Consider the following 72,089-nt stretch of genomic DNA (forward strand, 5'->3'; position numbering starts at 1 on the left):
TTAGAGAACTAAGTTGACTGAATATGCCTTTTTATGGCTTTATGGATATGTAAGATCCATATCTACAATCAGCACCTTTCCCTGTCAGTTACACGAGGGAGGATTCTTAGCTTCTTTTACCCACATATCACTAATTTTATGCCCATCAATCTTGCCTTCTGATGAAAAGGAAGGGGGGGGTCGCTTACTTTATTTCTGGTACATTACATCTCCTGTTCACCCGGCAGCAACTCTCTGCAAAGATGACAATCAATCCAGGACTTACTGGCTAGCCTACAGTGATCTGGAAAAGCTTTCAGAGGTTATATTGCAGAGCTGATAAAATTGTTCCACCAGAAGGCCAAGAATACGCTCCTTGATCTTTTGCCAATTTATCAGACTTGTAAAAAGGTAAATTTGCCCAGAAATGAACATTTATGCTCCCTGAATAGTTCCACATAGTTAATGAATAACACCTTCCATAAACCAGGGCTTAGCTAGCTTCCGCCCTATCCTAAGTAGTTTCTGTTCTTTCTCCTATGTAATCCTCACAACATCCCCATATCAGCTCCATTTTACAGAGGAGGAACCCAGATGTAAGGAGTTTCGGTGGCTTGCCCAGTGTCTCACAGACAATGGATCAGGTCAGCATTTAAACTTGTCTGACCTCCAAACCCTGGCTTACTTGCTCTGCGATGTCTCTTCCTGGATGAGTGGTCTGTTCATCAATTCCACATGTCATCAGATTAGATTAAAGGGTCTGTATTAATTGCATAATTTCATCCTTACCTTCTTTTCCTAAATTAAATGTTCACACTGTCATGGAGACAGCTTTGATTTACTGGTACTGATTATGTGCCAGGCACTCAGCTGGACAGCTCCACATACTTTCATTTCCTTGTAATGACAGCTCTGGAGGCAAGCATTCTTATCCTCAACTCTAGGTATAGGACATTGATGTTCAGAGAGGTAATCCATCTGTGGTCACACGGTGAACTAGGGACAGGGCCAGGATTCAGCCCATCCCTGCTGATGCCACAATAAAGTCTTCCTGGAGCTGATAGTGTCATCTGATGAACCAATGTTCTAGTTCACATTTACGCCATGCCCTTGACCAACCAACCAGCACATGTTAGCTTGTTTTTTTGTTTTGTTTTGTTTTTAACAAACCCACACTCCATGATTCTGGGTGGAGTCTTACAGACAATAACTAAAAGTGACATTTTGAAGGATTAGACTTTTCTCTTTGATCCTTATTTTTTTTTTCTAACTTGCCAAGTCATCGTCTTCTTCTTCTTCCCTCCTTCTCCTTCTCTTCCTCCTCCTTCTTCTTCATAAATATACCTTTTGCTTTAGGACATAGAACTCAGAACAGTCTTGAACATGAGTGAGTCAGTAACCGCAAATTTCAAACCTTCCATTAAAAAAAATAAAAAGTAATCTTTCATCTGAGAGCACACTCAAGTTAAATATGAAAGTTCCTCTTGCACTAAAGGGTAGAAAGTAGTTTGAACATCTTTCAGTTTTCTTTATCTTGACCTGAACTGTATTTCTACTCTGAAAATTGCCATTTGTGTTTGGAGAGACCCAGAGAACTGAGGAAATGCCACTTACTCCAGGACACCTCATATAACGTCATTTATACATTATGTACTCAGCAAATACGTTTTTGAGACTTCTTCCCCCTGTTCAATCCAAAACATCTTATCTGGTGCCTTGTAATAATGGGTGTCAGTCATACCTTGTCAACCAACTCTATGGAGATCCCCAGATATGTGAGCTCTGTGGTGGGTGTGATCTTAGCTGGAGTTAGGTTTGGCAGCTGAACCTTCTTGAATGTAAGCAAGCCAAGCGTAGGTTTCAGGGTGTGCCAGACCCTTTAAAACCAGATTTACCCTGTAGCTGAAAAGACACTACCCTACTTCTGAGAGGAAAGGCAATTTTGGTGCCAGGTCATTTCCTACCTTCCTTCCTTTTGATTGTCTTTAGAACACTGGTTATTCCTGCTGCCAGAAGTGTCCTCTTGTATGGTCTCTGCACAAACTTCCAGATTTAGCTCAGTTCCTAGCTCCTCCCGAAGCCTACAATATTCAACCCCTCATTGATCTCCTACCTGCAAAGTCCCGTCAGCAGCTAATTTTCATGTACTATTTGTTATGTGATGTCCTGTCATTTCATCTAGACTGGCTTTCCCTGAGACACGCATACTACCTTACACTTCTATTATGTGCCACTGTCTTGGGGTTGTAGCAAATGACAGTCCAAGTCTTATGACTTTAGAATCTCTTGCAAATACATTATTTACTCACAGGCCAAAAAGCCCAGGGATCCTGTGCCATTGCCAAAGCAAATTAGCAGTTGTACGAAAATCACACAAGGGGATTTTAAATTTGCTTTTTAATACCCCTGGCAGCCCTCTTAGATGAGTTGGGACTTTGGGGGGGCATCTTTGACAAGGGAAAAACCAAATCAGTAGTAGTCTTGCGGAGTCTTCCAGGCCAGTGATCTGGTCATCTTCTAGTGAACTGGAAATCCCATCCTATAGACTTTGTATTTTGTATTTTTAAAAAATTTTATTTACTTATTTGAGAGAGAGAGTGAGAGAGAAAGAGAGAGCGAGCATGGGGGGGGCAGAGGGAGAAGCAGACTCCCCGCTGAGCAGGGACCCCAATGTGGGGCTCAATCCCAGGACCCTGGGATCATGACCTGAGCTGAAGGCAGATGCTTAACCCACTGAGCCACCCAGGTGCCCCTAGACTTTGTATTTTTTAAATTTATATCTTCCTTGAACAACAGAAATCACTTTAGACATTTACAAGTAAGTTTCAAATTTAAATTTGGTTTAGACCTGAGACTAGTCCCACGCATATTCTTTAAAAAAGTTTTAAAGTTGAGGTAGAATTTAATACAGTTTTCTGTCCCCATAGTGTTGCCTTTTCCAGAATGTTCTAAATGGAATCAGGCAGCGTGTAGACTTTTAAATTTGCCTTCTTTCACTTAACATAATGCATTTGAGACTCATCTATGTCGTTGTGTGTATGGATAGGTTACTCCTTTCTATTGCTAAGCATGCATATTCTTTTATGGATTTTTAGAATCTTGGTTTTATAATGAGTGTGGGGATCTGAGATCACTATTAATGACATATGTACAACCATGGCCAATGCCTCCCTTGTTTCACCCTGTGTATGATAGATAGGCAACGGTTGCATGTCTAATGTTTAACAAGTACAACCATCCATGCCAGGACCCAAGTTACAAGAAACACATGGAGATACCAGCCGATCCTTCTTGGGAAGGCTGAAGTGCAGGAGGAGAGGTAAAGTTTTGCCTGGGGACAAATGCCTGGGGACAAAAAGACTACATTTGGGAGTTGAGAAGTGTGAGCCCAGGTCACCATGCTCCATATTAATTAATCCCTGTGTGCCCATGTATATAGCCTTTAAAAAAAAAAAATAAAACAAAACACTGCATTACTGTAGTTTGATTGCATATCCCTGTCAAATTGTACAAATGTAAATATAAAAAGATAATTACAGAGAAGGACATTGACAGGAAAACAGAGATGCTTTAGTGTTCTTAATATACTTGCCACACATCAGTTTCCAAATATGTTGTCTAAGTTAGAGCTGGCGACTTTCTCAAGACTATGTTCCAAGATTATTTGACCGTAGTGTCGAGGGTCCATATCCGGGCTCTCTATTCTATTCCATTGGTCTATATGGCTGTTTTTGTGCCAGTACCATGCTGTCTTGGTGATCACTGATTTGTAATATAGCTTGAAATCAGGCAAAGTGATGCCCCCAGCTTTGTTTTTCTTTTTCAGCATTTCCTTGGCGATTCAGGGTCTTTTCTGATTCCATACAAATTTTAGGATTGTTTGTTCCAGCACTTTGAAGAAAATCATTGGAATTTTGATCCGGATGGCATTGAAGGCATAGACATTTTAACAATGTTTATTCTTCCAATCCGTGAGCATGGAATGCTTTTCCATCTTTTTATATCGTCTTCAATTTCTTTCATGAGTGTTCTGTAGTTCCTAGAGTATAGATCCTTTACCTCTTTGGTTGGGTTTATTCCGAGGTATCTTATGGTTTTTGGTGCTATTGTAAATGGAATCAATTCTCTAATTTCTCTTTCTACAGTTGTATTGTTAGTGTATAAGAAAGCAACTGATTTCTGTGCATTGATTTTGTATCCTGCCACATTACTGAATTGCTGTATGAGTTCTAGTAATTTGGGGGTGGAGTCTTTTGGATTTTCCACTAAAGTATCATGTCATCTGCGAAGAGAGAGAGTTTGACTTCTTCTTTTCCAATTTGAATACATTTTATTTCTTTTTGTTGTCTGATTGCTGTTGCTAGGACTTCTAGTACTATGTTGAACCACAGTAGCGAGAGTGGGCATCCTTGTCATGTTCCTGATCTTAAGGGAAAGGCTCTCAGTTTTTTCCCATTGAGGATGATATGCGCTGTGGGTTTATCATAGATGGATTTTATGAACTTGAGGAATGTTCCCTCTATCCCTATACTCTGAAGAGTTTTAATCAGGAAAGGATGCTGTATTTTGTCAAATGCTTTTTCTGCATCAATTGAGAGGACGATATGGTTCTTCTCTCGCCTCTTATTAATATGTTCTATCACATTGATTGATTTGCAAATGTTGAACCACCCTTGCATCCCTGAGATAAATCCCACTTGGTCATGGTGGATGACCCTTTTAATGTATTGTTGGATCCTATTAGCTAGGATTTTGTTGAGAATTTTGGAATCCATATCCATCAGGGATATTGGTCTGAAATTCTCCTTTTTGATGGGGTCTTTGCCTGGCTTGGGGATTGAGGTAATGCTTACCTCATAGAATGAGTCAAATAATCTTTGAAAAAGCAGGAAAAAATATGCAATGGAAAAGAGACCATCCCTTCAGTAAATGGTGCTGGGAAAATTGGACAGCTATATACAGAAGAATGAAACTCCACCATTCTCTGACACCATACACAAAGATAAACTCAAAATGGATAAAACACCTCAATGGAATCCATCAAAATCCTAGAGGAGAACATAGGCAGTAACCCCTTCAACATCGGCCACACCAACTTCTTTCAAGATACATCTCCAAAGGCCAGTGAAACAAAAGCAAAAATGAACTTTGGGGCCTTCATCAAGATAAAAAGCATCTGCACAGCAAAGGAAACAGTCAACAAAACAAAGAGGCAACCCACAGAATGGGAGAAGATATTTGCAAATGACACTACAGACAAAGGGCTGATATCCAAGATCTGTAAAGAACTTCTTAAACTCAACACCCAAAAAGCAAATAATCAAGTCAAACATGGGCAGAAGACATGAACAGACACTTTTCAAAAGAAGACATACAAACGGCTAACAGACACATGAAAAAATGCATATCATCACATTAGACATCAGGGAAATTCAAATCAAAACCACATTGAGATACCACCTCATACAAGTTAGAATGGCACAAATGGACAAGGCAAGAAACAACAAATGTTGGGGAGGGTGTGGAGAAAGGGGAACCCTCTCACACTGTTGGTGGGAATGCAATCTGGTACAGCCACTTTGGAAAACAGTGTGGAGGTGCCTCAAAAAATTAAAAATAGAGCTACCCTATGACCCAGCAATTGCACTACTGGTTATTTACCCCAAAGACACAGATGTAGTGAAAAGAAGGGCCATATGCACCCCAATGTTCATAGCAGCAATGTCCGCAATAGCCAGACTGGGGAAAGACCCGAGATGCCCTTTAACATACTAATGGATAAAGAAGATGTGGTCCATATATACGATGGAATATTACTCAGCCATCAGAAAGGATGAATACCCAACTTTCACATCAACATGGGTGGGACTGGAGGAGATTATGCTAAGTGAAATAAGTCAAGCAGAGAAAGTCAATTATCATATGGTTTCACTTATTTGTGGAACATAAGGAATAGTGCGGAGGACATTAGGAGAAGGAAGGGAAAAATGAAGGGGGGGAATCAGGTGGTGGGGGGAGATGAACCATGAGAGACTATGGACTCTCAGAAACAAACTGAGGGTTTTAGAGGGAAGGGGGGTGGGTGATGAGTTAGCCTGGTGATAGGTATTAAGGAGGGCACAAACTGCATAGAGCACTGGGTGTTATATGCAAACAATGAATCATGGATCACTACATCAAAAACGAATGATGTACTAAATGGTGACTAACATAACATAATAAAATTAAATTAAATTAAAAAAAAAAAGACTATGTTCCAAGGATGTACCTGCTTGGAAAATCCCAAATCTCTTTCCAAGACTGTTTTTCACCTTTTGGAGCCAGGATTTCCCAGACTCTAGCTCTTCCCTGATCAGCCTCTGTGGCTGCACCTGCTGTCAGATGGGTTATCAGAACAGCCTCCTACCCTGTTTCTGAGCCTCTGCCCTGGCCCTTACACTTATTCTAACCCAGCAGCTGCAGTGATCCTTAAGGAACAAAGCAGATCTCTCATTCCTCTGCTCAAAACCATCCAATCATGGTCATTTCCCGTAGAGGAAAGCCATTGTCCTTACAATGGCAAGCAGGGTCCCCCCGCCCCCGAGTCTGACACCACTCTCACTATCTTCACCTCATGAGCTCTCAGGCAGGCACACTGGCACTGTGCTAGTCCACGACATGCTCTTCCTTCCTTCCTCATCTCCTTCAAGTCTCCGCTTATGTGACCTTCTCAGTGATGCCCATTCCATCCTGCCCATAAAAATTGTAATCTGTCCTTCACCCCATCCAGCCCTCTAGATCACTTTTACCATATTTTTCCTCTACCTCCCAAGAGCTATAAACTCTTATAATGCCTAGATTCCTGATACAGCTGCTAGACTTTAGATGAGTCACATTTCTAAACTGTTACTTATAACTCTGATTATTCATTGTAGTTTCAGCCAGGCACTGTTGTGGATGCTGGGGATGAATGCTTTAATAGGAACATGTGCAAGGATGTAAGGGTAGCTCTGAAAATAAAGCGGGAAGACAATAGGGAAAGATTAAGGAAAAATTCAGAAGAAGCAATCTCTGAGTTCAGGCAGAAAGATGAGCAGAAGTTTGCAAATCAGAGGAGAGGGGCATTTTCTATGTAGATGAGGACAGAAGGGAAAGGCATAGACCTGTGGAGCCACGCTGGAGCTAGACTTGAGAGGTGAGCGAAATGGGGGTAGTATCACAAGGGGAGGAGAAAAGATTGGACCTATGGGTGGGGCCAGATCATTAAAGGCTTTTATACCCTACCAAGGAGTCTGCACTTGATCATCCAGTGTCACTAATGCAACTTAATTTAGAAAGTTCAGCATTTCCCAATATTCAATATTAGGAATCTATCTCAGCTTGACTGTGACTTCTCGGGTTAAGAAATGTTTAATTTTCTCTGCTTATTCTGTATCCAACATCTGATATGTACACAGGAAGTTGAAGGTCCAGAGAACAGGGTCTCTCAGTGCATGCTTTTAGCTGACGAAGAAAGAATATTATGTATATAAACATTCTTTTGTAAATATACCTACCAGTCAAGTGAAAAGCTATTTTAATATATCATACTATCTTTTGGTGTGTGGCAAAGAAATTATAATTTAGCATATTGAAGAGATTTCTCCATGAGAAATAACTGTACTGAGGTCATTGGGTTTTCTTTTCTTTTTATTTTTTAAGAGATTTTTATTTATGAGAGAGAAAGAGAGAGAGAGTGCGCACTCACACACAAACTGGTGGGGGGGAGGGCAGAGGGAAGGGGAAAGAGAGTCTTAGCAAGGAGCTGGACACAGGACTTGATCTCAAGACAGGACTCGATCTCAAGACCCTGAGCTGAAACCAAGTCAGTCGCTTAAGTGACTGCACCACCCAGGTGCCTCAAGTTCATTGGATTTTCAATAATTTCTTTCTTAAATTGCAGAGGTTCCTTTAGCCATTTCAATAAGTCAAGATTCAAAGAATAAAACAAAGCAAAAAAAGAAAAAAAAAGAAAAATCAGTCCTTGCAATCTTTCTTTTTATACTTCCTCATTTCTAGTCCCTGGGATCTAAAATTCAATCTTTCCCCAGCCCCCATACTTTGTTTTCTCCTTGTAGTTTTTAAATTCAACAATGTTCAGGTATCTTTGGCCCTGAGTTTCAGTAGCTCAGATTTTTCTGGACACAAATGAGTTTGGTGGGGGCCTAAATGAGACATGAAGCAAGACTGTCTTTCCCCATGATTCCATTGATCTTGGAGTCATAAAAGATGTCAGTGAAGATTTGCCTGCTCTTTACATTGAAGGTGACACAGTCATGAATATCCAAAGAGATACAAAATGAACCATTTGGTTAACTATTGGGCTTAAAAGTTTCCTTACAAGTGCTTTCCCTAATCAAGCGACATGAGGTTACTTTCTTTCAGGAATCTAATTACTTGTTCAAATGAGCTGTTTTGTTTAAATAAATTTGGACGCTAGGCAAAAGGCAAATTAAGTGTCCAATGATTGATGGCCAGTGATGTGTCTGCTTAGTTCTTAGTGCAATAAATTCAGGAGGGATGCAAGGATCCATTGACCACCAATTAACTTTTGCTTGTTGGAAATTACTGGTGAGCTTTATAATGATTTAAATAATCCATTTATAGTAATCTAAATAATCTAAATTAGATGAGATGTTCAAGTTTCCTCTTGCAAAATGTTGCTGCTTGTTATGTGAATGTGGTATTTGCAAAGCTGTCACGGTGATTTACCAGCTCAAAGATCCCTCCCCACCCTGCAGTGCTTGCAGATCAATCAAGGAAGAGTCAGGTATTCAATATTTGTGGTGGAGGGGCCCCCATATCTCTAGATCACTGTCAAGTCAAGACAGATAAGACACTGAGGGCTGATGAACTAGGCTGTAGTTCAGGCTTCATCAACAACTGCTTTTACAAGCCAAGGAAACTATCTGAGTCTCCTTTGTTTCCTTTTTAAATCTGTAAAACAAAGGAACTAAATATGCCTTATTTAATTAAAATTAAATATCCTAAAATTCCACAAAACTATAAATCATTCTTTTGTTCTTATTCCCCATAGCTGATAATTTTTTGCCTGTAACTTCCAGGGAATAAACTCATAGCTGGGGGTCTTAAGTCATATTACACTCCTGAGTTAAAGAATGAGATTAATTAAAAACATTAATCTCTAAATTGACAAGCTTAGATATTTTTCTATAGCTTTCATTCATTTGTACCGCTTAGTAATTAATAAAAAATAATAAGTATTTTTGGGGGCGCCTGGGTGGCTCAGTCGGTTAAGCATCTGCCTTCGGCTCAGGTCCTGATCCCAGGGTCCTGGGATCGAGCCCCGTGTTGGACTCCCTGCTCCGTGGGGAGCCTGCTTCTCCTTCTGCCTCTCCCCTTGCTTGTGCTTGCTCGCGCTCTCTCTCTGAAATAAAAAAAAATCCTACAAAAAAAGGAATAAGAAGTATTATTAATAAATATCAGACAATTAAATGAGAATCTCTAGGAATTGGTCTGGGCATACATAACTTTGAAATATGTTAATATGCAGCCAAGGTTAAGAATACTTACTTTACAGGTATCCTGATCTTAACCTTTTCACATTTAGGTGAAGCCCACTGTGCAAAAATGTATCCAGACCAAAATAATGATTCAGTTGAACTAACTCATGCACTAGAAAAAATCTTTGAGTTTCTGCCAAAGTAAATAATGAGCATAAGAGAACTTTGAGAAGGAAAAGCTCCACTACATGTGCAATCTGCCCTCCCATTTTCTGCTAAAACACAGAGCTACAAGGATGAAGGAGAACAAATGGAAGGATCATTGTTTTAGATTTAGATAGAGTGTGTGCATGTATTATATATATATTTTTTCAGTTTATGTGTTTTATATTTTAAAGAGATTTCATCAGGTTCTTTGGGATGCTTAGAAACATTGAATCATCCCAACACGTAAGAAATTCCTTATACTGGAGAATCAGGGCCATAGCCCGTTTGTTGGTTGCCATAGAAACAGACCGTATATACCCTGGATTTCCTAGGATGGTGTCAATTTCATTGTTTTTAATAAAATCCATTCATGATATGTACATGTGTGATTTGATTGACTCATTTGTTAGCTGTCTATGTGTGTGTGTGTGTGTGTGTGTGTGTGTGTGTGTGTGTGTAGGAAAACACTCTGGGCTCAGGTGCTCCTCTCTACAGTCCTTCTACCTGGGGTTTTAGCCATAGATGTCCTGTGACCGCATCAGTTGTTCAGAAAATAATGCATAAAGCATACCAGAATCTCCAAGAAACACTGGATCCCAGTCCTCTCGGAGCTTGGAGAATGAACAGCACACATGTCTGTCACACACTCTCAATGATTCCAGTGGGAGCACTTCATTAACATTCTGTCCAGACTAGCTTATTTTCAGTTCTTCTGAAAATACACTCAGTTAACCGAAATGCTATGAATTTTTCAACTGGTAAAAAAGTTGAATTGTTATAACACATAGCCTTCTACAAAGAGCAATATTTATTGTTAAGTTACATTTATTCAAAATTCAAGATTTAAGAGCAACCCTTCCAAAACAATATGTTTGAACACATTATTGGATTATTCTGCATCTTTCCTTGAAGATGCATTTTATCCAAGTTAATTTGTATCCTGAAAATAAATGGTCTCTAACCTCCCTGTGAGCTGAGGCCCTCATTCCAAGGCTTGCCACTGTTTCCGGGATGAGGGTGGATTTTGCTCATCTGGTTTACAGGACCTTGAACACTCATCTCTCTACCAGCCTCTCTATCCTCTCTGTACACCAGTTTCCCTTTATTTCTTCCTTCCAGTCACACTGTGGGTCTGTCCCTCATGCCCTCCAAGCTACATGGGCCACAGGACTTCTGCCTACACTATTATTCCACCTGGATGGTTTCTCCTGGCTTCTGTGGCCTCACTAACTCCTATTTACCTTGAGATCTCAGCTCAACTGTGTCTTTCTCAGGTAAGCCTTACCTGACTAACCTCACTAGATGCAATCCCCTCTCAGATACTCCAGGATCCTTAATTCTACTAACAACTTTAATTCCCTTCTGCAAGTAACCTAATACATCCACAGGTTCTGGGAATTAGGATGTGGACATCTTCGGGGTTCATAGTTTTGCTTGTCTACCACAGGTTCTTAGTGTAAGTGGGGTCCTGCTCACAGAGGCTCTCCTGGAGATGTGCTATTTTCATGTCTATTTCTGCATCTTTCACTTTATTGCCAGGTTGGATAACAGAACTACTTACAGGCCTATCTGATTTGTTATATGCCAACATGTATTCTGAGAAGCAAGTCTTAGATGGACAATGAAAGAGAAAGGTGTAGTTTTACCTTAACCAGTTGACTCTTTGGACCTCGATTTTATTATTTCTGAATGTAAGGATGGAATAAGGTATTTTATAAAATACTTTGAGGTCTAAATCCTAGGACTCTTCAAACATAACATAAGAACAAGATTTATAAGGATTGTGAGTTAGTCACCTTGAGAGTTTTAAATTGCATTGTTCCTGAGAACTGGGAACTTAAAAAATGCTAAATGTCTCTCTGACAGAATTCTGTTTTTGTCTTACCCATTTTGCAAATTGATTCATGGAGAAAATTGGTAAAATAAATGAGCATACTTGGAATCTAATTTTTAAAGATTTATTTATTTTAGAGAGAGAGAGAGCATGTGGGCCAGCAGGGGGAGGAGCAGAGGGAGAGGGAGAGAATCTTAAGCTGCCTCTACTGAGCAGGGAGTCCGATGCAGGGCTCGATCCCAGGACCCTGAGATCATGACCTAAGGCAAAATCAAGAGTCGGATGCTTAACTGACTGAGCCACCCAGGTGCCCCTGGAATCTAATATTTAAAACATGTTTAGATAAGCTTCTAAATTAAGGAAGAATTTGGAAAACTTATGATACACAGGATACTGACTTTTCTATTAAGATTTTTTTTAAGCCTGACATTAATTGGTTCTTTGACATAGAGGGATTCTTGATCAGCTCCCTGAACCTCCCACCACTAAATCTTCAATAAAAGGGATTCTACCCCAGCTAGACATGCAAGGCTAGATTTTGTATCTCTTGTAGCAGTCATCAAATTCTCAAGGTTCAGTACTTTTTGCCCACTGTTAGATTTCAAAGAACCTGGAGGTTTTATTCCTCAATGTTTCTCCTATAGACTTTGAACATAAGAGGTGCTTAAGCAACATTTGTTGAATGAACACATTTATTCCAAATGGTATTTTAGGGAAAGCTGGAGGTAACAAAGAGGCACTTGCTCTCAACTGGTAGTTAATAGAGGTCACAGCTGGTGTCCAACAGTCCATCAGTGCTCTCCAGTGGACAAAGTAAATGAAAATACCCATCAGGGGTTGATCAAGCCTGTAACTTAGTAGATTAAATAGTTCCTACTTTAAGGTCAAAGAGAGGAAGCGTTTCTTCAGTTAAATACCATGAGTCATTGTCATTACTTGGTGAAACTATTCCTGCTCACACGTCACTGTTACACCTCTGTTGGTTAAGCTTTTTCTCCCCTGCAAGCTTTGTTCCTTCTGTCTGCAATAAATAGTACTCCCCCACCCCCCGGATCTTTCAGGCTGCTTCAATTCGGATGCTACTTAGTGTTCGGATCAAATATCACTTTTTAAGGGACACTGGCCCTCACCACACTATGTAAAGAAGCTCCCGGCCCCAACCCCGGATGTGGCACACTGTAATTGCTTTTTGACATTTTGTTTAATTAATGCAGAGCGCAGGGTGGGAAAATGAAAAGTCTTCCACACCGTGGATGCCGAAGGCAAGCTGTGAACCACTTCCACAACTGTCTGGGTGCTGGAGCTCCACCTGCCCTGCCTGCCAGCTCTCTGCTGCTCAGTCTCCATTGACCTGGCTAGCCCGTCCCTTGCTTGCTTATCAGCTCTAAATGGAGCCAGATACACAGCTTGCCTGGCACTGGGCAAAGTGGAAATGTGGGGGTTTTGCTTCAAAAGTCAGGAAAAGAGATTTTTCTTTTCTCCCGTGGCCTTTCTCCACCGGTCATGGTGGTTTTGATTTGCTAGTTACATTTGTGATCTCTCAGTACCAGGATACTTGAGGGGTGAGTGTGGACCTCCCAGGATCCCAGGGCGCATGCTCAACACTGACGCTGTGGTGCCCGGTTGTCAGCCCGAGATCAGGTCCCCAAAAGGCAAGGGCAGCAGAGAGATGGCCCCAACACCTGTTCCTGGGAGGCGGGATGCACCTAAACGGAGGCCCTGGCCCTTGAGCCCACGCCTGTTGGACTTCCACGAACGCAAAGATAAGGTTATTTAAGTATTTCAAGGGAGTGACTGCAGAGCATCACACCCCAGGCTCAGAGGTCTACTACTGAGCACAGAGCCCCAAGTCCACCAAGTTGGCCCAGACTCTATACTTAACCCAGCTATAGAAGTCCCCCTTTCTTTCTTTTGTTCCCCTCCTCCCCCCATGCCCCGCTTTGTGCTTAATGGTACACTGCGTTCAAGGCTGACAGTGAAAATCACTTTCATGGCTTGCCTTTCTCATTCCTCCAAGTCACACCTCCTGACTCTTAAGGAAAAAAAAAAAAGAAGAAGAAGAAGCTTGCAGTCTGGCAGATCCGTGATCCTCACTCTGATGCTCACAGAGAAGAGCTGCCTGGCCCAGGGGGCTGCAGGGAGCCAGGCTTTCCTTGTCCAGGAGATACAGAAAGAGGCTGTTTGAATTCCCGGAATGCACACCATGGCTGATTCAAGTTTGCAGACCCAATGGAAACTATTGTCTGTTTTATATTCCTATCCGAGAGCTTGCATCTTATTTTCTTTTGCTTCCTGCAGTGGTCTATGAATATCTGTCTTGTTTTGCCCGTTACCATAAGACTAACACTGATGGGCATGGTTGGTGGCGCATTGGTAGGTAAATTCAAGATGACTTCGTTCCCCTAGCCCTCTGCTAGAGAGGGGAATTGGGTGTTATTTATTATTGTTCCTGGACCTCCTTTACTCTCCTTTCTCATGCACGAGGAATGGCTCCAAAAGAGCAGGAGTGAAAGGAAGGCAGAGCCTTACTTCCTGCTGCAAAAGCTAAAAATTTGAGATGTTTATTTCCCGCTTCCCTGGCATGGAGGACTGGGAACACATCCCAAAACTTGCTGGAACACATCTACCCACCGGAAGAGTGAATCTGGAGCTAATAATGGAAGACTCTGAACCAGAGCAGAGTTCTCCCCCGAAGCTGGTCATAGTGGTGTGGGTACCTGTCCGGAGTGCAGGGCAGGGAGGGAAGCCGACCTGGGCAAGACCCGTGTGCAGCCAGGATGGGGTCTCTCCAGCCTGACTCTGTCTGTGGTCCCTGCTGTTTATTCCTGCGTGTTTCACTGCCTTTTCAAAGGCTCGTTTCCTGCCTTATGTTCTGTGAACTCCTTAACATCTTTTTAAAAAATATTTTCGGTTTCTGCCCACACTGGACTTCTTACTATTCCTTTAGCAGGTGAGGCACACTCGCTCCGTAGGGCCTTAACCTTGCTCTAGCCTCTGCCTGGAAGGTTCTCTCTCCCCATCCCCCACAGATCCACATGGCCCACTCCCTCACTCCTTTGAATTTGCTCCCCGTCACTGTCTCAAAGAAATCGATGCTGGCCACACTACACCCTCTTTAAAATTTGCAGACTGTGCCTCTGCCTGGAAATTCTGATTGCTTCTCCCTGCTTTTCTTTTCATTTCCACATAGCACTTACCAGTTCCCACTGTGGCCTTGACATATATTAGGTCGCGTCACATGAAATTGACAGTTTTTTGTTTTTTGCCTATAAAATCGGCCATTTCCTATGGTTTAACTTAATAAAATATACTTATCTTTTATTGTACCCACTTGCACGTAAAGTACAGAGAAGCAGAGAGATCTACCTATCTTAACAACCCTATTGAGGTATAACTGGTACCATAAACTACGTCTAATTAAAAGGTATAATTGGACAAGCTTTGACATGTGAAACCATTGTCATCATCAAGGTAATGAGCATGCTATTAGCCCTGAAGGGTTTCTTGTGCTCTTGTTCTAGTCCCTCTTCCTGCCTTTCTCCAAACCATGACCCTCTCCTGCCCCAAGGCAGCCACTGATGTGCTTTCTGTCACTAGAGACGCTTGCATTTTCTAAAATTTTATATAAATGGACTCATTTGGTATACACACTTTTGTCTGTCTTTTTTCACTCAGCAGAATTATTCTGAGAACCGTTCATGTTGTTTTATATACCAGCAACTCACTGTTTCTCACTGTTGGCTAGCGGTCCATTGTACGGATATGCAGTTTGTCTACCCACCCCTTTGTTATTGGGGATTTGCATTGCTTCTAGTTTTTGCCCATTGCAGATAAAGCTGCCAGGAACATTCATGGAAAAGTCTTTGTATGGATATATGCTTTCGTTTGTCTTAGGGAAAATACCTAGAAGTTGGGCAGCTGGAGCATATGGTAGGCAGATGTTAACTTTTTAATAGAAATTGCCAAACCGATTTTCCATCGTGGTTGAACCATTTTTCGTTCTCACCAGCAGTGAGTCAGTGTTCCGGTCACTCTACATCTTCTCCAACACTTGATAGGGCCAGTCTATTCTGTAAGTAGTGATGAAGCGGGAGAGCGAGGTTCTTGTCTCACGGAGTCGAAGAATGAATCTCACAGGCAAAGGGGCGTTGAGTAAAGAGATAGAGTTTTATTAAGTAAGGATGCAGATAAAGCTCTCAGGAGCGAGAGGGGTCCCGAGGGGATTGCTAACGTGGGCCTCCTAAAAGACTGACAGTCTTTTATTTAGAACTGACCAGGGAGGGGCGCCTGGGTGGCTCAGTGGGTTAAGAGTCTGCGTCCGGCTCAGGTCATGATCCCAGGGTCCTCGGATCGAGCCCCACGTTGGGCTCCCTGCTCAGCGGAGAGTCTGCTTCTCTCTCTCTCTGTCTCTCAAATAAATAAATAAAATCTTTAACAACAAAACAAAAGAACTGGCCAGGCAGCTTGTGACTTTACCATTTTTGTGATGTGTTGGTTTGAGTAAGGACTGGTAATAACATCCTTAATGGCTTACTTCTTCTTTGGGGTCTGGCTATTCTTTGTTGGTCACAATGTGACTGCCATAAAAAGACCCCACCTCTGACCCCCGGGCTGGGTGGTCTGGTTTCGTTATGCCTCAGCGTTTCGGGGATTTCTGTGAGCCTGATCACACGGTCCCCTATCTATCTCTCCTTACCTAGTTCTGCCCGTCCCTTACTCAATGAGACCCTTCAGATGTATTTCAGTGAGTCATATACTTGGGGGCAAGATACATGATTGTCAACATGTATCTTGGGGGGTGGGGTAGAGATAAAAGAAGTTTCCAAAGGAATTTTTATATGTTAAAGTAGACTTACAGGATCCTGGGCGTCAGGCTAAGATTGTCTTTTGCCTTTAGCAAAGTGTCAACATCCAGGCAGTTGAGTCCTTAGGGGAATGTCACTCTGCCTGTTTCAAGGACTTGTCAATGGACTGTAAATAGTAAGGAAATTTAATAATTTTTCTTCTGCCTTTGCTTCCCACATCACTGACACTTCTAGTTTGTACGTAGTAGTCTCCCATTGTGGTTTTAATTTGTATATCCCTAATGACTAGTGATGCTGAGCATCTGTTAATGTACTCATTTGCCAACCATGTATCTTCTTTAGTATCTATTCAAATCTTAAGCCCATTTGTTTTATTAGGCTTGTTTTCATATTAGAATTTATTACAGTTTTTCTCTGTTCTACACTCAAATTTTATATGTTTTTTATTTTTATTATATTTATACATTTTATATCTAATTATATTTATATTGATATTTATATATTTTACACAGAATTTCTATTTATAATATGTTTATATGTGTTTCGTATTTACAATTCTAATTATAGACATATATAATTTCTATTTATAATATATCTGTTAAATAGTTATAATACATATATGTATAATTATAAATATAATTTATATTATGTTTTTCTACATTATATATTATATGTTCTACATTCAGGTAGGAGATTTGCAAGTACTTTCTCCCAGACTGTGGCTTTCTTTTTTATTTTATTAATAGTGTCTTTCAAAGAATAGAAGTTCTTCGTTTTGATGAAATCCAATTTTTTCTTTCATGGCTCGTGGCTTTGGTCATCTCTGAGAAATCTTTCCCTAACCAAGGTCATAAAGATTTTTCTCTTAACGTTTCTTCTAGAAGTATTACAGAGTTGGGTTCTGCATTTAGGTCTATGATCCATTTTGGATTTAGTTGTGTGTATAAGACACTGCTTGAAATTCTACACAGGGAACAAGAGCCCTGGAAATGGTAACTATGTGAGTTAAAAACACTTTTATCGTTATTTAAAGTTCTTGTTGAGAGCAAAAATATTAACAACGCAGTATGGTGTTTAAAACAATAGTAGGAGTAAAATTTATGACAACAATAGGATAGAGCCTGGGAGTGAGGATAGAAATGAAAGTACATTGTTTTAGAGTTTTTATCCCATCCAGGAAATCTACTAGAAGATAGACAGATAAATAAGTGAAAGAGAATACTATGGAGCCAAAAGGAGCGGTTCAATAACAATATACGAGAGTTACAGCTAATACCCCAGCGAGAGATCCAAAGGCAAACATGAAAAGAGGAAAAAGAGAGCAAAGAACAGATGGGACAAATGGAAAGCAAACAAGATGGTAGCTTTCAACTACATCAGTCATCGCATTAAATATAAGCCACGGTATCTTTTATAACCTGATGTCGAACATTCATTGTTAACAAGAGGGATGTGGGTAGGTGTGTAGATATGGTCTCTTGGAGGTGGTAGAAGTTTTCTTTTGACTCCTTAAATTTTTTCAGTAAAGTTGGATGTGAGATCATCAGCCAAGAAACTGTCGTCTAATTTAGCTCTCTACCTTCAAGCCAAGCATCATCTTGAATTTATTTTTATTTTCTTAATTTGGCTCTGAGCAAGTGAGACATAAAAACAAAATTCCAGATAAACAGGAAACTGATTTTAATTAAACAGAAAAACAGGAAGCTAAATATTTTTTTCCAACTGCCTTAAATCTAAGAGATAAAAAAAAAATTAATAATTAACACACAGCCAGGAAACTCACCCGGTGCAGCTGCCTCATTCATTTAGAATGCTGGCTGGGAATTAATATTAATGGGGTAGTTTTCATTTAGACTTTTACAGCCGCAGAGACAATTACAGCACAGCGGCAGTGCCCCCAGCGGCTTGGAGACTTGCGTGTGTGTGTCCTTGGGCGGTGTTTTGTTTCCAAATCAGCCCATCAGCAAGTACTTCTGGAGCTCTGGCCATGCACGCAGCACAGTGCTAGACACTTTTAATATTCCCCTAGTTCCAGATCAGGGCGTGTTAAATGAATTGCTACAGCTTCCTTAGAAGAGAGTATCCGTCACAAAGTTGAAAGTGATATGTAAACACCGGAGAGGTCTGTTTGGGTTACACTGTACACCTCTCTTTATGAGTCCTAACGTAGCACTCTTAAAGAATAAAAAATAGCAATGGGATCAGAACTCCGAGGAAGGGTGTACAGTTAGTGAGCCAGCCATTTACTTGAGTTGACTCTTGTCAGCTGTGATGGGCCAAATTTGCTTTTCACTTACACCCGAGAGGGTCTCATACATAGTTTGGAGTGTGGAGCGAAAGTAATTGAACACATCATTTAGCCACAGGAACATTTGCACTTTGCAAATGGAAAGGAGGTCTTCCAACATGGGTGATGAAGTCTGCTTCTTAAGACCAACTTGCCCTTCATTATGATCCCATAATTTAAGAAAGAAACAAAAGTGTGGATGTCTCCTGAATTGCCTCTGTTCGTTTTCGCAATGCCCTGTCTACCACCTCTTGGTCTAAGTACAGGGGACACAACTCCGTTAGCCTTGAATCTGCACTGCTCTATCCCACTGTGCACCAAAATTAAGATCATAAATATCTTAGGCTTTAGGCAGTGGTGGTGTCCGTGTGTCTTCTCCTCTGTGTGTGTGTGCATGATTCCTTCTTAGGGAACACGGGCATAAAGAATTTAATAAATGAGTGTTTTTCTCTGTGATAGGAAGCCCACTGATGTTAATGGAAAGGGTTCAGCAATCAGGGAGAGCCAGGCTGTAAGAAATGGGTTGCAGCCTCTCTCCGTTTTTATCTTGTTAGAGTGACTGCTTCCAGGGCGCCTGGGTGGCTCAGTCTGTTAAGCGTCTGCCTTCCGCTCAGGTCATGATCTCAGCCGCCCTAGGATCGAGCCCCGCATCGGCAGCAAGGGGGCCTGCTTCTCCCTCTCCCTCGGCCCTCCCCCTTGGTTGTGCGCGTTCTCTCTGTCAAATAAATAAATAAAATCCTTAAAAAAGTAATAAAATAAAGTGACTGCTTCATGACGGTCTCAAGAGGGTCCCAGGGTGAATGACTGAGAAGCTGGCTGGCCGTGGGGCTGTTTGGGTCAATTCTCTCCCACGGGGAAGATGTAGTGGGGAGAAGCATTGAGTCTCTGGCCTGGTGAGTTTCTTACATGGGGGAGGAATGAGTGATTCTGTGACCCTTTCTCTGAGAAGAGCAGCCGTGGGCTGAGGAGGAAGCTCCTAGCCAGGCCCTGCCTGGAAGTGGCCCGTGGCTGAGGAGCCATGTTTTCCATACGTGGAGAAAGCAGCCAACCAATGTTCCCTGGGGCTCTGTGGAAGTTGCCTGACATCTAGACAGCTCGCGTGGTCCCTTCAGGGTGTGCAAACTTCCAGTGGTGTGACACGGATAGCTAGCGTGTCTCCGGCACCTACTATGTGCCAGGCTATGTTCTGGGCCTTATGGGTTTTCACTCATTCAGTCTTCGCACACAACAGCTCTAAGAGGTGGGTATTGGGACTCCCTTTCACAGATGTGGAACTGAGGCCCTGAGAGGTCAGATTGCTTGCACGAGGTCACGCAGCTGCAAGAGGGCAAAGCCAGGATTCGAACAGAGGATCACAGGACACACAGACAGGTGGTATTCACATGAGGAACATGGCCGACCATAACGCCAACACTAATGGGATCTGCATTTTCCACAAGTGGGGCTCCACTTAAGGCTTCACAGATTTTGTCCCTGCAGGTTAAACTGTATTAGTGTTTTAATGAGTAATATTACCTCAACCAAATGGCCATTATCAACAAGGCTAACAAAAGTGTATTAAACTTAAACAAAGGCTTTCTTTGATTATTAAATAACGCATTGTATTTGTAATTTTAAGAATATTTTAATGTGAGGCATGACAGTATTGCAAATCTTTTTTACCTCATGGGGCTGCTGCACAGAAAACCTCAGGAGGATGCTGTGGTAGAGAGTGGCTATTGGGCATCAGAGAAGATTTCCCGGAGGAGGTGACCTTTTGAGCTACAGTCTGGCTATCAAACAACCATGGGTCCTGCTGGTCAGGAGGAAAGATAATGTCAAAGGGATCGGCTTGTGCACACAAAATCTTTAGCAAATAAATAAACAAGATACTTACAGAGGATGACATAAATCTTTAAGAAGTAAAATATGTAAATAAACAAGATACTTTTGAAGTATCAACCACAGCCAGTTGGTTAATAGAACACCACAATAAAATATTTTTCATGTGTCTCCCCCACTACCCTTTTTAAAAATGTTTCCACACTTAGCTTCTTTTCTCAGCTCTCTGCTTTGTTTACAGATATAACTAACTTCCCAGGACAGGGTGCCATCCTTCTGTTCTTCCCAGAGGAGGATCTTTTGTGCAGGGTATGCATTTTTTTTAAATAAGGACTCTAGCCTTGAGTGTCACTCATTAAATCTTTGTGACACCTATGAGATTTTTATCTGTTTATTTTATTGTGAAAAACCTTTGATTTCTTTTGCATTACTAGTTGCATTGTCTTCATCTAATATAAGTAGGTGGGCAAGAGAGGAGGGAGGGCGGGGTCACAGCAGGAAAGCTGAGTATTCCAGGGGATCAAGGAGCTCAGTTTGGAGGCTTGCCTTGGTGTACTTTGAGAAGGGGAAAGGCCCGGAATTTGATGGGTGTTTGATGGCCCCAGAGCAGGAAGGAACTAGCGGGTCATGGAAAGGGGCCGGATTTTGTTCCAGGAGAAAATGGATTTGTTAAGAAGGTAAGTGTACAAAAAACCCCTCAGGTATTCTTCTTTGTGGAGAGGAAAATGAAACAGTATATTTAATCAAAGGAAAACTATGTAGCATAAAATTTTCATCTAGACCAAAAAAAAAGAATTTTTTTCTATGCGTTTATTCTAGTCTATTTTTTTTTAAAGATTTTATTTATTTATTCATGAGAGACACAGAGAGAGAGAGAGAGGCAGAGGGAGAAGCAGGCTCCCAGGGAGCAGGGACCCCGATGCGGGACTCGATCCCAGGACTCTGGGATCATGACCTGAGCCAAAGGCAGACGCCCAACCATCTGAGCCACCCAGGCACCCTACTGTATTTTGTTTCTTCAACTGGACTCCTATTAAATACTTTATTTTAGATCCATTTGTTAAAGGGAAGTGGTGTGAAGGCTCAGCTGAGGTTTGCTAAGCTGGTTGTCCAAGCTCTGGAACATGCTGGAAAAAAGGAGTAGTAAGTAAGCTCAGGAAGAAACTGGAGGTCATTACGACTTACATGCAGAGCTGTGATTGGAAGCATGAATTAGGTGGAAAGGGACAGGCAAATCCCAAACCAAATCCCTGAGCAGGCACCGCTCATACCCCACGGGTGCAGCCTCCTAGATCTGAGGGGACAGTCTCTGAAGATGACAACTGAGCAGCATGGAAGCAACGAGGCCGAGGAACCTTGGCCACGGTGAGAGTGGCAAAGCCGCAGCTAGCCCCTTAGGACAGCGTTGTCCAACGAAATATAACACAAGACACACGTGTAATTTAAAATTCTCTAATATCCACAGTAAAAGATAAGGAGGCACAGGTGAAATTAAATTTAGAAATCTATTTCATTTAACCTACTCTATCCCAAAGAGGATCATCTCAACATATAATTGATATCATGGGATCTTTGACATCCTTTCTTTCCCTCTAAAGTCCTCCAAACCCAGTGTATTTATCGCACACTTCAATTTGCCCCAGCCATATTTCAAGCGCTCAAGAGCCGCCGTGTTGGCCTGAGGAATTCGGGGCTGGGTTACCCAGCCTGTTGGGGTAGGAGGCCAGACTTCTCTCCGGAGAATGCCGCAGCAGAGACTTTCCTGCCACATTGTGGTTTGCAAGAGAGGTAGCTTGTCAGGAAAAAAGAAAAGGTCGCTTCTAGATGGTGTTCATCAGAAAAATCCCCAGGTCGTGCCTATTACGGAGTTCTAAGCCACTTCAGCTGTTAACTATGCCAGGTGCCTTCTGCAGATCTGACCTCGTTCTAGGAGCCACGATCCTGTGTCCAGAGAGTTGAGGGCAAGTGTGAAAGGACCACATTCCTGAGTCTCCCTCGCCTTCCAGTCAAAATTCATTCCACTAATTCGATTACATTGAAGAACAAGCTTCAGCGAGAAGATGTCATATATTTATAATAACTCTGTGTATTATAATAAGCACTCTCAGTTCATTTTTGTAGTATTTAACCTTTGCAAATTCCCTTTGAATTGAGTTCATTTGCATCGAGAGAGAGAGCCGCATCGTTATGACCTAGGGAAAGGTCATCACGTAATACTTGCCAAAATGCACATTATCCTGTCTCCTTAGGTTTCTTTTCTTTATTTTCCAGCTTTAGTCTTAGAAGAATTTGCAAGACTTTAGGTTAAGAACTCAAGGACTTTACTCCCTGAAAGGGTCAAACAATAAAATGACAAAACTTGGGTGTGGGCCAAATATTTAGAGAAAAGTGAGTTCATGGTATACCTGTCCATCCTGACTCCTCACAGGTCACCATGCACCTGTTCATCTCTCCATCTCGACACCTCTACACACCACCTCTCATTTGATAGCTTTAGGACAAACAGCCAAGCCCTCAAGTTATTAAAGTAAATCTGATTTTTTAATTCATTTACAAGCAAATCTTTCAGATTTCCTTATGGAAAATCATGAGAATTCCATTTGCAGCTTGCATCTTTCTTGTGAGCAAGGAAATCAAGAACTCAACATAACAGTTCTTTTGTGAGACAGGTTTATGCCAAACTCAGCTATTCTTAGGCAATGCTTATCTGAAGTCCACATGCCTCATCTACTGGAAGTGAAACACACATGCAAATATACCATTCACAGGAATAATACCACATTCATCTAAAAGTAATAGAAACTTTTGGGGCACCTGGATGGCTCAGTCGATTAAGTGTCCGACTCTTGATTTTAGCCTAGGTCGTGATCTCGGGGGTCTTGGGATCTACCCTCCACCCTCTGTGTCACTCGGCGATGAGTTAGTTTGAGGATTCTCTGTCTCCCTCTCCCTTGGCGCCCTCCCCCCACCCCGCTTATGCACTCTTTCTCCCTTTCTCAAATAAATAAATCTTTTAAAAAATAAAAGTAATACAAACTATTTATTGAGGAAAGTATCAGGGCCAGAGACTTATCACATACTGGAAAGGTTACATATTACTTATATCATTGGGGCTATAGGCAAAGTGTGTTAAATTCTCATCTTTTGCGGACATGCACCTGTATTATGTGATGGTGCCCGCCTCTTGGAGACCTTCACCAGGTGGTAGTCACTAATTTTATGGGTTGTTAGCCTTATACTATTTTTTCCTGCTATTTTTATCCCCAAGCTTGACCTGTTTTATGTCCTCCCTTTAATGCTCTAGACTCTAGAACTTACCATGTCTTTTTGGTAGGTGGTGATTTATTACCTTTATGATTTATATTCATACTGAGATAATGTCTATACTTAATCAAATTTTCACATTCTAAGAACTCTGTTCTATGAGTTTTTTTAAAATTAGCCTTATTGTGGAATGATTTGCATACAATAAAATTAACCATTTTTAAGTATACAATTCAACATGCTTTGACAAATGGTTATAGTTGTATAATCATCACCCTAATTCAAGATCTAGAACATTCTTCTCACCCCTAAAATTTCCCTCATAACACCCAAAAATTTAGTGGTATTTTCTAATATTGGGCAGGAAATATTCTTGCCAAGCATGGAAGGCGTGGGTGGGGGGAATGTGGGGTCATTCAATTTTTAATAGTTAAGAATCAGATAAAAAGCTTATTCAGTTATTCTCAGCAGTAAGTACTGTATGGAATGAAGAGGGTATTTATCACAATTTTCTACTCTTATTATTGAAAAATAAAAGAGCTATCTGGTTTATAGCAGAAAGAATTGCTTGATTGGATGATTGACACAGTCAGAAATTTTAGGCAGAATTCTGTCTTCAAACAGCTATGTAACCTTGAGCTTCATGGGGAGAAAAATTAAAAGACCAAGACAGGAAACTTTCATGAGATCAGTTCCCAAATCCTTACTTCCAGATCTGTGAGTATCCAAGCCTGTGTGAAAATGGGCTGAGGAAGATACAAATCATTTCATGATCCATGATATAAATTAAATAATGAAAGATGCAGTTTCTTGAGAAGAAAGCATTTATTACTGTTCTTAATTTATTTCTTTCTCGGGGGGGGGGCCTTGATATCTGGATATATATTTTAGGAAATCAAAATTCAATGCCAAGAGACCATGTCTGAAATTTTTAGTATAAGCACTATTCTTTCATATACTTAGAATAGTAGCTAACGCTTATATGAGGCTAACTATGTGCCTGACACAGGATCCCCAAACCCTTGTAAGTTCCTAAGTGATAACAACACTAGGAGCATCTTTTGTTCTAATGAGGTGACTCTGGGTGGTCTCCTGGATGGGGGCTGGCCGGTCACCAGAAAAACCAAGCCATGATTAGAAGCTTGAAATTTTTAGTTCCCCACCCACCTTCCCTGGAGAAGGATAGAGGGGCTGAAAGTGGAGTTAATAATTAATCATGCCTACATGAGGAAACCTCTATAAAATCCCAATAGTAGGAGAATTGGAGAACTTCCAGGTTGAAAACATATTCATGTCCCAGGAGGGCGATGGACCCCAGCTCTACGGGAACAGAAGCTCCTGTGCTCCCAGACCCCACCCACCCTATGTGTCTTTTCATCTGGCTGTTCATCTGTATCCTTTACCATATCCTTCCATGAACTGGTAGATATGTTTTCCTGAGTTCTGGGAGCTGCTCTAGCAAAAAAATCTAAGGGGGAGGAGGTCATGGGAACTTCTGATTCATAGCCAACTCCAACGAAATTTGTGGGTAGCCTAGGAACATACTACTCGAAATTGGCATCTGAAGGGGGGGTGGAGTGGGCAGTCTCGTGGGACTGTGCCCTTGACCTGGGGGCTGTGGCGCTGTTTCCAGGCACACAGTGCCAGAACTGAGTGCACCCAGCTCGTGTCCCAGAATTGCCTGGTGTGGGGAAAACACCACACACTCGGTCACCATGTCAGAAGTGTCAGGGATGTGGGAATAGTGTAAGAGTAAAGGCAATGCATGGGAGGAAAGACTGAGTTTTTCTCACACAAGTATGTATTATTATTATTATTAATTTTTATTTTATTATTTTCATCTTACTGATGAATAAACCAAGACCTAAAGAGATGCATGACTTGCTCAAGGCCACACAATGATTAAGTTACATGGCGGGGCTTCAAACCCAGGCAGTCGGGCAGCTGAGCCCGTGGTATTAACCCATTTTGGGGTCTAGACACATGGAAAAATACTTCAAACTGAGCACTTGTGACCTTACCTCCCACTCTCCACTTGCATAGGAATCCTCATGTCATTTAAAGCCCTCCAATTCCACGCTGACATTGAACCTGAAGAGTATGTTGAATTAACAGAGCCCCCAAAACTAGGAACCTAGTATGACTTCCTCCCTCCCTCGCTTCCTCCCTTCCTTCCTTCCTTCCTCCTCCCTCCATCCCTCTTCCCTTCCTTCCTTCCTCTTCCCCGTCTCTCTCTCCCTCTCTTCCTTCCCGAGTATACGTTGCATTATCAACTCCATTACAAGGCATTGCCGAGGCAGAGCTGCTGGGGTGACTCTTCAGCTCTGCAGGAGGCCATCAGGGGTTGGGCATTCCGCACACGTTTGCAGTGGGTAGTGACACTGATCAGAAGGTGACAATGATGGGGATGACAAGGATCAGGGATGAGAGAGCAGTAGCAACACCGGTTTTGCAATGAAAGAATCAGACAGGACCAAGGGGGTGAAACAGAGACCAGGGGTTCATATGCTTAGACTTCTGCCCCGAGGTGCAGCCCCAACCGGCCGCTGGACTAATAACGCATTCACTTGTACACTGTTATCTTGGGCTCACAGTCCTGGAGCCCTATTAGAAGGCCACAGAGACAAGGAAATGAAGAGAAGGGAATTGTTCAGTAGAAGAGAGAGGGAAGATTCGCAGACTCTCCCGCTTTCGTTGCTTTTCAATGCAGCCCTAAAGGGCTCTTGGCAGCCCTGCAGAGCCACAGGCTCAGGGTCAAGGTGGAAGCACTCCATTGTTTAACCTTTCTGCTGGAAAGTGCCCATTCTAGCAGGTGAGGGGGAGGTGACGGCGGCGAGTGTTTCTTGCTAAGAGATGCCATCAAGTAGTCCCAGGGCCTTTGGGCCAAGGACCTGTGCCTGGCGGGGTCTCACTTCCAGCCAGTCAACCATGGTTCTCTTTCTGGTTGGTGGTGGCCGTTCCTGCTGTGGCTGTTCTGTTCAGATTCTCAGTTTCCTCTGCAGAGAGATTTGGTCCAGACTGTTGTCCTCAAAAAGCTCCCTACCGATGGCTGGCTTCAGCCAATGCTTGGCCGTTTTAGTAGCCAGTGTATGTCTGTCTGGTCACAGGTAAAAAAATGAATGACCAGGACAGGTGGTGACAGGTGGGGGGATGGCATGAGCCTGAGGTCGCCATGAAATACGGATGAAGATCTGGGAGGTATGCAAGGGGTGGAAGACGGTTTCTTAATGCCCAGGCTTTGTGCAAGGCAGTTTATATCATACTGAACTTTTTACATATTTTTACATCTTATTTGATTATAAAATATCTAAAATATACAGACCTATAGAAACAACCATGTGTGTGCCTCTTGGATTTAAGAGCTGGGACTTTTCTGTCATCCTGATTCACATCTCTTCTGTGGTCCTTCCAGGATCTGTGCCTTCAATCTCTCTGGAGGGGGTTGCTTGGGGGCATCTGATCAAAGCCCAAACGCTATCATTTAAGAATAAGATGAGCACACCCATGTTCTGAGCAGCATTATTCACAATAACCAAGGTGGAAGCAAGCCACTGGATAAATAAACAAAATGTGGTACTTTTATACAATCGGATATCATTTAGCCTTAGAAAGGAAGGAAATTCTGGCACATGCTACAACATGGATGAAGCTTGATGCTATTACGCTGAGTGCAATAAGCCAGACACGAAAGGACAAAGATTCATAGAAACAGGGGCGCCTGGGTGGCTCAGTTGGTTAAGTGTCTGCCTTTGGCTCAGGTCATGATCTCAGCATCCTGGGATCGAGTCCCACATTGAGCTCTGTGCTTAGCGGGGGGCCTGCTTCTCCCTCTCCTGCTCCCCCTGCTTGTGTTCTCTCTCTCTCTGACAAATAAATAAATAAAATCTTTAAAAAAAAAGATTCATAGAAACAGAAAGTAGATGGTGGTTGCCGTGAGCCGGGGGAAAATGGAATTATTGTTCAATGGGTACAGAGATGGAGTTCTAGAGATGCAGGGAGGTGATGGTCGTACAACAATGTGAATGTACTTAATGCTACTGAGCTGCACACTTAAAAATGGTTAAGATGGTGAATTTTATGGTATGTATATTTTGCCACAATTAAGAAACCAATCAGATGAGGAAGCAAGCTGAAACCCAGAGAGGCTTGCTATAAAAACCAATTATGATATGTTTCTCCGTTTCTTTTTAGTTCGTGTTTTTGTCAATATTCATTCTCATATTTGTGTTATTATTTTAAAAAACTTTTTGTCACTAAAGGTAGTTTCATCCATAATCCCACGGGCATCCATAAGGCCCACAAGTTTTGAAGTTTTCTGTGGGTTTTTTATTGTGTGCATTTTTATCTTTTGTTTAACATTTTACTCAGGTGAAATATGATACTTTGCACTCTCTTTCCAAAACTGGTTCTCCATATGTTAATTTGCAACTTTTATTCTTAACAGTAAGTTTTAATGGCTTGAGAACCTTTCATTCAGCCAGTATGCCATCCTTAGTCTGTTCGTTTATTTTTGGAGGATTATTTTTGGTATTGTTTTTTTTTTTTGTAATTCCAAATCATGACTATCATCACTTTATATGCGTTTTAATTAAATTTTAAAAAAATTGAATGGGTTTCATAACCTAAAAATTATTCTTTTTGACCTCATATAAATCTAGTTGGCTATGTTCTTCAGTTTATGACATAACATCAGTCTGTAGGTGGCTTTTAAATTTTTAAAATTTTACTTCTCCCTTCACTTATGATACCCAGGCTCATTTCTTCTCCTCCTTCCCTCCCCCCTCCTCCTTCCTCTTCATCGTCTTCCTCCCCCTCTTCTTGCCATAGACACTTCCAACTGGCCTACCATCATTTTATTTATATGTATGCATATGCCTCAAATGCATAGTGCTTTGTGTTTTGAAAAACCTACTTCAATAGCATTGTGCTTTAAATCTCACTTTGTTCCTTTTTCATTCAACAGAGTATTTTGGATACCCATCCATGAAGCTAATTAATTCCCCGACCATTGCATAGTGTCCTATTTTATTGACAGTTTACATTTGGACAGACACCTAGATGTCTAGCCCCTTGCTCCTGGAAGCAATACTTTGCCTGCTCACCAGTTTACATCTCCCTTTGCTTTTGTGAGGTAGTTTTTGTGGGGGGTACTTGCACACAGGCTTGGAACTGCCATGCCCTAGGGCATCCCAAGTACTCAGTTACAAGAACACTGTCAGGTTGCTCTCCAATGGCTGAGCAGGGTTGGTATCCCACCAGCTGTGGCTGAGGACTCTGAATTTCCAACATCCTTACCAGACCTTAGTGTGTGGTTAGTTTCTAATTATTGAATTATTGACAACTCAAGACAGTGCAATAGTGTTTTAATTTGTTTTTCCCTGATAATTAGAGAGGTGGAACATCATTTGGGCTAGTCTTTATGTGAATTAAACTATTAATATCCTTTATCTTTTTTATATTGTATTTCCTATCTTTCTTGCTGACTTACAGGAATTTTTTTTTACATATTCTAGAAGTGCTGAATCTGGCTTAATTCCTTTCTAGTCCTATTAGAAATGGGCTAATTAGACCATGGTTAGTCTATGCTGAGATATGTCGACATCTGGGTTAGATATAAATCCCTGAACACCAATTCTCTTGACAAGTCCGGTTGGATTCTACAAAACTTTCAGAGCTTGATCTGTGCCTATATACACAATCTGAAGGTCTGACACTTTAGGGGAGGAAATCTTTTTTCTCACGAGTCCTAGCAAAAATCTAGGGCCAGGATCTCATTGACTTATGCTGTGTCCTAAACCTTTTCTGACCACCTTGCTCAGGAATATGGGACATTCTGGTTGACCAGGTCTTGAAAGAGGCTTTCCCTTGGCATGTCATCAGATAATGCCTTTTTACAGGGGATACAACTCTGCAGAGACACATAAATAAATAAGCACATTTATGTCATTAAGATGTATATATTTTAGGGGCACCTTGGTGGCTCAGGTCATGATCTCAGGGTCATGAGATTGAGCCCTGTGTGGAGCTCCATGCTGAGTGTGGAGTCTGCTTAGGATTTTCTCTCCCTCTCCCTCTGCCCCTCCTCCCCCAACCTCTCTCTCCCCATCTCTAAAAAAAAAAAAATATGTATATAGTCTATTCCAATATTAAGACATTACCCATCTCTCCTTTTCTATTAAATAAATATGTATTGAATTTTATCCAATGCCTTTTAGCACCTATGGGGATGATAATTTTATTTCTATTTCTACTTTGATTTATTAAAATGCTGAAATACATTATTTTACTTCCTATAATGAAACTTCCCGGTATTCCCGCTCTGAATCCCACCTGCTCATCAGGTAATGTTATTTTAATGTGACGCTAAAACCTATTTTCAAATATGAATGATTTACTAATTTTATTTTGAGAATCATAATTGAAAGTCTCTCTAATTTTCTTTTTTGTGCGCCGTCTCTGTCAGATGTTAGTGTTATGCTCTATGAAAAGAATGTGGAAGATTTTTACTTCTTATTCCTGCCATGCCCTGGAGTAGTTGAAATAGCATTGGCATTAATCTTGCTTAATATTTCGATGGAATTTAGCTGAGAAATTATCTAGTGATCCCACAGTCAGGTTCATTTTTTTTTTTTTAAAGCTTTAGGATTTTTCCCACTTGTATCAATTTACTTTTGTTTTCTGAAGATGCAAAACATTAATATAGGTCAAAAGTCAAAACTATTTTAAAAGGTATATTCTGAGGAACCTTCTGCCCACCCCTGTTTCTTCTATGTCTTCCCACTCAAACTCAGAAGGTGACACATTGTATTAGCTTCTGATTTATCTGTATGCAAAAATAAACACATATATAGTAGATTCTTATTGCCCCCCTTTTCCTTTACAAATGGTATATCTTCTGTATCATGGATTTTTCTTTTGCAGCCTTAACAATACGTCATTAAAATTAGTCCATATCAGTTTATACAGATTTTTTCTTTTCTTTCTTTTTTTTTTTTACATCAGCATCTTTCTTCATTGAGTGGATGACCATTATCATTTATTCAATTCCCGATGTATGGGATTTAGATTCTCTACATCATTTTGCTATTACAAATAATATCACAATGAATACTCTTGTGAATGTGGTTTCTTTTTTTCTCCCTGTGATATTCAGGGTAAATTCCCATAAATAGAATGCCTCGTATTCACAGGCTTTGAAAAGAAGGTGAAGGCTTAGTTTTTAGTGTCCAGAGTTTGATACAAATTAATCAGATCTACACTTTTATGTGACTTAGATTTTTTTTTTCCTCACCCAACCTGTCATGATCTGAAAGACGTATGTAGGTCTCCTTTTGCTGATGTGCCTTTATTTCCTGTGTGTTTTGTGTAGATTTTTCTCTGTGCATTTTGATCCGATGTCATGTAGCACACCGATAAGCATCACTTTAAGATCTGCCTCTTAAAGCACTTTTCTTGGTGGATTTAACACGTTGGTACCTGAATCCCACCTCGTCTGATACTAGGACCATGACCCTTGCTTTCCCTGGTCTGCATTCGCGTGTGTGTGCCTTTGATTTTCAACCATTCTGACATATGCATCATTCTGTTGGGTTCCACTTAGAATCCCATCTGAGAGCTTTTCTTTTCATAGATGAGTTTATCCTGTTACAATTTTGATATGATGACATTTATCTTAGTCATGTTACGTTATTTGGTTTTTTAATATGTCCTTTATTTTCCTTTATTTTAGTGTATTTCGCTAAGTGAAATATTTTTTCCTGTGTGTGCAGCTGTGTGTGTGCTCATGTGCACACAGCTTCTAGTAATTCAGAATCTTCATACGCAGTTTTTAGTTTTTCTAGGGATTACTTTATAATTTTGTGTATACTTAATCCTTTAAAGCTTTAATTTTGACTAATTTCCCGTTATGATGAAATTAGGTTTTTTCCACATTCTTCTGTCTTCTCTCTCTTTCTTCCTTCCTCTTCCTCCTCCTCCCTCCCTTCCATTTTTTCCTTCCTTCCTTCCCTCTACTCCGTTTTCCAATTATATCATAAATGATATAATAAAGACCCTGTTTAAATAAAGATTCAAATAAGATCCATGTATTTCAATGGATTACTATGTTTTAAGTCTCCTTTAATCTATCAGCTCTCAGATCTGGGCTTCAGTTATCAAAGTATTAGTTTCATAAAATTTAATTTTGTTTTATAATTATCTGGAGTATTTTCATGGTCGTAAAACAAGATAATTTAATAAACCCAATTTTGACGGGTTCTGTTATTATTCTTCGTGCCTATTTTTAAGACTTTATAAAGGATGAAACCCTTTGTTTATCTGCACGTTCGTTTTCCACTTCCCCCCATCTTTACTTCCCTACTTTCCTATGTGATGGTTCTATTTCTCATCTTCAGATTTCATGGCATTGACATTCTGTTTGATAACCGGAATCTCAAGATGGTTTTAGGCTTAGTCTTATATACAAATAGATTCGTCTCACTTACCTTCTTTTCTTTTTTAAAAGATTTTATTTATTTATTTGACAGAGAGAGTGAGAGAGCATGAGCTGGGGGGTGGGGAGAGGCAGAGGGAGAGGGAGAAGCAAACTCCCCACTGAGAAGGGAGCCAGATGTGGGGCTGGATCCCAGAACCTGGAGATCATGACCCGAGCAGAAGGCAGACGCTCAACCATCTGAGCCACCCAGCTGCCCCAAAATCAGTTTCTTCTGAGATATGGTCTGTCTTTTCAATCAGTAGATTAAGCCTCCATTTTACAAAAACTTTGCTGAATTATATATTTTTTCTGTTCTGTATGTGGAGTTTTCCTCTTCAAAGTCATCAAATATGCATGGGTTGAATGTCCTTTGTCTCTTCCCCACAGCTTTTATTTACTATACTTCTTTTAAGCACCTTTTCATTTATTTTGCTGATTGTCCTCTGGTTTGTCTTCTTGAGTCTTCACTTTTGTGAATAACTGTTTTTTCTATGACAAGCTTGTTTTTTGTTCCGCTTATCTTCTGAACGTGATCATTGTAGTCTTCACCTCTTTATGTCATTTTTTTTCATTTTCTGGCACATTTTTATCTGTGCTCTGATCTATTTTTTATAGAGGTGATTTGTCATTAAGTTCTTTTAATTCTTCAGGGAAATATTCAGTCACACTGATCACTTGCTTGCTAGTACCATTGCTCTGGTTCAACACAGCTTGCTGGTGAACAGGCGCATTCATACATGGCAAGTAGAAATGAAAAATGGCACAACCCCTGTGGAGGGGAATTTATTGATAGTTGTCAAAATTATAACCACTTCCAGGAATCTACCCTAAGGGCACACTAACAAAAACATGAAGTGATTCTACACACAAATGATCCATTGCAGCACCCATTAGAATAGACAAGGTGAAAAATGAACCAAATTGTCATCGATAGACTATGGGTTTAATTAATTAACACTAGAAAGTACCATGCATCTGGAAAAAAGGAATGAGGAACAATGCTACATCTTTAAGTATTTCTGCGTAGTGATCTCCTGGATACATTGTTATGTGAAAATTTGCAAAGTGCAAAATGGCACCTTATCTAAGGAAAGACAGAAGAATGAAATATTTCTATTTTTAACAAAAAATAATGAAAAGATAAATATCAGTACAATTGGTTACATATAATGGGAGAGAGGTAAAGTTGAGGAAACAGAAATGGTATCAGACTTTTCTAAATGTGCTTTTCTGGCAGGTTTAACTTTGAAACCATGTAATGCCTTTGCATAGCTGTAAAACAATTAAAAATTGAAAATAAAATGAAACAAACACAGCTACTTGTCTATTAGACCTGTGACTTGACCAGAGAGGATTATTTCAAATGACTTGAAAGTACAGTACTTTGACTCTATAGCTCTTATGGGATAAATTATTAGTCTTAATAATATCTTAATAATACACTTAGTTGTTATTCCAATTTGTGTATGTACTATATATTAATTGGCATAGAGCAAACAAATATGAGAAGAGGGAGTATGTGTGGCCGAGATTTGACTTGTGCTGGTGATTGTTGAATAAGTTGCTGCAAACTCGGATTAAAACAATACATTTAGGGGCACCTGGGCAGCTCAGTTGCTTAAACATCTGCCTTCAGCTCAGGTCATGATCTCAGGTCAGGGTCCTGAGATTGAACCCCGCATCAGGCTTTTTACACTCAGCGGGGAGTCTGCTTCTCCCCCTCCCTCTGCCCCACCTCCCCTGCTCAAATAAATAAATTTTAAAAATCTTAAACAACAACAACAACAATAACACGTTTAGTCTCCTACAGTTAGTTCCAAAATCACTTTCAGTGGGCTGAAATCAAGGTGTCCTCAGGGCCACACTCCCTCTGGAGGCTAGAGGCAAGAATCCAGTTCTTGGTCTTTGCCTGCGTCGTAAGCACATCCCTTGGTTCAGATCCCCTCCCTCGATCTTCAAAGCTGACGACACAGCACCTGTTTCTCTCTGCTTCTTTCACATGGCCTTCTTTTCTTTTGTCTGAAGTCCAATTTCTCTCTGCCTCCTTCTTATAAGGATACTTGGGATTATGTGATAGGACCTGCCTGGATTATCCAGAATAATCACTTTATCTCAAGATCCTTAACTTAAGCACATCTGAAAAGATCCTTTTTCTACATAAAGAAATATTCCTGGATTCTATAAACATATAAATATGTATGTGCATATATGTGTGTGTGTGTATATCTCTGTGTGTGTGTATATATATCTACACACACACACACACACACACACACACACACACACACATACATATATATTTTAAAGGCTTTATTTTTAAGTAATCTCTACACCCAGCGTAGGGCTTGAACTCACAACCCTGAGATCGAGTCACATGCTCCTCTGACTGAGCCAACCAGGTGCCCCTATTTTCAAGACTTTATGTCCAGATTCTATAGATTAAGGACCCAGGTATCTTTGGGGGCTACCATTCAGCCTGTCATACTGGGTGATGGGCACGTGGGAGATTCATTATCCTATTTTCTGTTCTGTAGCATAGTTTGGAAAATTTTCTAATTAAAAAGCAAAAAAATAAATTTGTCCAATGTGTAGGCCCGGTGGCTTGTGCAAGATCATTGATTTAGATGGGATCTTGGGACCCATAATCCAGCTCTTTGTTCTGATAAACCAAATTGTGCTGCCACTCACTTATCAAGCCGCAGGGCTTAGGGAGCTAGTGACCTATAAGAATGCTTTGTAAGAATACAGAGATTTTATTTATCATGACTTCTATAAACCTGGAGGCCCAGAGTTTCTAGTGATTAGAGGGGAGATAGCTGCCAGTGGAGGCTCATGTTACCGACCGTTACCTGGTTACCGATGCCAAGACACTGGGAGCCTCCTGCTTACTTCTGGAACACAGATTTTATGGACATAGTCAAACAGTGGGGTAAGTTTCAGGGTTCCTTTTTTTGTGGCTGTTCTTGTTGCTGCTGTTATTCTTCCTCTTTTCACGCAATTTAACTCTAAATATACTCCTTTTTTAGAAGCGAAATATATGAAAATTCAAATGACAAAAAAAAAAAACCTCTAGGCAGATGATGGGAATGGAGTGACTTTCTTGATACAAAGATTCACATGAAGTTTCTTTCTGAATAAAATGTACTCTTCTTGTACTATAATTTCATGTTGAAATTTTAGATTTTCCTGGACATAGTTGAGGAAAATGATATGCCTGTAATTTTTTTTTATTCTAATGGAATTTACATGAAAATGAGTCTCCCCATGGAAGCAGGGGTGACCCTTTTGTTAAAACAATTTATCAGTGCTAACCCATGTCTTACTAAGTTTCAGCCTGCAGTGGTAGAATGAGAAGCAAGAATACGGGGTCTATTTTTGCCTCAATAGCTTATTCTTCCTTCCTACATTTTGTTTTTGTCGGTTGAAAGATATATCTTTAGCTTACTTACTTATAATTATAAACTGTTCATTGCATGAAGTCAAGCCAATAGAATAGAGTTTAAAAAGTGTCTCCGAAGGTTATGAAAAAAACCCCTTGTAATATCAAAGTCTTTTATTCTCATTTAAATAAGAAGTAAGGATTGCTCCTTACAACCTTGAGAATGTGATTAGTGTCAGTGAAGTGATACATTTATTATATGAGGCATAATTCTTGGGACTACTTCTTATGACAGGCCAATAATTACTTAAGGTTATACCACCCTCTTTCTAGTTGTGACTCAACAAAAGTGATTTTGGATTCTAAGTTGCTCAGCTTTTGGTGGTAAGGTAACTATTCCAGTGTATGAGAGGAAAAATATCCTTTTTCTTTCTGTTCTCCTGGATTCTCCAGCTGGGGCCCTGTAAAATCAGACTGGCAGTAGACAGATCAGCAAAAAGAAAACAAAGAGAAGTTTCTCAGCATGTATGTTGCACACACACGCAGCAGCACCCAGAGATGAGTAACTCAAAGGGATGGTCAGAACTTGGGCTTAGACTGCCTCTGGCTTGGGTCATGATCCTGGAGTGCCAGAATGGAGTCCCGCATCAGGCTCCCAGCTCAGCAGGGAGTCTGCTTCTCCCTCTGACCCTCTCCCCTCTTATGCTCTCTCTCACTCTCTCTCTCAAATAAATAAATAAAATCTAAAAAAAAATAACTTGGACTTATACATCATCTTAATAAAAATGAAAATTTCAGAGAAGTTGACAAGACAAAGGAAAGGTACTTTAAGTTTCTAGAGTGGCATGGTGACTCCACAGTTGTCTGGGACCCAGGCTACTTCCAGTTTTCTGATCTGACACTAATACAACAAGGAGCTCATCTCCTGGTTCAGGATTCACGTTCCAAGCAGCACAAGAGGGAAAATACACTTACATCAGTTGTGTTTTAAGGACATTTTTTTGGAAGCTTGCCCAGAATGTTTCCAGTATCTCCTATTGGCCTGAACGTAACCAGCAAGTCCCCATCTGGCTATAAGGGTGGCTGGGGCATGTAGTGTATATTCTGGGCAGCTGTGTGCCCAGCTAAAAGTCAGGAATTTAATTACCTCAGGATGACAGAGAAAATGGATATGGGGGGGGGATTAGCAAGTCGGTTATGGCTTCTCAGCAGTGGAATTCCTGAGCCAAGCTCTATTTTTTGTCTTTTGAAACCCTTGTTACATGAGGAGAGATTGCTTCCAGATAGGTTCTACCACTAAATGCTTCCACAAGTGGTGCACGAGAAAGCCTTCCTCATTACATCCATGCCAACACGGAGTGCGATTATCTGAAATAAAAATCTTTGCCAGCTAGATAGGAGGAAAAAATATCTCAATTACACTTGTATTACTTTGATAATAAAAAGAGCTGAACTTCTTCATATGTTTGCTGGTCATTTGTATTTCCTTTTTGTGAATGTCTTAAATCCTCTGTCTACTTTTAAATTAATATTCAGCTAGTTGTAGAATAGCATTATACAGTTTGAATTGAGTGGGTCAGGGATGAGAGATTTTTCTTTTCAATAACTAGGATTTAAAAAAGAAAATCCTAGGTTAATAGGAAATCTTCTTATGGAAGGAACAACATTGAAAAATAACTAAATAGAACATTTTTATTTAGTTTTTTTGTTTTGTTTTGTTTTGGACTGAGGAAACTCAGATTTCAATATGACTCTGTCTGATGTAGCAGGTAAACCACAAAGGCAGGAAAAATAGCATCAAGTATAATTAACTGTGAGTTTTCTTGACTCCTTGGAAAGAGTTAAATCCCTGACAATTTAGCCCTTTTAGAAATCGGCTATTTTCTGAGTCAGGGTGATAATTTGGTGGTCACGGTTCTGTTCAGGGTATGAGGAAATGTCACCATATGGATGATATGGGCACTTGAAGCTCCTTCACTCCGGGGACAAGGGGAGAGACAATCAAAGTGAGACTTTGAAAAATGACAATGATTATTGTCAGTCCCTGCATTTACGTCTCACTGTCATCCCAATTATCTGAATTAAATTTTCACGTGGGGCCTGGTAGCAACATGCTCCTAAAAATCCACATTTTTATTCTGGAATGGAGCCTTTGTCAGGCAGCTTATCACTCTGTTTTGTTTTCCTAAAGAGTGTGTGTGCTTTATTTGGAGAAATGTGAGCACCTGCAGCTTTTACCTCAGCAACAGGCAGACCTTGGCCAGCATTGTCAACATTCGAATGGCAATAGCAAGAGGGCAGGAAGCTCACCCATGACGCGTGGGTGGCGTCTGGCGGTTCTTACCAGGATCCCCTGGAGTGTGGTTGAGAATAAAATACACGACCCTCCTCACTGCTGTCTTGGGCGGCAGTGCACTGCCCCAAGCAAAAGCTGATTTTTACGGTGCGCTTAATAAAGAAAGAGGTTTCTGTCAGCAAGTGAGTTACCGTAACAAGTGGACACAGGGTCACCCCGACTGGAGTCGGGTCTATGCCCAACCCCCACACAAGACTTTCCAGGAGAGAGTCCTGACTTAGCTGTTCTCCATACTCACAGTTATATGATTAGTGATATAGCTTACGGACAGGGGAAAGGGTAAGACAAATCTCAGCTGCTGATTTGATAGTGAAGGAATCCATGATTTAGCTATTTCCAAAGGAGTGAAGGACAAAGTCCTTATATTTTGAGGAACAAAATTTCCGATCTCAAAGTTGCCTTTCAACTATCTGACATGTTGCTAAGCCATTTATAATTCATGTCCTTAGGATTTTCCCATGTGGATAAATACTCTTGATTGGCAATTTTGGCCTCTGCATACATGCTCCTGTCAAAATGAGTAAGGGATTAAAATGACTCAGTGAGGTTTTCCTTGCCAAACAAAATAAAACAGAACGACCAAAAAAACCCAGAGATACATTCTGGGTAATATTTGCTTGAATATTTGAATTTTTCAAAGGTGACTAAATATTCAGCCAGCCTTCCAGGTCTTGTTTCTGTAACTTTGATATAATCTCATCTGTCCCAATGACTCTGAAAGCTGGAGCATTGAGGTATTTCTCTCCCTGCCTCTTTTAAAGGGTAAAGCCATGTCCCAGTTGATTAACGGGATCAGGATTTGCAGAATGTGGTCAATAAGTCTCTGTTTGCTACTGATTTCTTGGCATCCTGGCAAAATCCTGTAATTTGCAGTGCCTTTGATTTGCTATAATTTTAAAAGAGAGAAAACTGCAAACTCAAAAAAATTACATTCTATAAATGAATAAAATTAAACCATCCTAAATGCACTGACTTATTGTTATTGTTATTATTTTATTTTCTTAGAATACCTTGAAGAAGACCAGAGGTCTACAGCCACTCATAACAGTGAATACCCAACAATACTGGAAGACGTTTCAGACACCATTGTGGAGCTGCTGACCTATCTGGCAAACTTCATAAAGCTTAGCGCTGCTCTCACGTGAGTGGACTAGTTAGGGTGTGGGAGGATCTGTGCTCTGACGGTCTTGCTTTTCTTGAATTTGCATCATTAATGTCCCTTCCTTAAGTGAAGGTGACTTTATCTGGGAAGAAAAGAGGATTTTGGACAGTTTGTTTTCTTTTCGATATTGTTTATGTTGAGCAGTTTTATATTGTGTGAGAAGGGGAACTGGGACCACGGTGGGTGTTTTTAAGTCTGGTGGGAGTGGATATGGGAGGAATAAACTGTGGGCACAACAGACAGGGCTCACAAGGGACAAGAGAGGGCGGAAGCCATCACTGGGGTCCTCAGGCAGCCAAGAGATACCACGGAACATTCACCCTGGAGAAGGAGTGTTAACCAAAGGCAAGGGGACCCTGAGGTTGAAGCTAGCCATGACCATGAACCAAACAATGGTGAGGTCTTCCACAGGATTTGGACAATCAAGACATGATGTGGTATTGGAGCATTTCAAAAACTGAACTAAAAGTGTATTTGCATTTAGATTTCTTTTCTCCCCTTGAATAGGGAGGGCTTCGTTGTTTAGATCTAGGCTGGAGATTTCCACGGTACGGGTGAAAGTTCTTTTTTTTCTTTTTTTGAAAGGAGGACAGTTCTCTGAAAAGTGAATTTGGGAAAAGAAGATAATCTACAAGTGAAAGATAAGAAATTATGGCATTTATCCTTACCTCCAAGAATTAAAGACTATACGTAGTGGGAGACGGGCTTCCAAAGGCATCACATGGTTTTACTCTTACAGGTACTTAGGTGAGAGAAAAGGGAGGAGGTGACTGCCTAAACATGAGCAATGCACCAGGCCAAATGTTAAAGAAGGGCAAGGGGGCTCTCTGGAACAGTCAGAGGACCTGTTGGAAAGAATCACAGTTTTGCATGAATGTTTCACATTAACCATGCGATATCAACCGTTCCTTTGGCAGGCAAACATTAAGTCCTGGTGATAATAAAATATACCAGCAGGGGGTGCTATCCCCTCAAATTTCCTTTCCTGGATGCTAAAGGTCATCTCAGGGCTTTATGTCTTTGCAGATAAGTGAAGAGTAAATGTAAGTTTGTCAAATAATTGAGTTGTCTCTGGCATGGCACTGTCTATAGATTGGGTATTATCCTAATAAGATGGGAGCAATGGCCTTCATCCCCACCTGCTCTGTTTTGTGCCATGAAGGTCTACCCCAGGCAACTGGCGTGCAAATGTCCTCCTTTGGCCACCAGGGGACGGGAGAAGATCTTGCGAATGGGTTAATAGAAATCCAACACCTTTAATGGAAACCCATCGCAACATACGCCAACAGAAAGTCAAAACATTTGTTTGCTTTAAATCAAAAGCATTTAAATTACTATTATGTTTATAGATTTAAGTGCTGCTTCAGGAAGAAGATCTTTCAACGTTAACTCATCAATCACATTTTATCTTCAGATTGCAGAGTTAAAGCAAGTGTTTTTTGCTATATATTCTAATATTCAGTTAACTTATTAGCAGCTACATTTTTTCAAGCCTTTTCAGTTGGCTTCACATTAATTGTTTAGTTCTTCCAGTGCATCGGTCCACAGTAGGGCTCCTCTGGGAGACCTGGCCAGGTCGCACCAGGCTAGTCCAGGCAGCGGTGCGGGTGTGAACTGAGACTTACGGGGCAGGCCCTGCCTGCTGCGGTCTTGAGCCTTGCTCCATCGGACTGCTCACGCTGGGGACACAGGCGCCATGGCCCCATTTGCTTCCCTTCCCGGGCACCGCCTCATAACCCTGCAGGCTCCCAGATCCTCCTGACCCAGGTTGTCGGGTTGTGACTCTAGCTCCAAGAGCAGAACGAGAAGGACTAGATCTTTCAGGGCTTCCAGAACCCAAGCTCCCAATTGTAGACCTGCCTGCTTCCCAATACCTACTTCCTCTGACCCCACCAGAGCTGGAATCTGATTCAGGCTTGGTTTACCCTTCAAAACCCTCTAGGTCAAAAAGCAGTGGACTGAGGTTCAGAAGTGCCAGGCTCCAGTCTGGGCTCTCCTTGGCTGGCTGAAACAAGGCATGCCACCCCAGGCCTCACTCACGTTGAAACCCTTTGCATGACTCAGTCTCCTGAGGATTCTAAATGAAACCTTCTTATCTTTTCTCGTTCCCATTGACGATTCTCCCCCAAGGTCAGGGCTGCTTTCTCCTTTTACTTCCTTCTATTCTGTCAGCCTTTCCTCCATTTTGGCTAGAAGAAGATATTCAAGAGACCCTTGACATACAAAAACAGTAATTCTCAGCCCTACATAGAGGTTAGACTCCAGAATACTTTTCCAAAAACACAGAACTTAACACTCCCCACCTCCCACCGTGGACTTAGTGGATTAGACACCAGTATTTCTAGAAAGCTTACCAGGCCACTCAACGCACAGCCAGGTTGAGAACCACTTAAGTGAGCAAAGAGATTCAGGAGGAAGGTAATTCATGGAAAAGGGAGGCCTAAGTATTCAGTAAAGATATTAAAGGAAGGGTAACCCCATGAAAGAGAAGGAAAGCTGGTAACAAGGAATTAAACCTCTTCTCCCCGCTGATAAAAACCGGCACAGATACATCTTTTTCTTTGATATTTTTTCACTTTGGTGTTTTTCTTTTCTTTCTTTCCTTCTCCTAGATGGAGAGGAGGGCTGGAAAATAAACATAAAAAATCCGCCCCTTCCTAACATCCCCTCTTTCCAGAACAATTCCTTCTTTCTTGCACTTTCCAAAGAAAAATGTACTCGCCAAGACCTCATTACGGTGCAGACATAAGAAGCCTAATTTGGCAGGTGGTAAATTGTGATCTTTGCCGTCTAGGAGGTCCCAGGGGTGCGTTGCGCACAAATGTCCCCCAACTTTAGCGTCTTTCTGGATGTGAGTAAATTAGAGCCACGCAGCCCCAGAGATGGTGAGAGGAATGGATGTTGGGGCAGATCTCAGGGATGAACTGGATCTAAGGTGTGAGAAATGGGCAGGGGTCAGGAATAACTCCTGGATTTCTGGCTTACATGACTGGCACCGAGTTGTCCAAATTTCAGAGAACAGTGCGATTTAATGAAACGCAGTCAGCCTTTACTATTCTTAGGCACCCCAGAGGTTAAAAGATGACTAAGACCATGACTCGAGTCTAGCAAGGTCACCTTATCCTAAAAAAAGACAACAGTCAGAAGACTATAGTAAGTATACCCCTTGCATGTACATATTCTAGAAATTAAGCAGTTAATAGAACATTCTGATTTTAAGTAGTTATAAACCAAAAGTGGGTAATGAGAGAGTTATGTTTTAAGATATATCGGTAGGACACACAAATGTCATCAAATTCTGAACTTGGATGAGTAAATGTTCCAAGCAAAATCGCAGATCAAATACAAATACCCAAAGCAAACCCAACTTATGGGATGGAGTGCTCAGTATTATGAAAGTTTGTTTTTATTTAGATGTATGGAATTGCTAAAGTCCCCTCTTGTGTCATTGGGAGGGCTGAATTTAGGTCTAATTATGCCCAATTACTAAGAGTCTGTCTGATTCCAACTTTACCTGGGGAGGGGTTGGTGAAATCCCCATGCTTTCTCACCGTGGACTCGCGTTGCAGATTTTGATGTGTGTCAAGATGCATTGCAAGGTCACTTGCACAAGGTCACTTTGTCCACTGAGAACTTCTATACACTTCTGATGGAGTTCAGGTGAAATCAGTCTTTAATACATTTCAGGACCTTGCCTCTGCACCTTCAGAAGCACCGCTTTTTAGCAAATCTGCAGGTTCATGGCATTTCCATTGTGCAACCACTTCCTCGAATACTGAACAATACTGGATTCCTTAAACTGCTTATGCAAAGTGACAGACCAGGCTTTTTCTCATCCAAGGTCTCTAATATTACAGCTACTGCAAGTCATTGAATTCCTTTGGGTCTCAGTGTTTTCATCTGTAAAATGAAGTGGTATATCTAACGTCACTGCCACAATTCTGGGATCCTATGTGTGCTTTCCAGCTCCTTCTTAACCACTCCAAACTCTGTCTCTAGAAGGTGCAGCCTTGAGTGATTAATTTTTTTTTAAATGAGCATCTAACAATTTATGTTAAAATGGGCTTTCACCCACCACACTTAATAATAAATTTTATGTGCTTTCATAGAATCACGAAACAACCCGAGTGTCAGAGTGTTATAAAAACTAGGCACAACATCAATTCATTGGCTTAGTGTGCCTCCAAAATGGATCAAAATATAGGAATGTGCTTTAACATGCTGATTTCTGGGTATCTCCATAGACTTACTGAGTCAGAATCTCCAGGGAAACAGGAACAGGAATCTGTATTCTCCCTCTGGTGAAAGATGTGAAATATTCATTTTATGAGACTGTATCTTCCTAGTGTAAGTTGGTACAAAGCTTGAAAATTTCAGGAGTGTTTACCCCTCAACTGCATCATTTCTGCCTCTGAGTTTGTTCATGTGACACTCCTTGTTCTGAAATGTTCTCTCCCTTTATCTTAACAAAATCCTATCCATCAGTCAAAGCCTTCATCAAGCCGTGTCTGCTAACGGCTCATAGCTAAGCATCACTTCCAGCAAGCAAGTGACAGTCGTTGGGGTCTGTACACACTTTGTTACCAGTGTGACATTCATCTGTCACCCTCTACGAAGACCCCTTTCCTTGCTCACGGCACAGTACTGCTCCCAAGCATTCCCCCTAAATATGCAGTCTAACCCCCACAAATGAGCACTCACTTAGAGGTTTTGCTTTTTTTCCCCACGTGCCACCTATCTATCCAACTAGATCTGAAATCCAGCAGAGGCAAGGGCCAATTTCTATTGGTTCACACGGTAGCCTCAACTAATACCTGGCAATTGATCAGAGATGGGGAAAACATGTGAATTGTAAATGTGCAGGATGATGTTAGTGTTTAACTATACAAGAATATCAAGTGAGAAGAGCTTCATTCTTTGTTCTAGAAATACATTTTTTTCCTACATGAATTTAAGGATGGGAAGGAGATAGAATGATGAAATCCTGAACATGTCAACTGAAAAAAACCCATTTCCCAGTGGCCAGATTTAGGTCCTTGGAGATGTTGGTCCATGCCTTGGGGACCACTCTACTCTATGGGATTGTACTGACCTGGAAAATATGAAAATGTTGGTCTTGTAAAATCTTTTTTAGCTCAAATCAACTCCATATGAGCAGAGCAGTACGAGCTCCCTTGCAGAATTTATTCCCTGAAATGACATATCCCTAATCTTTTAACAGAATTAGGCAGATGGATCTGCTGATCCCGTCATAATTTTGAGTTAGGTTATTTTATTAGATGGATGAAGTAAAGTGCGTTTCCCTTTGTCTTAGGAAGAAAAAAATCATGTATCAGTGCTTACTGTATTTGCCTTAAGAGTAATGTTGGATTCAATATTAGTAACTAAAGTTAAATTTAGAGAGATGTTTTTAGATAGCTTCTGACCTGAAGTAAATTCTATTTGAGGGCATTTAAGTTCTCTTAAGTGGACATTAAAGATAGTTGCCAAAATAAATGTGTGTAGGGTTTTATTGGGAGACTTACGCTAGTGGTAAAAGATGATCATCTTAACTATTCTCTTGTCTTCTCCCATTTTTTACTAGTTTTAAAAATTTACTTCCATAGACACATTAATTCTGAAAAAAAAAAAAAAAAAGGTAAGTAAATCACCAGTCTTTTTCCCCAAGCATCTTTAGCATTTAAAATTACTGAGGAAATTTTTGTTCCCACTGCCTTTTGGGTAGGTCCAAGTAGGAAAGCTAGGATACTAAAATAGATAATTTTTTAAAAGATTTTATTTATTTATTTAGAGAAAGAGCATGCGAACGCACACAAGTGGGGGGAAGGGCAAGGGAGAGAATCTCATGCAGACTCTGCACTAAGTGAGGCGCCCCAGGTGGGGCTGGATCTCACGACCCTGAGATCATGACCTGAGCTGAAACCAAGAGTTGGAGGCTTAGCCAAGTGGAGCCACCCAGGCACATCTAGAATAGATTATTTTTTATTAGAGTTTAAAAAATGAACAACTAGTAAGTTCTTTGAATTTTTGCGATGATTTATATTGACAAAGCATCTCTTCCCCCAGAGGTAAAAATGGATTGTGAACTAATGTGGGATTTGAATGTTATTTGAATGTTACTAATTCAATTGTAAAGAGTTACAAGTGGTGGCGGTAAACATGTAGGAAAGGCAATAAACAGTCTACATTTCTTAAATTCTCACAGAATTTTGGTTTGAGGCTTAGAGGTAATATGAAGTCATGGATTTATTCAAAGATGTTACAGCAAATATAATTTAGGAAACTCGTCTCTCAAGCATGGAATCAATATAGTTGGTTAGATTCTATTAATTTTTCAAAATGTCGTTCAGAAAATAAGATTAGTTTCTTGAAAACCCCATCACTATAGTCTTGAGTTTTCATGCTATTGTCGCTGTCTATTGCCAGACACTCTCTTTTCGGGGTCCTGTGAAAGGAATGTAAACTCAGGGACAAGCTCTAATTCTTATTTGCTTCTGTCCTGCATTGAGATGAGCAATGGTGCCTATTCCTTTTTTTTTTTTTTTTTGGATTTTATTTATTTATTTGTCAGAGAGCGAGAGAGAGCACAAGCAGGGGGAGCGACAGGCAGAGGGAGAAACAGGCTCTCCACTGAGCAAGGAGCCCAATGTGGGACTCGATCCCAGGACCCTGGGATCATGACGTGAGCTGAAGGCAGACGCTTAACCAACTGAGCCACGCCAGCATCCTAGTGCTTATTCTTTGAGTGCCTGTTGTGTACAGGACATGGCTCATGCTGTAGGCTCTGAGATATTTTGGGGTGATGAATTCACAGAGAATTATTGGAGGGGTCCCCACTGGTAATTCCACGTGTCTTCAACTTTGTATAACAGGGGATTAAGACATGAATGAGGTGTCAGTAGACCCGGAGTTTGTGCTTGAGTAGTCATCCTAGCAGGAGACACACTTACTCTCAAGAGACACCATCATTCAAAACTTTACTCTTTTTAGATCTTACATGGAACTGCTCTAGCGTCAATTTGAGGGAACAGAACTCACTGCTTCATGTCTCAGGTCAGAGTGGAATTCTGCAGCTCAATTATCTACTTTATTCACCTGACTTGGAGCTAAGTACCTTTTCATTGTTTTAAAAGTCATCCGAAGGACAAATTGAATCACTATTAGGGGTAGTCAAAAGAACAAGCAATATCTCTAAAGGCAATTCAGAAAAACATAGTTTCCAAAAATACCTTGTGTATGGCTGAGCACGTGTCTGGGATGAGGTAGCATCTCCCACAGGGCTTCTTTGAAAGAGAACTTCCTACCTGGTATGTTTGTTTTGAAGCCAGACACATTATTTTACACATGTACCTCATGTATTTAATTTAACTTCCTATCATTTCTCAATCCAGACACATTTCTGTGAATTGCTCTGGGAGCGTCATTTGATTTTTAGAAGCATCGCACTGTGCCAACACTTTACACTCTATAATGTGAAACATGGACTTGAGCTTCTATCTTTCCTTAAAAGTCAAGTTCTCTAGGTAAGTTACAGTCCTACAAATAAAGAATAGTCAGTGAAAAGGCCCTCAGGAAATAGGAACTCAGGAAAGTGAGCCCTTGGTTGGTATCTGAATGATACTTCAATATGTCAAAATTAAGCTTTGATGAGCTAGACTGGAGATGCATCATAGGATTTAATTAGTGCAAGAGCTCTTAGAGAGCCTCTAGTTACAACTCTTTTAGATTTAAAAACTTAATGCCTAAAAACTTACATGACTTTTCTAAGGCCACTAACAGAATTTTTAGTCCTCAGAAATGCCCAAATTATCAACGCTTCAGTAGAATACCATTCTACCATCTAACGTGCCTCAATAGTGTCAGGTCCCCGGAGACCATCATAGACATGATCTTTGACCTTGTATGTTCATGAACATGTCTACATTTCTTAAGCTGTCTCTTTTATATAAAATTTCTTGTTGTTTACAGAAATTAATATATCTTACATTTAGGGCATGTATTGCATGGAGCACTGGGTGATAACACGCAAACCATGAATCGTGGATCACTACATCAAAAACTAATGATGTATTGTATGGTGACTAACATAACATAATAAAACTAAAAAAATAAAAATAAAAAATAAAATAAAATAATTAAAAATCTAGGACGCCTGAGTGGCTCAGTTGGTTAAGTGACTGCCTTCGGCTCAGGTTGTGATCCTGGAGTCCCGGGATCAAGTCCCGCATCAGACTCCCTGCTCAGCAGGGAGTCTGCTTCTCCCTCGGACCCTCCCGCCTCTCACACTCTCTATCTCATTCTCTCGCTCAAATAAATAAATAAAATCTTAAAAAAATTTTAAAAAATTAAAAATCTATAGATGACTTGATTTCCGTGTAATGTGTATTCTTAACTTTGCACTTCTGATATTGCCTGTTCTAGTCAACTCAAAGTTGCCTTTTAAATAATGTATAGAGTAAGAATTTTGCTCAAGAATTTTCTATCTGTGCAAGAATTTGTTTTTTTTTTTTTCTTTTTTTTTCGTGTGGTCTGTTTTGACCGGAGGAACTCCTTTTGATCCTTCATGTCTCAGAGTAAGTGTCTCTTCATTGGCGAAGTCTTCCTTGATCTTGCAGACCAGGTGAGATGCATCTATTATTAAACTTGGGCCTTGAACACTTGAGCTCCTCCCTTATGATTCCTAATACATTGTAGTGAGTTGTTCAATGCAGGCTTCCTTGGTGGACCCTGGGCTGCAGGAGGACAGAGTCCTCATCTGTCTCAGACCCCGGTATTTCTCCAGCACATAGCATGCACATAGCAAACCCTTCAGGCTAGGACTCTGATTTGCAAGCTACAGAAATGCAATTTATACCAACTTATGCAAGAAAAAGGAATCACTGGGTCATGTAACTGAGAAGGCTAGAGATAGAAGTGGGTGGTTTCATCCTAGCTGTGTTCCTGGACTCAAACTTTGTCCTTTGGGTGATTTTTCCTTTTATTCTTAGACAGGTTCTGCCTTTGTAAGGACCAAGATGGCTCCGGGCTTATCTGATCCTCAGTGCCCTATGCCTTAGAGAGCGTATCAGCAAATATCCCAAGGAGGGTTTTCATTGGTCCGCTTGCGTCATAGGTCCATCCATGATTTCATCCCCATGACTGAGGGAGGTGTTACTCTGACTGTCTTAGTCAGGGTCAGGAGATCTTCCAGAAACTAGAAGCAGAGGTCAGCCCCATCCCATCCACATAGACTGAGAATGATTTCCGAAGGGAGAAAAGGGACTCACATACCACAACAGGAGAAATGAATGCTCAGCAAGAAGAAACACCGATAATGTTAATAGCTAATAATTAGTGAGTGCTTTATGTGGATTTACTCATTTCAGGTGTCCACTAAAATGCTCTGACAATTGGTGTTGATGGAATGAACAAATGAATGAAAACAAAGTTTTATGCTTAGGGCTTGTGTTTCATGCCTATGACATATAGGTAATACTGTGACAATTACTATTTTTGTCATCATTATTGTTATTATTGATGGTTAGAAACTCAGCAAACTCAATTCCTCAATAACAAAACAGTTATAAGTTTTGTTAAGAGGTTTTTCTTATCAGTGTTTATTCAAAAACAATTTGAAAGGCCAGCATCCCTGTAACTATCTCTCATGACTTTTGTATTTAAAGGACTTTGTATAGTTCTTTGTGTGTATCTTGCAATTTGCATCTCATTTCTGGCTCTTATTTTTCTGATTTTAGCTCAATTACCTGCAATCTACACTACCTTGTGTTCACTTGGGTAAACTGACCAAGTTTCTTTTTGTCATTTTAATTTGTATTTTGGGTGTTTGCAGAATCCACCAGGCTTCTTCCCTCTTCCTACTCCTCTGTCTGTTTCACAGAAGATAGCTTCCCACTCTCATCACTGACCCAAGGGGTCTTTCTATTGTTCCTTTGAAGAAACATTCAGCTTTACTAGATGACTTTTCTGTTCAAATTCTGGCCCAAAGAGCTTTTGCTATTTTACTAAGCCTATTAATTTTGGCTTCTATTTTGTTATTAATTTTCCTATCCCCCCTCCCCTGTATTTTTCTTCCATATTCTAAATTCCACACTAAGCATTTTCTGATTTTCCACTGAGTTTTAACCTTTTTCAAGGAAACTTAATGATTTGAAAGTTCCTAAACAGGGTTCTTGAAATCCCTGAGACTATACAAACACCTGTGTGAGTGTACATAGACACGTTTTCTGGGAGAAAGGGCAATGGTTCTCCTCAGAGTTCAAGTTTATGACTCATGCACATGTGGTCCCCTCACCACAGAGTTGTGGTTCCCTCGCCACAATATTGCTGATCATTAATTGCTGGCTTCTCCCACAGAAGGTAAGGGCTGTGGCTTTTCTTCATGATTGCGTCTTAACTTTTGACACACTTCTGTATGTATCCTGTGGGGGGGGGGGCACTCAGTAGAAGGGAGCTCAGACTGTCAACAGATTTATCCTCTGTCCTGGGTTGGTGACCCCCAAAAGGCCAACTTCTCAGCATGACATAGTCCTTGAAAGCTTGCCTGCTCTGCTGAGGCACCTTCTCAGGACGTGACCCCTCCCCTCCCGCCATGCTTTATCTGCAAAGGTAGCACCTGCTTCTTTCCCATGCTTCCCCTATTTGGAAGATTGGTGACACATTGTGTTTGTTGTCTTTCCCTCTCTTCAGTTCATGGAGAGCTCGAGGTCTCCCTTTAATTCTTAGACTTAAGTACATGTGTGTTGAATTTGGATGTACAAAAGCCACCTGTGACCTGTTCTTTCTTCTTGAGGTCCTCACATAAATGATGTCACCGCGCTTTGGTTATGCTTTATCCAAGAACAAGCATCTTCAGTCCCTCTGCATGTTTGCCAGGCTGCTTAACGCTTAGATTCCTCTTCTTCCTCACAATTTATCCATGCTGCTAGGCATCTTTTGCCTGGCCTCTGTTAGCAGAACAGAAGGGCTTGGGGACTGGGAAGAATGGTGCCAGGGGAAAGAATTCCCACAAGGTCTCCGTGCCATAGGAGTAAAACAAGCTAAGGTCCAAACACAACAGACTCCTGGTAAACACCAAGCGCCTGGGACTAGAAGAGATGGAGGTCAGTGTTAGAATCCCAAAGGTTTTGAGGCAGACAAAGAGGTCAAAGTGTTAGAAACAGGGTGTAATGGACCAGCAGTCTTGAGATGTATGGTTAGGCAAGAGATCAGAAGGACAATGCCTATAATTTCCCCTATAATCTAAACTTTCCTGTGCATAGTTATTGCAGGGTGAGTGATATGCTAATATACACTCGTGTGTGTATGTGTGTGTGTGTGTGTGTGTGTGTGTGTGTGTGGTGATGGTGGAATGGGATCAATATCTGCATATTGTTGGTCAGTGTGATTGGGAAGGGCATCAAATATAATTTAATCATTATTGATTAAATATTATGGAAACATAACATATTCCTCAGAAAATGAGTCTCCTGCAATTTCGGTCCTTCAGAGATAAGCACTGTTAACAGCATGGAGTCTGTTCTCTAAGGTTCTTTCCATGCATATATTAAAATAAATGCAATGTGCGTGTACCCACACACTTATATTTCATCCAGAAATGTGACCATCCATAATCCTGTTCTCTACCTTGTTTATTCAGTTACCAAGTATCCTAAGTACCATCATTTTAAAAATAAATCTTGAAAACAGAATATATGAATATAGCCTGGAAATCGTACTGAAGAGCACTAGATCTGATTAGATCTCTAAAGAAACCCCCGGGGAGAAATTTAAAAGATACTAATGACTAAGTCTGGAACCACGTATCAGAATCCATTATTTCATTTTTAAAAAATTAAAAATAATGCCAGTACAGGATTAGAGATAATCTGCACTTGATAATTGCAGCCACAGCCAGCTGACAGCTGATTAAACACGATCTCACTTTGGGGTGCATCTGTGTCACAGTTCCAAGAGAACTCCATTTTTATACCATTTTCAACTATTCAGCAGGGTTCAAATGAGAGCAGAAATTATTAGAGAGAGTTAAATCAATATTGTATTAAGAACTGAAATTCTAAAGTTCCACGATACATGCTTAATAGTTTGCTCTCTCTGCCCTTGAAATCTGTCCTTCAAAACTGGTTGAGGTTATTCAGATATTCACATCCTGTGATAATGATTTAACAGCTGGTTAAACCGGGGCCACTGAGGTCAAAGGCTGACGCCACATGGGTAGTAGAAATGAAAGAAAAGTCTCTGTTCCCTGTCTCCCAGCCAAGTTCTCTTTCTGGTAAAACATGTATTATTTTGAAATTATTACAGACTCACATAAAAATTGCAAAAATGTGACAGAGAGGACCTGTGTACCCATCAGCCAGCTTCTTCCTATGGTAACTAACATCTTATGTAACTCCAGGAAATTGATGTTAGAATAGTGCAACTAACTAGATTGTAGATGTTGGTTGAATTTCACCAGCTTTTGAGTGCACTTATTATTTCTGGGGTGTGTGTGTGCATGATTCTATTACATTTGATTCCGCGTACAGATCTGTATAAACACCACAGCCATCAAGACACAGGACTGCTTTGCCACCACTAGGGAACTTCCTAGACTTCTTTATAGTCACAGCCTTCCCTCCCTCTCTAAATCCTGGCAGCCCTAGTCTAGTCTCCATTCCTATCATTTTTATCATCTTTATAATTTTGTCTTTACACCCTCCCTTTACTACCTTGCAATCAATATTTTCAGAGCAGTTCTTCTTGAAATGCCCATCTGGTCCTGCTTAGTCTTTCTCCTTTTGAAGATGAGCTTTTCAATCAACCATGAATGTCCCAGATGATCAGTGGCTAATAATGCACCAAATAAATAAGGTCTGTATAACCTAATGCCAATGAGAACTGGCCTCAACCTGTTTCACCGAAGTATTTCTGGAGCTGTTGTAACAAAGTACCACAAGCTGCTGGCTTAGATAACAGAAATATCTTGTCTGACAGTTCTGTGGGCTAGAAGTCTGAGGTCAAGGTGGTGGCAGGGCCATGTTCCCTGCTGCTAGGGAGAGATCTGTTTCATGCTTTTGCCCAGCTTCTGGTAGTTCCTTGGATGCTGGTACCACAAGCCAGTCTTCACATGGTGTCCCCCATGTTCAGTTCTTTACATCATCTTCCCTGTATATTTCTCTCTGTGTCCAAATTTCCCCCTTTTACAAGGACACCAGTCATACTGGATTAGAACCCACTCTAATGACCTAGTCTTAACTTGACTACCTCTGTAAAGACTCTCTCCAAAAAAGGTCACATTCTGAGAGACTAAGCCCATGGGAAATAGATAGAGAAATACCAGTAGAAAAGAAAAGTGAGGGATTATGGAAAATTCTTCCTAACTTATTAAATTAATAACCTCTGAACCTTCAGGACTTGACCTGACCAGAAATGCTCCGGGGCTCACATGGGCCCCTGAGTGTCACCCCCACTGGTGACCATATGTCATAACTCCGGGAAGCAGGTGCTCCATTGCCCAGATCTCTAGCCCAACTGCAGCCACAGTCCCCTCCCCTTGGTTTATCTGAATGTAGATAAGGGGGACTCAGAGTGGACTTTACATATGCCAAGGGAGAGCGGAAGAGAAATAAATCCAGGGGCTTACAGATAAAGGTTAAATGCAGCATGTTTCTTGAAGAGTAACTTTCAGATCCTGCCCAGATGTGCCTCTCACAACAGCACAAGAACTTAGAGCCCTGAGGAGCTGCAGAGGGGATATTTCTTACTTGGGCATAATCATGATGCTGTCATGATGTCCAGTGATGGCTTCTAGGATGTTGTTATGAACTGTGTCCACCACTTCAACTCCTTTGTTGAAGCTCTAACTCTCCATATGGCTGCATTTGGAGATAAGGTCTCTAAGGAAGTAATTGAGGTTAAATGAGGTCATAAGGATGGGCCCTGATTCCGTATGACTAGTGTCCTTATAGGAAGAGACACCAGAGAACCATCTCTCTCTTTCTCTCCCCAAATGCATGCACAGTAGAAAGACCATGTAAGGACATAGTCTTGCAGGTGACCATCTACAAGCTAGGAAGAGAGCTTTCACCACTGAATCTGCTGGCACCATTATCTTGGATTTCTGGCCTCCAGAACTGTGAGAAAATAAACATTGTTTAAACCACCTGACCTGTAGAATTGTGTTACGGCAGCCTAAGACTACTATAGATGTATACTCTTCAGATCCAAAAAATTGTGGATGTGCCATCTTAACACCTCTCACTTGAGATCTGCTGCCTACGTGGTGATATCTGCATGATGAGTCCAAGAAGGATCCCCTCCCTGCAGTTCATGTGGGCTCGAAGTTCCCGCTTTGGTCATAAGAGACTTACCTCCCTCCCAGTTAACTTTGGAAATGACCTCACCCTTCCAAGGAGTGGCCCCCTCCTCCAAAGTGGTCCAAGAAAATGAGAATTCTTTACCTCTATAGTAAACATAATCTCTAGGCAGCAAAGCTTGAATGCCAAAAACAAAAAAATGGAAGGCCTGGTTTTCAAATAGGATGACTCAGAGTTTTGTTTATTTGTTTAAGCTAATTTGCTCTAAGTTAAATAATTACTAACTATCGACTAAGAGACTGGAGGCTAATAGAGGTACACCACATCCTTAAGGACCTTGCTTAGAGGCAGGAGACACTAAAGATTGGAGAATTTTTTAAATCCTTTTTTTCTGAAAACTAGTTTTAAGTATGAGAGATTGCTTTGGTATTTTCTCTGTTTTTGGTATTTTCCACCTTTGCATACTTTCCTTTCATCAGATTTAAAATAAAGCAAAATATTTAATAACATCAAAAATAAAAATTAAAAGTCTAAGCTAAAGAATTTTTAAAAAAAATCACACTTCTAGGATGTGAGGGCAAGATGGCTGTGACATCTGTCAGCCCATTGATCACCAGGGCTGATCCAGCTGATCTGGCTGGTTAGGCAGGTGACCCTGGCAAGCTCCCCAGGACCATTTGTAGAAGAATGTAGGGTGTCAAGCTTCCAAGACTCCAGACACATCCAAATGAGGTGCTGCATGTTGCAGCTTGCCTTTCTTAAAAAAAAAAAAATTATACTTCTAAAAAGCATTAAGGGGAGGTGGCAAATAAAACGTATTTATAATTGATTAAGTACTAATGTGACACGGGCACTATTCTAAGCATCTTATATGAATATGCTTATTTCATCATATAACCAGGGAGTCTTAAAAACAGGAGATGGAAAGTACGAATTTATAACATACTTAGAGTTTTGCAGAAAAATGGGCTTTGTGTGGCAAAGTAAGGGGCTAAAATTATAGCAGAGATGTGAAAGAGAATCAGAAAAGAATAAGGACCTATAGGGCATTCCGAGAATAATGTGTAATGATTTGAACAACTCTGAGATACAGAAAAATTTAAAAGAAAATGTGGACAGAAAGGTAACTTTTTTTTTTTTTTTTTGCTCTTTTGTTGCACTGGGTCACAGAACAAGAAAGGCTTTGAAATGGAAAACTTGTGAACTTTGATACATCTAGAAAAAAATAACAACTCTTTCGGGAGATTAGCATAATACAAGGTTTTGAGGAATGTCAGAGATTATGGGGCGCGTCCCTGAGACTGGGACATCTACTCGTCGCAGTGTCACCCTCCCAGGTCGCCCTGTTCTAGCTCAGCCTGGTAAACTGCCAGAGAGAGCAAGGCCAAGGACAGCTATCTGATAGAACAAGGGGGGAAAGTATACAATGTGTACTGAGTTTTGCAAAAAAAACTTTTACTGTGAACTAATTGTGAACTTGCAAGAAGTTTCAAAAAATGCACGAAGTCCTGCGTTCCTTTGCGCAGACTTCCCCAATGTTCGCATCCTACGTACTGCGGTACGTTATCAAACCCAGGGAATGGACATTGGCAGAACACAATTAACTAGACAACAGATCTTACTTGAACTTAACCAGTTTTTACCTGCACTCTTTTTGTTTTGGGGTTGACATTTACAAGTTGATAATAGTCATTACAAGTTCCCAAAGTCTTAAGCGGCAATGTATCTAATACCACCCACCCCCACCCCACACCCCCTCTTCCCTTCTTCCTTCCCTCCCTCTCCCTGGGTTTTAGTCTCTGGCTTCTATCCTCCTACACTGAGAACCGATTTAGTACCAGGCACTGTGCCGTGTGCTGGAAAGTTGGTGAAGGCAGTCAGGCTTGGCTGGTCCCCCCATTCTGATTCAGACCCCTACTACTCCTTCTGCTGAGTTTTCCCACCTGCTGTGTGCCCTCAGCCCACTCATTCCAATACACAGCTCCAGATGAGTCTTCCTAAAGGACAGTTCTGACCACATTGCTTCTCTTGCTGAAGTACTTTTAGGAGAGCAGGCACTTTAGCAATTCTTCACCAACAGAATTGACCAGTAGAATACTTGTGCAGTCTACCCCTACAGAACGCCCGCAACTTATATCCTCGCCAGATTCTACAATGAGCTGTTCTGGAAGTCCCCCTACCTGTTTTCACCTCCTGCTAATCTGGCCCTCTGGAAAGCACCTCCTCCAGGAATCCCTCCTGATTGCTCCCGGGAGATGCAACTTCTCCTTTCTTTAACCCTCCCTCAACCCCCATCTCCTGCCAGGGGTCATCGGGGTACATTCCTGCTACTAGATCATAACCCTAGCCTCTAGGGCAGAGGCTCTACATCACTCTTTCAGTTTTTCTTTAGTGTCTTGAGAAGGAACATGGATTTGGAGTCAAGATAGATCTTCACAACCCTCCATCCACTCAGCTTCTGATTTGTCATCTTTATGACCTATAGCAGGATACCCTATGGGGTAGATGCTACTAGCTCCAAGTATCTTGGGGCAGATGTGCCTACATTATAGGGCATTCAATGAAATAATGTACATTAGTGCTTCACACAGGGACTGGCATGGGAAATACTTGTAAAAGAAAATGGGTAGAAATTTATCTTTCTAAAAAAGAGAAAATAAATTTTATGAATATCACTGTCTTCCAATGAATTAGAGAGGCACCTCTAATTCATGTGCCTGGGTTAGCGATCATTCCAAAACACCTAAAACCAGTGTGGAGGGCAGAATCCTCTGAAAATCAGAGCCACCCTGAGAAAGGAGCTGCCACTAACTTTTGACAACAGGTGTTGGGAGTTACAAGGTCAGACTTAGGGAGAGAAACTCCCAAGTGCTTCTGGCCCCAGACATTGTTTCAAATGATCCAAAGTAGCAGAATCTTGCCCATCCACTTTCTGTCCCCCTCCCCTCCTCACACGGGGATAATTTCATTGCATGGAATCAAATGAGGGTTACAGTTTCTCCCCAATCTTCTTTGGAAGTAATTGGTGGAGCCAATTCCTAATTGTTTTTAAATCAAGAAAAGACTTGGTTTATGATTTGCATAACTGCTACCTAATTTGCATATCCTGTGTAAGTTTTTCTTGTATGGTTCACCTGAATAGTTGAGTTGACTCTATACACATTTTTTCTATCTCTTTAAGGGTATACAAGGCCCACATTTTACCAGAATTGAATGGTTTCTTGTGAGTACAGGTATTTCCCTGTGATTTAAACCATATTGGTTAACTTCTTGCCCACCTTTTTACTCAAGGGGTTGCAGGATTAGCTTACTCTGTAAAGAGTGTGTCAGGTCTCCAATTCAGCTGGCCGGAGCTCTCTGCAAGGATGACAATCATTCCAGGACTTGGAAGCCAAATGCCATGTGGCTGGTCTCCAGTGATCTGGAAAACAGTTTAGAGGTTACTTTTGAGGCTGATAAAGTTGTTCTGCCAGAAAGCCAAGATCATATCATTTGACCTTTTGCAAACTTACTGGACTTGCACCAAATAAGGTTGTCTAGAAATGAACATTCGGGCGTCTGGATCTGTTCTGCATTGTTAGTAATAATGATAATAATAAGATAATGGTGTGGAGAATGGCCACCGAGGACCGGGGACTTAATTTGTCCCAGATCTTATGCTAAGTAGCTTATATTTTTTCTCCTGGAAGTTCTCACGGTATCTTTATGCTAGTCCCCTTTTTACAAATGGGGAGCCTAAAGCTTAAAAACTTTCAGTAACTTGCCCACAGTCACAAGGTTACTAAAAGGCCAAGTCAAGATTTAAACCCGAGTTTCTCTAAAAGCCATGTCTTAGCCACTGTGATCTCATATGTCACACTTTCTTACCTTCTTAAAAATAAGACTCTAAATTATTTCATCCTTACTTGCTTTTCTTACTTTCTCAATTAGATGTTCACATTATCACGGCGAAATATCAGATTTACCGAACATACATCTTACCTCATTTACTTCTAATAATCACACTTGTAGGTGGACCTGGTTATCTCCATGACTAAAGATATGGAAACTGAAGCTCAGAGAGGCCAAGAAACCTGCCCAGGGTCACACAGCTCGCGCGAGGCAGAGCCGAGATATGAGCTCTTTCTGCAGATATCAGCACATTAGAGTCTTCCTAGAAGAATCTTTAAAGGGAGCCCATGTGGTCACTAAAATTCAAATCTTCCTCTTCACACTCCAGATTCTTTTCCTCAGCACCTATTGGCCTGGTGATTTTAATAAATCATCTCCAGTAATTTCTTGGGGTGGGCTTTGGAGTTAGGAAATGTGGTCAAGGATAGATGTTTCTCACTGAGGCCTAATATATTTTTAAGTTCCCCAGATTATTGTTATTTACAAGAGGTTTTATTATACCTTTTTGCTTTATGACTAAAATTTCATAACATTCTTAGAAATATGTGGGTTGGTAACTACAAATTTAAAATCTGCACAGCATGAAATTCTCTTAGGTAAAAATCTAACTTATATTCTGAGAAGAGACAAAAAAATAGATGGGGGGTGATTTTTATGCATCGTAAGCTTGAAATTCATGTGGTTCTCTTTTTCCTGAACTAATGTATGGGTTTAGTGTGAAAAGGAATACTTGTCCTTTGAAGAGCCTGGTAGAAATGGGGAATATTTGTTAATCCCCTAATACCTACTGTCATGTCATGTACACATCCTGAATTTGGCAAATCATGGATATTTAGGCTTTTTCCCTCACTCAAGCCCACACTGCTATTCCGTCCCTTGCAGTGATAGGGCTTGCATGATACCAAATGGAAATCAAATGCCCTGAAACCCCAGCATATAAGGCAGATGGTGGGAGGTGGTTCTGTCTTCCAATACCAGTGGCTCAGGTGGTTCAACTCTGCTAGCATTCTTCAAGCTGCAGATGGAGGGCAATTGCTTTGAACTCAGCTGGCATGTTAGAATGCACATCCTTTGGCCTCCCGTTCCTCCGGCGATTTTTATGCAGAGTGGAGTGTTAAGACCCCGTCTTCTATAGTCCCCACTCATGTCCTTACCTCTCACCCCTAAAGGGAAAATCTTACTGCATGCAAGAGTGCAGATTTGGAAAGGGTGATTACACTTCCTGTCACCACATTCTGTTTCTCTAGCAACCGTTTATACAGGTGGCTTCTCATTTTTTCTGCAAAGGTGGCACAAGGATGCCTAAGTCCACAGGCAATCCAGCAAGTATCATTCAAACAGTACAAGTCAGCCAACACTTTTGACCTTCCTCCGCACGAAAACGTTTACAGTTTTAATAAGCAGCAAATCTGCAATACTGTTTTATCACCCTTTTCAAAACGTTCCTATCAAAGCCCTTTATTCTTCAGATGTGGATTATCAACAAAAGCATAAAATGTAGGCATTGGGATGAGAGAGAAAAAGCTGAGGATTCTTTATGCACGTGTCTGCGTCCCACCTCAGTGGCTCCAGGTGGGAATGCATGGCATTGGGTGTAATTGGACAAGAGCTCAGTCTGCATTTCTCTGTCCAAGGTAATTTCTTTCTTTCTTTCCTTCCTTCTTTCTTTCTTTTCTTTCTTTCTTTCTTTCTTTCTTTCTTTCTTTCTTTCTTTCTTTCTTTCTTTCTTTCTTTCTTTCTTTCTTTCTTTCTTTCCTTCTTTCTTTCTTTTTTTTCCTATATGAAACTACAGGAGATTGGTTTGGGGCACTTTGTAATTTCTGAGACTTTCGCTTGGAGATAATAGGTGTTGACCTGAGCACTTCCCTGCTGAATGAGTCAAAATGCTGAGGGTAGAGAGAATTATTAGCCTGAAAGTGATCCAGAGCCCCCACAAGGTGTAGCTGGCTCTGTTTTGTGGCATTTGCTGGTGGGAGTTGAGTGGAGAGTGATTGGAAATCCAAGCCATGCTCTGCAGTCAGATCTGCAGTTGGTGTGAGGACTTAGTGGTCAGCTTCTCCAGAATATAGAGAAGCTGAACTTCAGCTGTCGGAGCTTGCCAGACCCAGAAAGTCCTGATTTACTGCTCAGATGAAGAGACACTACACCGCCTCCTAATTAAAATCATGGAATCTGCTTCTGTTAGGCAGGAGCGTTTTACTCTCAACTTACTTCCTCTCTTTTCCTCCTCAAAAAACCCAACCCAAACCAAACCCAAACAACCACCCCCCCAGAACTCCAGAAATAGATATCTCAGCATGTCATAATAACATAATGCCCTTGCTAAAAGAGGTGTTCAGAACAAAAACTCCCAGTCCCTGAATAGTATGCCATTGGAAAAACATATTTTTCTTCCTAATAATAACTGAGAAGGGGCTTTTATGACTTTTAACAAGTGAGGTGAGAAAAGTCACACATTTCTGCCCAAATCTCTTTCCAGGTGAATGATGGCATTTCACAGGGTTATTCTCTCATGAAAGGGTGTCTGTAAGTCGGTAACTGAGGCGGTAAGAGAGAGAATGTTTCTCACCCTCCCCTAAGTACAACCCAAATCCACCTCCTCGGCCTCCTTGACTCTCTTTTCCATAAAGTTATTCACCTGTGCAAAAACTGAGTTCTCATTATTCCTTCTTTTCAAATTTATAGTATTCCATAATCTAGACACATACTATGGTCAATAGTATCTCCCACCTTTTTTCTTGTTGGATACTTCTCTTGATTAAATAATAATGATAATAATTAATAATAAGTATAATGACAGTGCTACTTTTTACTGAATGCCCTTTGTTCTCGACACTCCTCTAAGGGCTGATTTCACTTAATCCTCACAGAGGATTATCACAAGATTAAAACTCCTTGTGAGTTATTCTGATTAGCTGATTCTTTTTTTTTTTAAGATTTTATTTGTTTATTTGAGAGAGAGAGAGAATGACAGATAGAGAGCATGAGAAGGAAGAGGGTCAGAGGGAGAAGCAGACTCCCCGTTGAGCAGGAAGCCCGATGTGGGACTCGATCCCGGAACTCCAGGATCATGACCTGAGCCGAAGGCAGTCGCTTAACCAACTGAGCCACCCAGGCGCCCTGATTAGCTGGTTCTTATCACCTCCAGTGAAGACATGAGCAAAGTTAGGCTCAGCATGGTTAGAGAACGGACTCAAGGTCACACATCCAGGTCTGCCTGATCGTCTTGAACACTGCAAATTACTGCCTTGAGTTTTTCAGACATGTGGCGCCTCTTGCCTGAAATTCACTCTTCGTATATCTATTTAAATCTTTCACAGCTTTCCGTGCTCACCTCAGCTCCTGCCTCCTTTAAGAAGCCTTTCCTGATGCTAGCTCTCACTGACCTCCCTCTCCTCAGAATTCCCGTGTGGCTTGGGGCGCCTGGGTGGCTCAGTCGGTTAAGCGTCCGACTCTTGATTTCAGGTCAAGTCATGATCTTGGGATTGTGAGATCGAGCCCCACATCTGGCTCTCTCTCCCTTTGCCCATCCCTGCTCTCTCTCTTTCTCTTAAAAAAAAAAAAAATCCTCATGTGATTCATTAATGTTTTCATGTTGTCTGTGTCTCTTCTTCTTTGACCAAGCTCATATGTTCTGCCCTTCCCAAAGGCTCTAGCACTAGCCCAGCAACAAAGTAAGTGCTCAATTAAAGATTTCTTATTTGTAAACCCTTCAAAACCGAATACCTACCTGAACACCAAAAGCCCTTGCTAAAACAAGTATTTTTATGAGCTATGTGCATGCACAAGGGATATCACCCTGCTTCCAGTAGACTTCTTCAACCCATTCAGGCAAGTTAATTGTATTCATGCATTGATCTCCAGGCAAGACAGTAAAGAATATTTTCACCTTACTTTGATAAAAAGCAATCACTTTAAGCATTTATAATAAATTTTGGAGCTAAATTCAACTCAGAACCAAAAATATATGCATCCAATGTATATGTTGTTAAAGGACATTGGGAGTCTGGGTTTTTGCAAGGAATACTGAGATCTGAGGTTGACACTGATCTTCTTTATGGAGTGACTAACACCTCACTGGGTTCACCATGTCATAGATTTGCAACAATGGTAAGCATAGTGCTCCAAAAAGGTCACATGTCTTTCTGGAAGTTATAATCCGTCCGTGGAATTCCTGTCTGAATCCTGGAACCAGCAAAATTTGGGAGCAGGTAAAGTGTCACCTGGCAAAAATTGGAGTTTTCCTTTTGGGCTGAGAAATATGATCATAGAGAACCAACAACATCCATTAAACACTCTGCAAAGTGTGGGGTCACATTAAGCACCATGAGAAATGACATAGAAGTGGTATATAAGGGCTTACACAACGGCGGGATCTTTACCAGCTTGGGCAGCTGTAACAAATCCCATAAGTTGGGCAACTTAACAGACATTTATTTCTCGCAGTTCTGGAGTCTAGGAGGTCTAGGATCAAGGTGCCTGCACTTCAGTTCCGGGTGAGAACTGCAGGCTGCTACTTTCTTCGTGTTCTTCTCCGGGCATTAATCCCATCATGGAGGCTCAACCCTCAGGACTTAATCTAAATCTAATTACATCCCAAAGGCTTCAAATACTGTTGCATTGGGAATAAGAGCGCCAACATAGGAATTCTGGGAGGACACAAATGTTCAGTCGATGACAGGCAGGCAGAGAGAGTGGGTGAGTCAAGGAGCTGACCATACACAAATCAAACCCCGTTAATAAGAGATGCAGAAATATCAGATGCTCAGGGGTTCAGGAAGCAGAATAAAGAAAGATCCCCTCCCCCTTGGTACTTTTCAACATCAATTAAGCATCACTCACGCTGAGAGAATTCTTCACCCCATCTCAAGTTCTGTCTAGAGCAGTTCTTAAACCTGGCTGTCCCCTAGAATGATCTAGAGATAATTTTTTTAAATCTAAAAACAATGCCTGAAGTCATCCTCAGACTGATTGAACTGGATTGTCTGGAAGGAGTGTCTGGGAATCTGTATGTCTTGAAATTCCCTCTCCTGACTCTGATGCCCAGTGACTGTTGACAATCTCTTCTACAAAATTACCAAGATTTGGATACTTTCGGGGTGATACTTAATGCTTCTTCCCTGCAAATTTCTGACATGTGCCACCAGGGTGTAGCTTTGAGGACCTGGGATTAAGCATGTTTCTCCTGGAAAAGCTCACACAGTTTTTAGGTGTGAAGGAGCCTCTATAGCCCAAATCATAATTGGGGTTTCATGCTAATATGTTCTTGAAATACTTTATTCAAAGGGATGTTCAGAAGGATGTGAGAGTGGGGTATACCCTAAAAGGGGTCCAGGTCTCCAGGTTGGGAGTTTGGAAGTGACAGCTGGTACCAGTAGAAGAAGGGATCAGAATTAGTGAAGATGTGTGGTTTAAATTTAAAGAGCCTTCTTGGGACAGGTCAGTTTATAGCCCAGTTTCTGTTTGTCTCCCCTATATTCTATAGGTTTGTGGGGAATATAGTACTTAATCCATCAGCGCATATAAAATGAACCATTTGTGGGGTGCCGGGGTGGCTCAAGTCTGTTAAGCGTCAGACTCTTGATTTCAGCTGAGGTCATGATCTCAGGGTTGGGGGTATCCAGCCCTGCCTCAAGCCCTATGTCCAGCTCTGTGCTCAGCTGAGCTCAGCACAGAGCCTGCTTTCCCTCTCCCTCCCACTCTGTCTCTCCCCCTGCTCACGATTATTCTCTCTCTCTCTAAAATAAAATCTTTTTAAAAAAGGAATTAAAAAAAGGAACCATTTATTTACTGCTGTCCTTCTTGCTTTTCTTCCAAGATAATTACGTAATTTCAGATAATCAAGTGAGATGAGGTCCTTCTCTTTTGTGAATCTTATCATAAATGAAAAGAAGCTATTTTGTCTCAGAGGTCTGAAAGTTAGGTAAACAATGCATCCAACAGCACACCTGCTTAGTTCTCAGAGTGGGAAAGTCCCTTGGAACACAAGATTTTTCCATATGCTCCATTTTATGTGCTGGGATTACTGAAGTTCATTTCAAGATAATCTCAATAATCTATTTTTAGTACTGGATAACGTGTATTCCCACTGCAAAACCAAAATCTGCTGCTTATTATGCTAATGTGATATTTACAAAAGCCATTCCCATGGTTTCCAGCCCAAAGTCCCTCAAAGCCTTAAGACCTGTTCAATAAAAAAGTCGGACTTATACACATGCAACTCTTAATTTTTAAAAAAGCTTTCTTAAAAGATTCGAAAAAAGGTCCAGGGGAAGACATTTTTGGCAGCGGAAATGTAGCAAATGTATCAATCCCTGAAAGAGATTCAAGTGATAGCTACAATTGACTCTTCGATATTTAGTAATACGATCGTTGGTAATAGGCCGTTTTATCCCGAAAAGTATATCTGCTCAAAATAATATCTGTTTAATACTTTCTCCATGATTCTATATTTCATAATAACAACATAAGTTGAGTAAAAACCTCCTACTTTCTACCCAGAAATTCTTTCCTTTGTGCTAATATTATATTCTCAAGCTTGCCTTTGGTTCAATAATATTCTGGGCTGTCAAAGTTTGCAGTAATTTGGGGACCCAATATCAGACAGTTAGTTCTGGATGAAATACCCTCCTGTGCCTAAAGACAGCATTGATTGAACCATCAATGCCCACATGGAACAGTGCGCTACCATAGCTAGATAAGTTGCTCCATATAGCAAGCTAGCTAACTGGAGACAACTTTCTAGAGGTGGGAAGACAGCAATGACGTGGTCTGCATTTTTTTCAGCCCTCTGACAAATCAATTTAAGGGTGCTTATTAATTTGTTGATGTTCCTTGTTATCTTGAGACAATCACTCTGACTCAGACATTCTCAACAGGGGTGATATCACCCCAAAGGGAACCATAATTTGTTCTCAGGGAATGAAAAACTTTTACTTTTTAATGCATAAAGCATAAATACACATGCTATACATAGACATACAGTATATCTGCAGTATTAAAATGACTTGGGATTGGGGGGCGGTGAGTAGAAAAAAAAAATAAAATGGCTCCTAATGGGGCAATAATGAAAAAAAGCTTTCATTCAAAGGGATTAAGTTAAGATGTCTATATTTGTACTTCTAAGGGAGATACATAGCTGGAAAGTTGTCAATAATGGTTTAGTACTGCAACTACTACTGTTATTGATTTTTAAAATTCTTCTTTTGTTCTCTATTCTACTCATTTGGCCCTGTCTGTTTAACTGTGATGGCAGGAGGTCATAAATTACTGTAAATTTATGTAATCATGGGTTGACTTCAGAAATCCTTTAATCGCTCAAATTTTTACTTAACTATCTGTAACTTCATTTAAAATTCACTTAAAAATAAGAGATAAAGCATGCAATACTGTAGACATACATTTAAGAAAATTCTTATCTTCTCCCTGTGTCTGGATGTTGGTTATTCACTGAACAGGTATTTATGAGATAACTTCTACGTGCTATGTAAGAGAGTCAGCAGTAAAACAAACAAACAATTTTCTCTGTGTCTTCATGGAGAGGAGAAATGAGCATTGAAATACTAATTTTATAATTAGTTATTTCATGTGTTCACTTCAGCAGCACATATATCATTAGCAATTTAACTATAATTCTTAAAAGGCTTAAAAGATCAGAGAGTGAAGATTCAAATACTTATATGAAAGAGCATGTATCATAGGGAACTGGTCTTGTTGGGGGATATGAATCCAACACACACACACACACACACACACACAATTCAGCTGAGATCTGAGGGGAGCACAGGCATAGGGAGAGGAGTAGGAAGAAAGGGAGGATTAAATGTGTGACAATTCTGAGCAGTAATGAGTGTGGATTTGTGGGTGAGCCCCCAAGTGGGGGTGGTGGGAGCGAGAGGAGGTCGGGGGAGATGGGCATGAGGGAAGCTAGCGGACAGTGGGCCAGATCACGTAGAGGCTTGTGAGCTCTTTTAAGGATTGGGGACATATCCAAACAGAAATAAAAGGCAATTTTAGAATTTTACATAAGGGGATGGATTAATGTGTGTGAATGTTGAGATTCGTCTTGGCTGTTCTGTGGGATTTTATTTGGAGGAGTGTGGGTGGGGGACACCAGTAAAAAGGCTTTCTGTATGAGCCCGGTGGGGTTGTTCAGATAAAGTGGAAATTGGTGATTGAGTGGATAGAAAGGGCGAGGAAGAAAGAAATACAAAATATGAGGCCTGGGTTTCCACTTGTGTTTTGGGTGGACAGTGGAACCATCCCTTAGATGGCATGTGCTGGGAGAGAACCAGTGTAGGCCATCTCAGCAGGGCCAGGGCTGGGTTGGCATGGGGAGAAGGGCATGGAGAGAGATTGGGGATTTGAGGGGACTCTGAGATAGTCAAGTGGAAAAGCTGAGTAGATAGCTGGATATACCACCTGCCTGGGCTTGGAAGAGAGATTTGAGCTGGAGACAAAATTCGGAGTGCCCAATTGGACATGTGGAGCCCCAGGCATGGGTAGGAGCGCCTTGGAAAAGAATCAAGGAAGAAGACATTTAGGCCTAGTGGTGAACCTTGTATTATTTCCAATATTAAAAGTCCAACAAAAAAGTCTGAGGTGGGGCAGGGAGGTTACTGGAAAGCCAAAAGACTATTGTGTCATGGGGGAAGAAATATTTCAAGATGGCGGGAGTCAATCGGAATATTACTGGGATTCCAAGCAATACAAAAATGGCAAAACAGCCATTGGATTTGGCCATCTGGGTCTCTCTCCCCGAGAACTGTTCATTGTTCTTTTTTTTTTTTTTTTTAAGATTTTATTTAGTCACTTAACAGAGAGAGAGACAACACAAGCAGGGGGAGTGGGAGAGGGAGAAGCAGGCTTCCCGCCGAGCAGGGAGCCCGACGCGGGGCTTGATCCCAGGACCCTGGGATCATGACCTGAGCCGAAGGCAGACACTTAACCACTGAGCCACCCAGGCGCCCCACCCTGAGAACTGTTCAGTAGAAGTAGTATTACATGGGGACAGAGCAGGTGGGGAAGCGGAAACAGCAAGTACAGACAACTCAGTCATGAAGGGTATGATCCTGGGAGAGGAAGTGGGGTTCCAGAGGGACCAGACTGTGAAGGGAAGACTGGAAGGAAACAAAGCCAATCTGAGCGTGGAGGACTGGCCTTCAGAGGTGGAGGGGCCATCTCTCTATTCTACAGAAGAGAAGATGTTGAGGATGAAGGAAAAGGAAACAAGTCTATAGACTTGGTCGCAGGAATTTGAGAAAGTTCCCCAGTAAGATATTCCCATTCTTACAAATATCCAGCCCAAATGAAAAACACTCTCAAATTCCTACTATCCAGCTCTTGAACTTACCTGGGCCCTCTCCAGAGGCACTGCAAAAAAAGGTACCTAACCAGTATCCCTCATCCACTCTCACTCCAGCTGCCCCAGCTAGTTTTCTCATTCTCATTCTATCTTGCAACAAGGAAGAAGAGGTTGTTCTGGTGTCCAGTGAAAATGGAAAGAGGTACCATCACTCTGGTATCTTCCGGAGATAACGCCATAAAGCCTTATCCAAAATGCACAATGGTTTTCCTCCTTTTGGCTCAGGGACTACAAATTCAATGCCAAGAAAATCTAATGCCCCATCTTATTTCTGCAAAGAGTACACAGCTTAGATGTCACCCCAACAGAGACAAGATTGACACTTGGTCCTTCCCTCTTTCTTGACTCTGTGTGGATGCCATGGCTTTTTATCACCTATTGATGGGAGATGACAATTCCTTTAGGGATTAATTCAATTGAAATATAAAAGAAACTGGGTGGGGAGGATTTTTTTCAGCACCTCAACTCAAAAGAAAAGAAATACTCTTTAAGTCAATTTCTATTTCAGATCTGGAGGGTGTGGAGCTTTAAGGTTTAACGGTCAGTGGTGCTTCCAGGAAATGCCAGGCTTTAGAAGGTTTTCGAGTCTTTGGCTCTTTTTCCAGAAGAGATTTTTGCCCTTTTCCCACTAAGATGAATCAGATAATGTTCAGATCTGAATCACATTCCCAAGGACATACTGGGATCAGAGGTGTTCACTAGGGCTCTGACAGGGACACATTTGCTGTGACTGCCATTTCTTTCCTACTCCAGAGGGAGTATCATCGTTCAAGAGCAAGTGATGTATACTAACATAATAGAAACCTTGACATCAGCTATCAATAACACATTATGTATCGTAAGCTATATATGTGCTTTGCAAATCATAGGACTGTATTATTCAATGAAACGGCAAGTGCAAAATATTTAGTATAGAGCCTGACATGTGGCAAGTGCTAACTTACTGGTAACTGAGGGAGAACAGACAAATGACATGAGAGAGGTGTCTCTAGTGGGCCATCTTTCTTATGCACAGAATTATTTCACTGCCCCCACATTAATCTTTTACATCCTGCTTCTTTTTTTTTAAGATTTTATTTATTTGAGAGAGAGTGAACACGTGCACAAGAGAGAGAGCACAAACGGGAGGGGGGCAGAGGGAGAAGCAGACTCCCCACTGAGCAGGGGGCCCAATGTGGGGCTTGATGTGGGGCTCAATCTGGGAATCCAGGATCATGACCTGCGCCTAAGGCAGACGCTTAACCGACTGAGCCACCCAGGCGCCCCTATATCCTGCTTCTGAATCAGTATCCAACATTAAAATTTTATGATTCTACGTATTAAATGGAAGTAATTTTGTTTGTGCCCAGACATAATTTTTTCCAGGGCTGTCCAATAAAAGTATGTGAGCTGTGCATTTGAACCATATATGTGATTTTAAACTTTCTAGTAGACACACACACACACTCATTCAAACAAAAGATGAAGTTAACTTTAACAATGTATTTTCTTGGATCCGATACATTAAAAATATTCTCATTTCAACATGTGATTAATTTAAAAGGAATACTAATGAGATGTTTGTATTCTTTTCTTCATACTAAGCATTCAAAATCTGGTGCAAATTTTACTTAAAGCACATCGCAATTTGGAGGAGCCATTATTTCAAGTGGTCGATAGCCATGTATGGCTCATGGCTATATGTTCAATAGTGCAGGTTCATTCATACTTTACGTGTCTATTCTCATTAAATCCTCTTCACAGTGAAGGGTAGTGATTATCACTTTCCTCATTTTACAGATGTGGAAACTGAGCACAGAGAGGTTAAGTCACTGGCCTAACACTCCAAGTATAGCAAGTGGTAGGACCCGGACTCAAGCCCAGAGAGTCTGGTTGGAAGTCCTATTCCTTAACTACTGTGCCATATGCCTTCCAAGTTGCTTGGAGACCTAGGTTCTTAATGCTTTCAAAAAGATCTTGAAAACCTGAGAAAGCCATTGCAAATTTTTCCTTCTCTTTTCTTCTTTGAGTCTTCCTGACTTCTGGTGGCTTCTGGCAATCCTTGGCTTTCTTTGTCTTGCAGCATCTTCACCCCACTCTCTGCCTGTCATCACATGAACTCCTTCCCTCTGTATGCATGCCTCTGTGTATCTTCTCTTCTTATAAGGACACCAGTCATATTGGATTTAAGGCTCACCTAATTCAGTATGACCTTATCTTAACTAACTACATCTGTAAAGAAAGACCCTATTTCCAAATAAGGGCATATTCTAAGGTTCCTGGTGGATGTGAACGCTGGGGTGGGGGTGGGGGGACATTATTCAACCCAGTACAAGAGTCTACTTGTATCAGATGCTTTGCTGGGCACTGGGAATGTAATGGTGATTAAGACGCATGTAGTCCCTCTCTTCCAAGAGCCACTAGTCATGCTTGGAGACAGAAGGCAGACACTGTTTAAGTAACTGCAGAGAAGCTTTTCTGGGTAGTAGATGTCTGAACAGAACTGAGGAGGAGGAGGAAGGAGAAGGAAGGCTCACCTTTTAGGAGGCAAATTCTGGGACCAGATCCTATTCATCTTTGAATTCTTCATGCTTGGTACAGAGTTGATGTTCAGAGACTGGGTGCTGAATGAAAAATACTACTCACCTCATTGCAGAGATGAAGTCAAAAGAGCCTGGCAGGAATGTTAAATACTTATTTTGAGCTTATTCACATTGGCCCCAAAGAAGACCACTTATTTGTAACTAGAGAACATTTCAAGCTACGAGCTAAATTTTGTAGTCAGATATGTCTTTCTCAATTTACTTCCATTTCATCATCTCTTACACCATTTCTGATTGGTATGGTGTTCACTTAGTTTCTTTGTACTTATTGAAATAGAGTGATATGGCTCATTATATTAGATAATAATAAAATCAAGCTGGTATAACTCTGCTTTCTCTTTTATGAATTTATTATTACTTATTCATAAGTTCCATACATTCGAGAATGATAATGCTTTGGGATGTTCAAACTTAACCGATGGCCACGTTAGGTACCTAGCTAGAAGGCAAGTGGGACCATTCAGTGATTGAGACTTTTTATCTAGGAGGCAGGAGGAATGAAATGGAGCTAGAGTTGTCATGGTAGAGAAAGACTAGTTACTCATGTTAGCGGGGAGAGAAGGATAGTTTGTTGCTTTTGTGGTTGCATGGTGTCCTTGTTTTTTGTCTATGTTCAGACATGATACAGAATGGTCTTATTTGGGCTTGGTTCCATCATGGTCATGGTGTGACCTCATCTGGTGTTGAAATTCTGTGAAATTGTTTATGTTTATAAGGAACACTGTGGGTTGTCACCAGCTGTTAGTTGTCAAAGCCTTCATTTGGTTTTCAACACAGAGACATCTTTTCTCTGCTGCCCTGTTTCCTTAGCATCCTATTGAGGAGCCATTTTTATTAGGTTCTTGCTTATCCTCAGTATTTCTTTTCTTGCAAATACAATCATGTACATCATTCTTATTTCTCCCATTGTCAACAAAAGATAGCACATCACTATACTGTTCTATACCTTGCTTGCTTCTCTTCTAAATGTACACAGGAGATCTTCCCATATGAGTACACAGAAGTCTCTCATTCTTTTTTACAGATGCATAGTATCCCATTGTCTAGATGTATTATAGTTTTTCTAGGATTTTGACTTCTTAACAACAAATACCTCGTGCCCCTAAAATAATATTGTGTGGATGGATGCTTATTTGTAAAATTCTGAGCTTACATTTCAAAGCATTTGCTATATAGACTGGAATCAAGACAGATAAGATCGACACTCTAGTGAACTGACTACTATTCTTGGGTCCACCAACAATTTTCCCAACAAGTCACTTAAACTCTCTGAGCCTCAGTTTCCATATCTGCAAAAACAAGAAGTTGACAAATATTTGAAGCCCAGTCAAATTTTACCCCTTTGATCTCACCCTCATAGTTGAAAACCAGTAGTTTACAGGTAGATATTTAACAGCTCTCCAGAAGAAATGAAGCCCTGATTTGTAAACATTTGCTAATTACTATGGTGTAAATATTCCCACCAGGGCCAATTTCAAGCTACTAACAATTTAAAGGCCAGCTAGCAAAATTTCTGAAAATTTTATAATCGGAGCTGGGAGCCAGTATGTTCTGGGTCCAGCATAGGGCTAGGAAAACTTTCTAAAATGAGGCTCACTGAGATTCAGACATATAACTTCCTCAAATGGAAGGTATATCCCCCAAATTTAAATTATATCGCAGTTGGATTGAAACAAAAAATCCCAGACCGGAAAGAACATAATCTTTTAAGTCTACTACCTGAAGCATTCCCTGAAGCTTTCATTTGTTTGTAGCACAGAAGGAATATTAAGTAACAAACGGTAACTCACTTTAATAAATATCATATATTAATCCCATCTTTATCTACAAAGAATTTACTTCATTGGGTCAAAGCTAACTAAGTTAGTATATATACTATCTAATCCTGATTCTTAATTATGGTTACACATTCGAATCAGCTTTTGAAAACTACTGGCACCTGGGCCCCACCCCAAACGAATTAAATCAGAATTTCTGAAGGAGGGGGCTCAGACACTGGTTTGTTTTAAAAGAGTTCAGGTGGTCCTAAGGTGTCATCATAGCTAAAGATAGCCAGTTTTTGGATACTTAGTAAATAGATCTCTGACATTTCCCTTTCTCTTTTTAGGTGAAGCACATTGTGCCGGTATATACCCATAAACAGGTATTGATTTAGCTGAATTAATTCAAGCAGGAAAAAAAATCCTTTAGACCCTACAATTATGGCTGACAATCTCTCTGAAAAAAAAAAAAAAAAAAAGCTCAACAGAATGCAAAATCTGGCCTCTCATTTTATTGCTCAAATGTAAAACCCACTGCAAGAGTGAAATTAGAGCATACCCCAAAGTCTAATTCCACTATGTGAGATTTAAGTTTGTTTTGTTTTAAAGAAAGTTCATCTTGTTTCTTTTTTGCTGGCCTTGAGGAGCGGCGGACCATCCCAGCACACAAGAAATTAATTACCCTGGAGGGCCAGGTGCAACCAGTTAGTTGGTTGCCATGGAGACAAAAGCTATACATCCCAGATTTTCCACTACCGTCTCTATTTCATGAAATCTTATTCTTTTCAATAAAGGCCATTCACAAAAATGCAAATATAAGTGTGATTTGATTACTTTTATGTGTGCATTAATACATAAACAAAAAAATGTTTTGCCAAGTAATGAACCCTTGTCTTTGTTAAGAAAATGTAAGGATAAGTACAATTTGAGCAAATTACAGTTTACTCAAATTTTTATTGCATTAAAAAAAAAGTAAATCCAAAGCATTTCAAAATCCTTGGAAAATCCTTTCCAGTTGGAAAAACTGGAAAATCAACTTTCCTGGAGTCCTCTGGCACTTAAGGGTGCTGATGTGCCTGTTTTTTTTTCTTTAAGGATTTTATTTATCTGAGAGAGAGCAAGCGGGGCAAGGAGCAGTGGGAGAGGGAC

The sequence above is a fragment of the Eumetopias jubatus genome, unplaced genomic scaffold (assembly GCF_037043125.1).
Source record: "Eumetopias jubatus isolate StellerSeaLion01/CBP00866 unplaced genomic scaffold, mEumJub1_p1.0 scaffold_3, whole genome shotgun sequence".
Taxonomy (NCBI): Eukaryota; Metazoa; Chordata; class Mammalia; order Carnivora; family Otariidae; genus Eumetopias; species Eumetopias jubatus.